Source organism: Gymnoscopelus braueri (genome assembly GCF_963280865.1).
Source record: "Gymnoscopelus braueri genome assembly, chromosome: 1".
Classification (NCBI taxonomy): domain Eukaryota; kingdom Metazoa; phylum Chordata; class Actinopteri; order Myctophiformes; family Myctophidae; genus Gymnoscopelus; species Gymnoscopelus braueri.
The window spans coordinates 62,082,423-62,136,262 of NC_137603.1; the positions used below are offsets into that span (position 1 = coordinate 62,082,423).

At 40.6% G+C, this 53,840-nt stretch overlaps 1 protein-coding gene and 1 pseudogene across 3 annotated transcripts; one reads left to right on the forward strand and one right to left on the reverse strand.

Moving 5' to 3' along the window:
* The first annotated feature begins 4,029 nt into the window (after window positions 1–4,029).
* Window positions 4,030–37,005, forward strand: LOC308083311 (uncharacterized protein). Of its 2 annotated transcripts, none has more exons than XM_080425589.1 (17): window positions 4,030–4,175; window positions 10,388–10,463; window positions 12,648–12,774; window positions 13,602–13,680; window positions 14,817–14,840; window positions 16,052–16,105; window positions 16,551–16,700; window positions 18,149–18,212; window positions 19,392–19,435; window positions 23,045–23,170; window positions 25,327–25,475; window positions 26,140–26,248; window positions 31,374–32,108; window positions 32,633–32,910; window positions 33,487–33,577; window positions 33,770–33,857; window positions 34,640–37,005. In XM_080425589.1, the coding sequence occupies exons 3-17, from the start codon at window positions 12,680–12,682 to the stop codon at window positions 34,708–34,710; spliced, it is 2,157 nt and encodes a 718-aa protein (XP_080281715.1). In that variant the 5' UTR covers window positions 4,030–4,175; window positions 10,388–10,463; window positions 12,648–12,679; the 3' UTR covers window positions 34,711–37,005. The 2 variants fall into 2 exon arrangements, with proteins under 2 accessions (XP_080281715.1, XP_080281716.1); XM_080425590.1 differs by having other exon boundaries at window positions 12,652–12,774.
* Window positions 37,006–41,795: 4,790 nt separating this feature from the next.
* Window positions 41,796–42,753, reverse strand: LOC308089439 (hydroxycarboxylic acid receptor 3-like; annotated as a pseudogene). The gene has a single exon. The product of its transcript is annotated as a hydroxycarboxylic acid receptor 3-like (transcript).
* Between the last annotated feature and the right edge of the window lie 11,087 nt (window positions 42,754–53,840).

The following is a 53,840-nucleotide window of genomic DNA, read 5'->3' on the forward strand; positions in this document are numbered from 1 at the left end:
TGTGGGGACCTGCAGACAATAGCGACGTGACTTCCGCTTTGTGGATTTAGCCGTTTAAAATAAAAGCTCAACATTAAAGGAGTAGTTCACCCCAAAAAATGACTTGTTTTCTATCAATTACACACACACACCATGAAGCCTTGAATTCATGGAGATTTGTTTTTGTTTTTGTCGCATTCCTGAGACATATTGTGATGGCCCGTGGAGACTCAAGGGCTTAGGGCTACATACATAATCAGTTCTGTCAATTCTGTGCTTTTACCACAACACAAGGCATTACATGTAAGTGCAAAAGGGAATTATGCATAAATGTACTCATATCGGCTTATAATATACTTTATGTGTGTTCACTGTTCAGTATGGCCACAATGTGTGATATAATCTTCTAAATTATTTTCATTTAAATTAATTGGGTTTTGTTTTTGGGTTGTTGTTTTCTGTCATTGGATTTATATATATATATATGTATTTTTTCTTACTAAAGAACTGTCAAGAATTCGAGAGCAGTGGGGGGAGGGGTCCGGGGACCCCCAGGGGTCCTTGAGGGAGCGGCGCCGTGCTTTGCTGTAGGCAAGGTTTGGCGGCCGCCTGGGGCCCCACACAGGCAGGGGGCACCATGAGATTTTTTTTTTTTTTTTATATATATATATATATATATATATATAAATATAAATAGAAATAAACAGCTTTCCAATCCATTCGAGGCCCTTAAAAAATCCAATATGGGGCCCCAAACAGTCAAGGGGCCCCATGATATCTCCTCAAATTATTATTTAAAAAACTATATAAATAAACAGCTTTCCATTCCATCCGAGGCCCTTAAAAAATCCAACATGGGGCCCGAAACAGTCAGGGGGCCTCATGAGAGCTCCTCAAATTTTGAAAATGCTACGACAAGACCGCTTCACTAGGCCCCCCTCAGTCCAAAGTAGACTTCTTCCATAGGCCCCCTGCACAAAGAAGCACCATTCGTCACACCATGCTAGAGCGCCACATTTACATTTGAATGCAGCACAATCTACATTGCATGAGAAAGTTAAGTTAAGACACTTCCCCCTATCTCTCTCTCTATCTCTCTCTCCAATTAAATTCAAAGGAGCTTTATTGGTATGAGAAAACATGTATAGGCTACATTGCCAAAGTGAAACAAAACAATGAATGTACAAATAAATGTTAACTTCTGCTTTTAGCATGTAGCTAATTACAATGTGAAAATGTTTGGGCTCTCAGGTGATCTGTAGCTGAAACCTGAGAACAATAGCCACACATTAGCCAACAGAAACTTCAGACAGCCACGTGTTGGTTTTGACATGGTAATGTAGGTTTCACTTCAAATTGAATGCCACCATGCCTCCATTGGAGAGAAAGAGTGTGAGATGGCAATAATATGTGATATTATCTAATTTCATAACAATTCACTATGAATTTAACTTCTAATGAAGTAGTGAGATTAGATTGGAATGGAATTATCAGACAGACAGACAGACAGACAGACAGACAGACAGACAGACCGTCTGTAGAGGTATACCTTAAGTTTGTATAGTATAGTATGTTTGAGTACTTAGAAAAGCGCCATAAAAATGCAATTCATTATTATTATAGGTTAGCTTGGTATAAACTTTTGAAAGTTTGAAACTTTATATTTCTAAATATAATTAAGTGGCCTCCCTCTCTGAACCTAATTCTGAGGTGGCCATAGCTGAGTGGTTAAGACCCCCTACGCACTGTACGATATTTGACCCGATTTGTCTGTCGGGGAGCTTTTTTGGTGTTCGCCGACAAAACCACGATATGAGTCAAGATCGGGCGTTCCTCGGCGAGGTGTTGATCGCGCAGTGTGTAAGGTACTCCGAGAAGAAACACCCCAATAAAGTACGGTCGGCGAGGTGTTCCCGACAACTTTTAGAATTCAAACTTGTTGGATATTTGGGGCTATCGCCCCGGATCTAGTGCACGCTACAGCCAGAGCACATTACAGCCACGCACCGTGGCTAGTCCTCCCGCATAGAACCGCAGTATTACCGTCCAGACAGTCCAGTCTTGTAGAGACTGGACTGCTCGACGATGGGGCTGTTTAAAGAGCTGGTGCCATGTTTTGGCACTTTTTCTGTTTTTCATGTGTCTATGAGGTTGATAGAACTTCATAAAGCCCCCCGGTGGTGTTTTTATGGTGTTTTATGTCTTCTCTGACTATTTGGAGTTTCTTCCTGGAGGCTGAAACCTTGAGGGTCAAACGTGCCAATAGAGAAACAGCGCTTTAGTGACATCACAAAGCCATACCCTCCCCCTCATTATCATAACACAACAGGTGTGGGCATGAGGAGGAGGGACTAGGACAGGTGGGTGGTGCTAAGGTGGTGGAGGAGGTGCTAAGGTGAGAACCAGGTATACTTAATGAACTGGAGGCGTGTCCACATAAAAACATAATTTTAACCATTTCTGTACACTTTTTTTTCGTTGAAAAAAATCCTTACATAATAATAATACCTTATGATCAGGTTTTAGGGTTGAAAAATATCATGGCACCCCATCTTTAATATTAGAGAGGAATAGGGCTTGCAGACAGAGAGAGAGCTGTGTGTGTGTGTGTGTGTGTGTGTGTGTGTGTGTGTGTGTGTGTGTGCGTGTGTGTGTGTGTGTGACGCACGTATGTATCTCTGAACAGTATTGCCAGGTTTTGCGAGAGAAATAAGCAACCATGTCTGAAAACAAGCCCAACAAAAGCGAATATAGGCTGCATGAGCACTTTAAACCTATATACAAATAAAATATCCGATCTACAAGCTCACAACACGTCGCAGCTATTTTCAAAGAAAAAAACAACAACATTAAGAAACACGGCAACACTGCTTCTGATCTGAATTGCACCCTGGTTGACTTTTGAAACGTTTGTTTCAGAGAAGGAGAAAGAGAGAAATACATAGAAATTGAGAATTATTTAATGTCAATCATTAGCGTCCTGTCTCGGTCTCGCGCATATATCACGGGAGCCATTTCACGTTTTCGTGAGACGTTTGGAATAAAAACAAATGTATGTATTGGGTCGGGATCACATCGTGGTGAAATATCTTGTAATCAGTGAACCCCTGTCGCCGACCAATCAATCGTGCGAGAATCACAACGATATATTTAGCCCGATTTCAAGAGAGAAACTCGTGCAATATGAAATGCTTAACGATCTGTTCACTCGCCGACCATTTCAAATGTCGGGCAGTGTGTAGGGGCCCTTAGTGAGCCCGCCTGAGGAGCCAGTGGCCCCCCATAAGAGAACATTTATAAACATGTGTCAATATTTTTCTAAAATAGCAGATGGGTTATTTGGGGAAAAAATGGAAAATAAAACAGGGTTTAAGTGTTTTACATTTTTTGCTAGGTTGTTTTAATTTTTTAATTTGAGTTAGTTTTAAACACGTAAAACAACAAAAAATTTTTTTTCATTTTTTGCAATAATTAAAAACAAAATAAAGGGAACAAAAAATAAAGGGGTATTTACTCGCGACCCTTAAAAATTGGTTCGCGACCCACATATGGGTCCCGACCCAGGGGCCTCATAGTGGGGTTTGCCTAGGGCCTCCTTATCCCTAAGCACGGCCCTGTGAGGGAGTTCCAGGGGGTCCCCAGCAGAATTTGTTAAATACAGCATCACAATAATTTCAAGGAATTTATCCATTTATACGTTGGCTATTCAAGATTTTGAATTTGAAGATTTTTTTTAAAATATCAAATGTATGGAACCTTTTGAACAATTTAGATTTTTCTTTAAACATAAATCTTTTCTTCTGGGGGTCCCTGGCACAATTTGCACAAAACATTTTCCTCAGACTTTCATCAGATAGGACTTCTCTGTTTGGATATATGGGCTGTCAAGGGTTGGTATTGCAACTCTAGATTTCCAGATATTAAAAATAGGATCAAAGAGTTGCTTGCGGCTAACAGGTTGAACCGGACCTTTTACTTTGAAAGGACTCACCGGATGTGTGTCGGCTGAGGGTTACCTTGACGCTCTCTCTCTCTCAGACTGCTGTTCTCACAGTAGAGACTAGAGAGAAGGACAGCCAGCGCCCAGAAACACAAACCTCTACATTATACTAACTGTTACGGAGCATCGATGATCGTCATGGAATTAACGGCGTTGATCGTCACATCAGAACACTTCTCATGATCCTAAGGCACAGGTAAGGACTCAGTGACGTTCATCTACATTTAAGGCATTTTTATCTGTATTCTTTTACAAGGATAATAAGGAGGCTGTCCGGGCGTCAACTTGTCTCCTATTATTGTTTTAAAGTGATGCGTTTGGAGGAAAATGAAGTTCGATCGCCCTAAAAAAAACCTGAGATTGTCTGCTCTTTCCCCGTCGATGGCCTTGGTTTCGTTGTTTAGTTCGTTGTTTGTTTATTTGAGGGCCTTTTGTTAAAGAAAGGGAATCCCTGATTTTTTGGGAAGGAAATTGACTTTGTGGCCTGATGGTGATGATCTGTTCTGTACGGGGGAGTGGGTGCGGTATGGAGGAGGAGGATATGGGGGTCGTGATGGTAATAACTATTCATAAGTTTTACTACCGAATAATAACGCCTTAAAGTCTGTCCCTGTCGTTGGATCCGTCAGGGTTTCACTATCTGTTGCTCTGGGAGGATAATCCAATAATCTGTAATCCAAGTGGTTGTGTGCGTGTGTGTGTGTGTGTGTGTGTGTGTGTGTGTGTGTGTGTGTGTGTGTGTGTGTGTGTGTGTGTGTGTGTGTGTTATTTTCCACACCAGTTGACACCTCCATTCAACAAGTAGCTACACATCCCTAAATGTGCTCATAACAACATCAGTGCTTCTCAAACATTGTCGTGTCAAGGACCCCCAAATGGATGTGTATTTGGCCGCAGACCCCCCATTTGAAAAGATAATTGTGCCATCAGTGGTAATTTTGTTGACTAAGACTAAGACTAAACCATTTCAGATGACAAAAATAACTGGTGTGTTATTCAAAGGACTAAGCCTAAATCAGAATTTCCTTTGCCACAAAATGTTGTTAAATGTTGATAAATGTTCTCTTATGGGGGTCCCTCAGGGACCCTCATAAGAGAACATTTATAAACATGTGTCAATATTTTTCTAAAATAGCAGATGGGTTATTTGGGAAAAAAATGGAAAATAAAACAGGGCTTAAGTGTTTTACATTTTTTGCTAGGTTGTTTTAATTGTTTTGCCCCTGTACTCCCCTCAAGGACCCAAACATGGGGGTCCCTGCATCTCACTTTGAGAACCAGCCGAATATGGCACCCCCAAAAGATGCCATTTGTTCATTAATTGTTATTATTAACATCCCCCTCTGTGTGTGTGTGTGTGTGTGTGTGTGTGTGTGTGTGTGTGTGTGTGTGTGTGTGTGTGTGTGTGTGTGTGTGTGTGTGTGTGTGTGTGTGTGTGTGTGTGTGTGTGTGTGTGTGCTCACGCGCTGGCCTGCTGAGTGTGTGGGTCTTTTACAAACCCAGTCTTGTGAGGTAATGGTAACAATCTGCTCTTTGTCCCCGTGCCTACAGAGTGGATTAATATAGCTAATGATCCCTCATGCTAATCTGTCCGTGGTCATTGATGATGAGAGACGGATGAACGCATCACCCTCTCAAACATTCATGGCTTTTTTATTTGTTTAACTAAGCGTGACATTGACACACAGAGTGATTATTGATTAAGTAGCCTTGTACAGAATATACTGTGTGTGTGTGTGTGTGTGTGTGTGTGTGTGTTCATGGGCAGGCATCAGTGTCCATGTTGTGTGTATGTTCATAGTTGGGTCTTTTAACCACCACTTTTAAACTCCTACATACTTCGTTGACCATAAAAAAATGAATTGCCGATCTACAAGCTCACAACGTGTGACGCATTGTGAGCTTATAGATCTTCTACTTTAGCTGAGAGAAAGCACTGCAAAGCAGAACACACACACACACACACACACACACACACACACACACACACACACACACACACACACACACACACACACACACACACACACACACACACACACACATAAATGTCCTTTTCACATAGTTTTATTTACCTCTACACGGACAGAACAACTGAACAGACGCGTTTCAACCTAACAGGTCTTTCCTCAGGTCTTACTTTTTGCTGATCATTTGCCATGCCCCAGAATGCAGTGGTGTAAAGTAACTACTAAGTACATTTACTCAATTTTGAGGTGCTTTTACTTTACTGGAGTATTTCCAATTGTCTATACTTTTACTTCTACTCCACTACATCTCAGAGGCAAATATTGTACTTTTACTCCACTACAATTATTTGAAAACTTCAGTTACTAGTTACTTTGCAGATATGAATGATTACATTGTAAAACATACATTAACCACTTTAGCCTTATTTTATACATAGGCTATTTGAAAATAGCCGATCTACAAGCTCACAACGCGTCGCACCGCAATGCTTGTAGATCTGCTATTTTCAAATATTTTAACACTTTTACTGTTGGTACCTTAAGTTCATTTTGATACCAATACTTTCGTACTTTTACTCAAGTAAATGTTGAATTCCGGACTTTTACTTACGTAACAGAGTACTTCGACATTGCAGTATTCTTGATACTTTTACTTAAGTAAAACATTTGAGCACTTTTTCCACCACTGCCTAGAATGAGGGCGCGGGGTCAAGGAGAAGGTCATAATGTAATAGCTTTACACGGAACACATTATTTGCTCCATGTTTTGGAGTATACAACCTCGAGGAACGTTGATCTGGAAAGGCTTTCTAGTATGGCACCTCACTACCTCACTCACTGCACTCTTAACTCCATCCAACTCCCAGATAATCCTCTCAGCATGTGGCTGAGATTAGCAAATACAACCCGGACCCCTTGAGTACGGGCGAAACCCACCCGTTTGTTACAGTATGACCTCCGTGATCGCGTGCTGCCTGATGGGGCAGCAGGATCACCAATGACAGCAGGAAAGGAAACACATTCTCATCTTTATCATGTTAGCAGCCACTATATAAACCCTATACCTCAGTTGACCAGGGTCAACCGCACCAAATCTTTTTTTCATTGGATGTTCGCCCATCAGTAGTGGAAAAAGTACTCAGATATTTTACTTAAAGGGATACTTCACTTTCAAATAAAATAAACATTAAAAATAAATATTTAAAAAAAATGAAAGAAGTTATGGCAAAATCACGGCCCCCTCACACATTAGTAGGACACTCTAATGCGTGAGGGGGCCGTGATTTTTCCATTACTTTTTTCATTTATTTTTAATATTTTTTAAATGTTTATTTTATTTGAAAGTGGAGTATCCCTTTAAGTAAAACTAGCAATACCACAATATAAAAATACTACAAATTACAAGTAAAAGGCCTGTGTTCAAATTGTTACTTGAGTAAAAGTACAAAAGTGCCATCAAAATATACTTCAAGTACCAAAAGTAAAAGTACTAAAATGTTTGAAAATAGCAGATCTGCAAGCTTACAACGCGTGAGCTTGTAGATCTGCTGTTTTCAAATAGCCCAGGTATAAAGTAAGGCTAAAGTGGTTAATGTATGTTTTATAATATAATAATTTGTATCTGCTAAGTAACTAGTAACTAAAGTTTTCAAATAAATGTAGTGGAGTAAAAGTACAATATTTGCCTGTAGTGGAGTAGAAGTAAAAGTACTGAAAATGTGAAATACTCCAGTAAATAAAAAAATATCTAAAAATCGTACTTAAATACAGTACTTGAGTGCATGTACTTAGTTACTTTACACCTCTGGGTCTGTGTGTGTGTGTGTATTCCGTGTCTGTCATTCACATACAAAGCACATGTTTTCTCCTAACCACTACCACATACACAGCCAAGCTACACGGACAGACTTCATAATATTTCTGTCTTGTTTCGGCGAGGCTTATACAGAGTTTGGGAGCGAAGATGCCACTATAGTTGTACTCCTCGCAGTAGGTTTTCCACTCCAGTCAATGGATGCTGTGCATTAAGATGTGGGCTTGGCTCTTGCTTGACCGATTTAGCCTTGAGTAGCTAATCCTGCTTGTCACTAGCTTAACTCAGTCATGACCCTTGGCTCCTGAAGAAAGCTGCAACACTTGCGCCTGATTCATACCGAGTTGAGCCCAGCGCTGACTGACCCGAATGGCCCGATCGACAAGCCCACAACAACCGTGAGCTTGTCGATCTGCTATTTCCTTTTGCGCAACACTGGCGCAAAACCAGTGTTGATTTTGACAGCAAATTTAGTTTTAGTCATAGTCTTTTGATTAAAATTCCATTTAGTCTTAGTCATATTTTAGTCATCTGAAATTTTTTAGTTGTCTAGTTTTAGTCGATTAAATATCATAAGATTATAGTCGACTAAATCTACAGTTGATTTAGTCGACTAAAATGTATTTTGGCGGTGCCTCGATGGCGTCATAATGGCTGATTTTACACTTGGTTGCATGCTGAAAATAGCAGATCTACAAGCTCACAACGCGTCGCGCTGCGAGGCGTTGTGAGCTTGTAGATCTGCTATTTTCAGAGCGCAACGCCCGAGCGCAACCAAACATAAAATGACTTGTCTTTTAGTTCTACTGGATCTCTTCACCACTCGTCCCTCACTAACATTTTCTTTGTTGACGAAATTGTCAATATATTTAGTCTTAGTTTTAGTCATAATAGCTCAGTTTTTTTCCAGTTTTTATTTAGTTTTCATCAGTGAAGAAAGGTAGTCGACGAACATTTCTCGTCATAGTTTTATTCGACGAAATCAACTGCGCACAACCAAGTGTAAATCCTTGCATTTACTCCTCTGTCTCTTGGAAATAAATGTCACGCTTTTGAAGTTGAGTGGACACACACTGCACAGGCGGTGATAGCGCTTCCTCTTCTCCAGAGCACTTCAGCTGCGTATCAGACTGTATATGGAATGGTTTAGCAGACGAGGGAGCAGGGATTTTACACACATACGCACACACACACACACACGCACACACACACACACGCGCACACGCACGCTCACACGCACACAGTGGTGGAAAAAGTACTCAAATGTTTTCCTTATCAATACTGCAATGTAGAATTACTCTGTTACAAGTAAAAGTCCGGAATTCAAAATTTACTTGAGAAAAAGTACAAAAGTATTGGTATTAAAATATACTTAAAGTACCAAAAGTAAAAGTACTAAAATGTTTGAAAATAGCAGATCTACAAGCTCACAATGCGTCGCGATGCGACGCGACGCGTTTTGAGCTTGTAGATCGGCTATTTTCAAATAGCATAGGTATAAAATAGGGCTAAAGTGGTTAATGTATGTTTTAAAATGTAATAATTTATATCTGCATTTAAGTAACTAGTAACAAAACATTTCAAATAATTGTAGTGGAGTAAAAGTACAATATTTACCCCTGAGATGTAGTGGAGTAGAAGTCAAAGTATAGACAATTGGAAATACTCCACTAAAGTAAAAGTACCTCAAAATTGTACTTAAGTACAGTACTTGAGTACATGTACTTAGTTACTTTACACCACTGCACACACACACACACAGAGCGTTTGGTTTTTGTATTCTCGGGCCAAGCTCTCTCTCTCTCTCTCTCTGTGTGTGTGTAGAGTTTCCTGTGTAGAGTCGGCCATGAGACTTCCTGTGCTCTGGATTTGGATGTGGAGGAGCGAGCAAGGGAGGGAGGGGTTGCTGGAGAAATAGGGGAAGGAAGAAGAAGGGAGGAGAGGAAGCGAAAGCAGAATGTGCTCCCTCCTCCCCACCCGTCCCTGTGTAGACGCCACCGGTGGTCAGCGTGGTTGACACTCAGCTAAACCATGTGGAGACAAACATGAGCCAGCTTTTCCCTTCTGTTTCACCCCACCATTTTCTCTCTCTCTATTGATTTTGAGTTATTATTGGAAGTTTCCTTTCTGCTCATCCCGTAGTGACGGTTTGGCGAGGTTTGGTGAGGTACTCAAACTTTTTCATGTCAAGGACCCCCCAAAATGATGTATTTGGCCGCGGACCCCCATGTCAAAATATTTAGTTCCAGGGACCCCCACCAGAAGCAAAGATTGGAGTTACAAATATTCGCTTTAAAAAATATTATTTTCAAAGGTTTGCGCAGATCTACAAGCTCATAGCGCGGCACTCTGTGCCGTGCTATGAGCTTGTATATCTGCTATTTTTGAATAGCCCAAGTATAAAAGGTTAAAATGCTTAAAAGCATTGTGACGCTACATTAACACATTTTGCCTGGGACCCCCTGGAAACACCCCGAAGGACCCCTGGGGGTCCCCGGACCCCACTTTGAGAACCAATGGTATATATACGTATATATATACGATGTGAGAGGTGACGTGATATGGTGGGCCCAGGCTGACATCATCGCTCAACGGCCTTCTTTCTCTCTCTCTGTCATTTTGCAGGCCGGTTGGAGCCGCAGAGCGATACTCAGCCCTCCAAACATGCAACAACAGTGAGCGGTCTTTCTCCATTCAACAGGTGGGTGGTTCTCTCTCTCACACTCTCACTCTCTCACTCTCTCACTCTCTGTGTTTTTCCTGTTGTTTATGTCTCTCTGCCTCAACCTCCTCCTCCCTAGCTTACTGTCCTTTTGAAGTGTGCCTAAAAAAACTCTCCTACGTGAAGGTGTTATCATCTCTGGCATAGCTTATCCCATCCCCCCACTCCTTTCAAACCAACTCTCTCTCTCTCTCTCTCTCTCTCTCTCTCTCTCTCTCTCTCTCTCTCTCTCTCTCTCTCTCTCTCTCTCTCTCTCTCTCTCTCTCTCTCTCTCTCTCCCTCTCCAATACACAAATCAATTCAAAGGGGCTTTATCGGCACGCTAAACATAACGTTTGCTTTGCCAAAGCAAGTGTGAATTAAATCCAAACAAAATATGAAAGAAATGTATGTACAATTAAGAGCTGAAGAAGCATCTGTGTCACTTTTTCATTTGAGCTAAAAAGCATTATTTTACACTTTGGCTATTCAAAAATAGCAGATATACAAGCTCATAGCGCGGCACAGACGAGTGCCCCGCTACGAGCTTGTAGATCTGCTATTTTTGAAAAATTGTGCAAATTAATAGATTAAAAAAATAAATTAAGCGAACATTTTTAACTCAAATCTTCGCTTCTGGGGGGTCCCTGGAACAACATATTTTAGATGGGGGTCAGCGGCCAAATACACATCATTTTGGGGGTCCTTGAGATGAAAAAGTTTGAGCACCACTGATATAGAAACATAGGTTTTTCAGAAAACTGTTTCTAAGATATAGGCCTACTACAATAAGGAAATGTGTAAACACAAACAGAGCTATGTAACTAGTGTTAATTCTGACTGGAAATTTTGATTTAGTCTTTTGAATAACACACCATTAAATTTTAGTCCCATTTTAGTCTTCTGCTATTATTTAGTCTTAGTCTAGTCTTAGTAGACTAAATATCAAAACCTTAGTCTTTTAGTCTTATTCAACAAAATTAACACTGTATGTAACATTGCAACTGCATTGCAATAGTAGGTCAAAACATGAACCACTTAACCTATATACTTAATTGACCGGGGGTCCCGACCCACACAGGTTTATACTTGGTCCCCTGCCTTCCTTTTTCCCCTCTTTTTTTTGTACCCCCTTCTACACCAAATCTCTGCTGAAAATAGCCGCTCTACAAGCTCACAGCGTGTCGCTGTGACTGTGAGCTTGTAGTGGTGTGGCTATTTTTGCAGAATGTTTGCCTATTGTGACATGATGCCCAAAATGTGGACAGACGCTAGGATTCTTGTGGTTAAGCCATTCAGTCCGGGCACGGCACGCATCTCCTGTCATTTTAGATTTCTTTGGGCTTTTCAAAAATAGCAGATATATAAGATAGATCTGCTATTTTTGAAAAATCGTGAAAATGTGTGCAAATCTTTGAATATTTATATATTTTTAAAGCAAAACATTTTTAACTAAAATCTTTGCTTCTGGGGGTCCGCGGCCAAATACATATAATTTTGGTTGGTCCTTGACATGAAAAAGTTTGAGAACCACTGATTATAGCGACATCATTTAAAAAAAATGTTTAACTGTTAGGATTTAGAAGATAATTTGTAGAATCCCCAGAAGCTATTTTTGAATAGCCAAAGAAAAAAAAAAATGACACCAGTGGTGTAAAGTTACTTTACTGGAGTGTTTCCAATTTTCAGTACTTTTACTTCTACTCCACTACATCTCAGCAAATATTGTACTTTTACTCCACTACAATTATTTGAAAACTTTAATTACTAGTTACTTTGCAGATTTTGATTATTATCACAAAACATACATTAACCACTTCAGCCCTATATACATTTCGGCCATTTGAAAATAGCCGATCTACAAGCTCACAATGCGACGCATTGTGAGCTTGTAGATCTGCTATTTTCAAAAGATTTGTATACATTTTGAACTCGTCAAATGAATGGGACATTCTGCATAACGAGTGCTTTTACTTTTGGTACTTTTAAGTACATTTTGATACCAATACTTTAGTACTTTTACTCAAGTAAATTTTTAATTCCGGACTTTTCCTTGTAACCAAGTAATTCTACATTGGTGTATTGATACTTTTACTTAAGTAAAACATGTGAGTACTTTTTCCACCACTTTTTCTCGGTCTTAATGGGTTAAAACGTCTCTCTCTCTCTCTCTCATTCATTCAGACAGGAAGGAAGTGCCTTCTTCAGGAAGCAGGATGTTCACAGGTTCCACTAAAAGCCCTCCGTCCTCCAAAACGCCCCAGCCTGAGCGCCTGGATGAGGTCTACTCTGCCCTGAGGAGAGGCCTGCAGTGAGTATCTGTCTGTCCTCTGTGTCTCATAACTGCTGTAATGCCTTGATAAACTGAATGTGACCCCGCGGGGATCAGTAAAGGGTCTATCTCTAGAGCCCGACGGGTGCCAATTCCAGTTTTTCGAGAGCCCTAGACCACTGTTTCCAGTGGGGGTTTCTTCTGTTTCCTACATTTAATTTTTATTTATTTTTTTCTAAAGATTTAAAAAAGTTTAAACAAAAAAAGTCACAACCTTTCATCAATTAAGAACAATTCCAACATTTTTCAAAAGTGTCTCATAAATAAAATAGAAAAATCTAATAATCCTCTTATCCTCTTACTGGGAAAGCAGTAGTCATTTTAGATTTTAGCATCGGCTATTAAAAAATAGCAGATATACAAGCTCACAGCGCGTCACTAAGTGCTGTGCTGCGAGCTTTTACACCTGCTATAATGTATTTTTAAAAACATCTGCTATTTTTTAACATTTTTTAAAAAATCTTGAAAGTGTGAGAACTATTGATTCAGAAGGCATTTGTAGAATCGGCCTCGGGTACAAATTTTCTTTCAAAAATAGCTGATCTACAAGCTCACAACGTGCTGGTGAGCTTGTAGATGTGAAATCCTTTTTGAAAAGAATTCAGCGGTAATGACATGGCCCCAACACAGAGACGCCAGGTTTAAAGTGGCTAAAGTATGGGTCTGGCTCTCTAACAGTGAATAGACACATTTGAGATGCTTTGTTGGCCACGGCGCAGACTGAACGGTACACAATGGAGGGGAAATGGCTCTTTTGTGAGGCTGCAAGTGAAACCATGTGGATGTGTTGTTGGCTTGTTGTTCAGGTCACACCTGCAGGTCCACCAGATGGAGCTGGAGAGTCTGGGCCAGCAGATCAGAGAAAACAAGAGGAATGGACGTCTGGTAAGAGCTCAGCGCCGTACACTTCACTCCTGTTTCGTTGCTGTCGGGCTCCGTTGCTGTCGGGCTCCATATTTTAACTTTTGTTTCGTAAATTAATGCCCTATTTGATCATAACAGCGTCAAAAGCATCAAAAGTGTGGTGTGGGGGAAAAAGCTTGACATTAAATAATGACAGTTAAGGAGTAGTTCACCCCAAATTAATTTCAAAAATATCAATTACACACCCCATGAAGCCTTGAATTCATGGAGAATTTTTTGATTTTGTCGCGTTCCTGAGCCACAAATTTGATGACCAGGTCATCGGTCAATAGGAGATTCAGTAGGAGACTCTTTGACTCTGTCGGTCATCAAATTATTGCCTTAGTAATTATACGACAAAAACAAAAGAATCTCCATGAATTCAAGGCTTCATGGGGTGTGTAGCCTAATTTATAGATAATAAGTCATTTTTTTTGTGTGAACTACTCTTGTAAGGGTCCATTTGGTTCCATTTGTACACTCTCAGAGTTGCAGACCTGTAAGGGTCCATTTGTAATCCCTTCAAGGAACTCTGAGGGTCCCTTTTTATTACATACCGGTATTGGATAGGTACTCAGTATCGACGCAAGTAGTGGGTATAGGGAAGGAACAAATGGTTTCGGGGTACATCTCTAGTCTAAAGACTGCGGTGGAAAATGGAGAGTGAGTCTGCAGTCCTTGACTGCAATGGGGAGTTTATTCCACCGTTTGGGAGCCGGTAGGGAGAAGAGTCTAGGAGGTGTGGAGCGTTGGTCCAGGGTGTTTTAGAGGAGGGAGAAGAGTCTAGGAGGTGTGGAGCGTTGGTCCAGGGTGTTTTAGAGGAGGGAGAATAGTCTAGGATGTGTGGAGCGTTGGTCCAGGGTGTTTTAGAGGAGGGAGAAGAGTCTAGGAGGTGTGGAGCGTTGGTCCAGGGTGTTTTAGAGGAGGGAGAAGAGTCTAGGTCGGAGGTGTGGAGCGTTGGTCCAGGGTGTTTTGAAGTGAGACTCGGAAACAGCATTCCTGTGTTGGCTAGATGACCGTCAGACCAGTCACACCAGTATCAGTTTCACTGCATTCAGCCTCTTTCAGGATGCTTTGTGATGTTAACACTTTTATTTCATGTTGTGTGTCTTCCGTAGGGGTCTTTGTACGAGCTGGATAAGGTGAGTCTCCTACACTCTTACCTTTTTGTGCACCGCAAAGCAAATGGAGTGTCATGTATATGATCATGTTCACACTGACAGCCCCGATCCCATTTCTGACATAACCCAGATTGGAATCCATCCTGTTGGTTTTTATCAAGTCTGAACAGAAAAGAAAAGCACACACACAAAACCCCCCCCCCACATGATATTTGGGATTCAGAAGTGAACCACATTCCTAAGTGGTTTGAAATGCGATTCAAATCTGGTTCATAAAGATGCGTCTCGGTCTGGACACTCGGACACCGAAGTTCAGAACGCGTCGCGATGTGCTGTGAGATTATCTGCTATTTTTGGCGAGCGACGCGTTGTACGATAGAGTATAAATTAAGCATTACTCATGCCTATTGCTGTGTTCACACTAGGCCTGACCCCGATTATTCGAATAGTCGACTAATCAGTCGAGGGGAGTCTGATTCGACTGCCAATCTCTTAGTCGAATTATGGGGAAAAAAAATTATATTTTTCGCTTCGACACTAACCTACCCGATGAGCAGGTTGGTGCCTTGCATGGTTTCCTCCGCCATCGGTGTATAAATGTGTGTGTGAATGGGTGAATGTAATGCACAATCTATGTAAAGCGCTTTGGATAAATGCACCATTTACCATTTATTCCTCTATTGCATAACATCGACTGAGAGATTCAGTTAAATCATGCAAAAAAAAAAAAAAAGAATATATATATATATATATATATATGTATATTATTTATTTTTTTGGGTGTTGCATTAGTCGACTATAGGCAACATTTGTCCAATCAGATTCGACTATAGAAATCCTTTGTCGGGGATAGGCCTAGTTCACACTGGTAGATACAAAAGATACACAGCATATTTGTAGCGTTGTAGCTGAAGTTGAAACAAGCTCAACTTATTTGTATCTGTTGTAGCTTTTGTAACAAACGCTGGATGTATCTTTGTATCTTCATGTCGCTGGCTTCCATTGAAAAAGAATGGTAGCCTGTATCTTTGTAGCTGCCAGTGTGAGCAGTCGTTACATCGCTACCACAACAACCAATGCAGATAGCTTGACCATGTCTGAATACACAAATCTTATCTGAACACGTGTGAATAACAAGTGTGGACAGTCAGTTCTGAAGATCAGGTGCCTGCGGCACCAAGCCTATGAAAGCTTATTTATGGAATGTCTTTGTGGTCTTTCTTTTCTTTCAGCAAGTGAAAGCCATAGAGAGGTTCATGCGTCGCCTGGAGTTCCACCTCAGCAAGGTGTGTGTATATGTATATAGGGTCCTCGTTAATCATAATGATCATAAAAGTTGCAAAGTGTCTATATAAGTTACAGAAATTCTAAAGTGGTGTGCTTTATAGCATTGGTTCTCAAAGTCACAATCATTTTAACCATATTTTATACTTTGGCTATTCAAAAATAACAGATCTACAAGCTCACAGTGCGTCACTTCGTGCCGCGCTATGAGCTTGTTGATCTGCTATTTTTGCAAAATCTTGAACATTTTTGCAAACCAAAGATTTTTAACTCAAATCTTTGGTCCCTGGCACAAAATATCTCTAAGATGGGGGGAGGGGGGGTCCGCAACCAAATACATATCATTTTGGGGGGTCCTTGACATGGAAAACGTTTGAGAACCACTGCTTTGTAGCCCCCCATGACATCACAGGTTGTATAAAACGTTGTACCATGTGCTGCACGCAGGTGGAGGAGCTGTACGACGCGTACTGCATACAGCGGCGACTCCGTGACGGAGCCAGTAAGATGGTGGCGGCGTTTAACACGGCCACCGGGAGCAGGGAGGCACGCGAGAGCTTGAGCGAAGCCAACAAGGGCTATAGGGAATATACCGAGGTACATTATTATCACTGTAAAAACTGTTAACTTTTCAGGAAATGGATCAAAATGAACCTGTGTTTCCAATGGATCCTTGTTAATACTTTTCTTTGGTTCAATATTTATAAAAATCCACAGACAAACTTTTTGTTTGAATAGAATGTAATTTTGTCCAATCAGTATGTGTATTAATACAATATAACTTATACAATTGGGGTGGTTGTATTTAGTCTCCCTGCCCTTCTATTGAGACTTTAGAGCATACATGGGCAACTGGCGGCCCGGGGGCCACATGCGGCCCCCACCTTCACTTAATGCGGCCCGCAGGTTAATATCGGAATACTGATATATTATTGATTTCAGCTGTTACAATTCCAAACATGCAAACATGACCCGCTTTAATTACTTCAGTCTATATTAGTAGATTAATGACTAGTAGTATTACAATTCTATTGTCTTTTTATGTCCAATGTATTTGTATTGCAGTTCATAAAGTTAACATAAGTATAACTAAATGCATTTGCAAATTAAATTAAAAAAAAAACTTTTCAGGATTCCAATAAAAAAGAAGCTCAAAACGCAGTAGAATATTCAGAGAGACAGTATAATGTGGCCCTCTGGAGTGAGTGTGGAAATATAGTGGCCCTCCCCATCATCAAAGTTGCATCACCCCCGCTTTAGATCGTGTTAAAGGTCATGTCTCACCTAGACACAGGATCTGACACAGATTTTGACCTGATGGTCAAGATTCAATTCATCCCCTGAGCAAGCAGGCAGGCTCTATTAGCTCAATGGTAAAAATGTCAGCACTGGCGCAGGAAACCGGGTTCAAATCCGGGGTGGAAGAGGAAAGTTACAAAGTGCTGCTTTTTCCACTTTCCAACATTTTTCTAAAATGGCGAAAGCAGCCAGCTCAGCAGTCACAACATGTCGCCATGCGATACGTTGTGAGCTTGTAGATCGGCAATGTTTTACTTTTGCAGGACACTCTTGTATGACCAAGTAGGGTATATTACTATTAATTTACAAAATAAAAACCAACAACATACAAATTTGAAATATGGAGATACAAGGTTTCTGCTTGACGGGCATGATATAATTGTTGTTGTCGGGCAGAAACCTCTTATCTCCATATTAAAACTTGTTGTGTTTTTTTTCTCGTAAATTAACACCCCCCTACTTCATATCATACTACAGCGTCGTACACAAAAGCATCAGAAGTAGCAGATCTACAAGCTCGAAACACGGCGCAAAGCGACATGTTTTGAGCTTGTAGATCTGCTACTTCTGCTACTTTTGAATTGGAATCCTGAAATGTAACAGTTTTGGACAGAGAAAGAATCAATCTGGGGGATGTGTTAGTAATATGAAGAAAACATGTGTTTTGTGATGTTATACCGAGACATTTGTTATTCGTATTAACGTCTCTCTCTCTCTCTCTCTCTCTCTCTCTCTCTCTCTCTCAGCACATGTGTTCACTGGAGACTGAAATAGAGAGCCAGATGGGAGAGTTTCATATTAAGATGAAGGGTGAGTCATTTGAACCCCCCTCCCACCACCCCCGAAAACAACGAAAAACGAAAAACAAAAAGAAACCAATGCACACAAAGTAAATGTACATACACATAGATATATATACAAATAGATATGTCTACAGTACATACTGCACAGTGCACACATACGCACACATATGGTTCACATTTAGAAATAGGAACCACGCACACAGCACCCGCAAGCACTGTGACTAATGTATGACTAATTATGTATGACCAATGTACACGGTTTTTATGCTGCTGTTATTCTGTATTACTCTTTGTAAAATAAGTAAAAAATAACCATCTGTTGTTAAAATAGCTCCAGGGTTAATGTGGTTAACATTTTTTAACGGTGATATTATCAAACATATATTATCAAACATATCAGACAGTCTACATTTCCCAAAAGTAAAATGCCTGTATGTATGTATTTCAGTCTGACCAGAAGCAGAGATAAAAGATATAGATAATAATAGGCAAATTTTTTGCCTCTGGGGGTCACCATCTCCTTTTTTTGTGTAGAAACAGCAACTCGGTTTGGCTCCTCCCCTTCGCTTCTCCTCCCCTCCGCTTCTGTGTTTATTCCTACTAACAGTAACACTACGTGTTTAACCCTTTAAGACCGGGAAAGCGTCATTTGTGTCATTTTAAGATGTATTTGGCTATTCAAAAATAGCAGATATACAAGCTCATAGCATGGCACCAAGTGCCGCTCTATGAGCTTGTAGATCTGCTATTTTTGAAAAATCGTGAAAATTAGTGCAAATCTTGGAATATATATTTTTTAAAGCGAACATTTGTATAACTTAGTTCCAGGGACCGCCAGAAGCAAAGATTTGAGTTGCAAATGTTACAAAAAAAAAAATATTTACACAAATTTCAAGATTTTTTTCAAAAATAGCAGATCTACAAGCTCATAGCGCGGCCGCGCTATGAGCTTGTAGATCTGCTATTTTTGAATAGCCAAATACATCTAAAATGACAGAGATGCGTTCCCGGGTTGAGTGGGTTAAGGCTGTGGTGCTGTCAGATTCTGGTGTTGGCAGAATCTGTCCTGAGAGACACAAGACGTAGCAAATGATACAAATCTTGAATCTGCTCCAAACACAACTCTCTGCTATCCCTCCTATCAGATCATCCACTGTTCTTATGTTGGTGACCGTCTGTGTTTCAGGTCTTGCTGGCTTTGCACGGTTGTGTGCTGGGGACCAGTATGAGGTAAGAAACACACACACACACACACACACACACACACACACACACACACACACACACACACACACACACACACACACACACACACACACACACACACACACACACACCAGGCGCACACACGTTTCAGTCCACGCTCCGTCTGTTCACACAGGACTTGGATGAGTCATACAGTGTTTCCCAAACAATGGTTTGGGGCCCATTCTTATGTCACAGACCAATTTTTTCTGGGGTTTCCTACAATTCTTTATTTTTGATTTTCACTTATACATTAATATTGTTGAGACATAAAAACTATTTCAAACAATCTTAACAATTTTAGAAATCCATTCTAAAAAATAATAATTTGGAAATAATGAAAATAAATCTACAAGCTGCTATTTTCACTTTTTATGAAATAGGGTTTTAAGTTATAATGTCATAATGTATTTTTGTAAGCTTGGGCCCCGGAGAGAGAATAAATCGTTGTTGTCGGGCAGAAACCTCTTATCTCCAAATTCTAACTTTTGGTGTTTTATTCGTAAATGAACGCCCTACTTGATCGTAGTAAGTAACAGTAACAGTACACAAAAGTAGCAGATCCACAATTGCTGCGTTTCAAGCTTTTAGACTTTTGCTATTTTTTTATTTGAACATTTTAGGACAGGGGTCCGGGACCCCTAGGGGGTCCTCAGAGTTACTACAGGGGGGCTGCCAAATCTTTGTGTGATATGATTTTTTTTTTACCTTAACCACCCTAGCATCCCTTTTCTTAGGAGAACTTTAGCCAAAAATAGCAGATCTACGGTAGATCGGCTATTTTTGGCAAAGAGGTATTGGTGTAGAGCAGTGGTAACCAACCTTTTCAAGCCCAAGAGCACATTTTATTTCCAATTGTAAGCCATGATCTACCTCTAAAATATGTTTAAAAAAACACTTGTCACGATTGCAATTTCTGACAGGCTCAATGCATGTGCATACATCCACACAAAGACTAGTAGTTTAAATAAGAATAAAGATGATAGTTATATAATCAATGCCTAAATATTAATAAAAACGTATTAGAAATATAAATATTAGGACAAAAATACAAATAAACTTCTTTGTTGAGTTATTTTTAAATAAAACATAACACAAAGGACATGCAATAAATTGCTTTTACAGATTTATTCTCTTCAATGCACAATATTCAGTTTCTCAGTTCTCAATTTCTCAGAATTTTCACATTTACAGATATTCTGTTCAAATGACAAAAAAATGCATGCATGACCACATATTTGCACAGATATGGTGACAGATACAATACTCTCAGGATCAGCCCACCTTTAATGAGACTTCTGTGACTGCACATTATCTGCAAGCCTTTTGAAATCTGGTTGATACTTAGTGAATGCCAGTCTGAGGCAGTCATTAAGATGTGAGTCAGTCATACGAGTTCTAAACTTGGATTTTATTATTTTCAAGTAGGCATGCACCTTAAGTGCACAAGACACAATCAGGGGATACTTCACAAGTGACCAAAAGTCCAGGTTTCTACCTCTGCCCTCCAGTTGGTAGTCAGTTAGTAGTTCAAAAATCTCCATTTCAACACCTGTAGTTAATGCAAACACATCCTACATTTTAACTGACAGCTGTTCAATGTCAATACTGAGGAAACGGTTTGATACAAAAGCTAACTCATGCCTTGTACCTCAACAAATCTACGGCCACATTCTGATTTCAGTTTGTTCAATTGGGCATAGAATTGTTCGGGATGAAAAGTAGTTGTCTGTGAGGTTTTGTGACACCTCAAGATTTGGGAAGTGTGTCAGCCTTGCAAGTTTTATCTGAGAGCTCCACCAATCGAGCTTTCTTTTGAATGTGTTGACTGCACTGATCATTTGACCAATGCCTCTGTCCTTCCCTTGCAATTCTCGGTTAAGGTTGTTTAGTTTTGCTGTCAGGTCCGTAAGAAAAGCCAAGTCCAATAACCAAGCATCGTCAGACATCAATGATCTGCTCATACTCCTCGTCCCTCGACTTCAGAAAAATTATTATCTCTGGCAGAGATCCAAAGTTTGCGGGCCTTGGGTAGACAACCCGGCCTGGCGGAGATTGGCAGAGATCTGCGCTCTGAAGAGGACCATTAAGGCAGTCCATCATTTCTATATGGCTCAGCCCTTTAGTAACTCTTGCCTTCATTTCTCATACATCACTGTCAACACTCTTGTGCTCAGTGGTGTAAATTAACTAAGTACATTTACTCAAGTACTGTACACTTTTGAGTTATTTTTACTTTACTGGAGTATATCCAATATTCAATATTTTCACTCCACTACGATTATTTCAAAACTTTAGTTACTAGTTATTTTGCAGATATAAATTTAAATTCATTATATTATAAATCATACATTAACAACTTTATCCCTATTTTATAACTATCTGAAAATAGCTGATCTACAACATGTCGCATCACGACGTTGTGAGCTTGTAGATCTGCTATTTTCAAGCATATTTGTACTTTTACTTTTGGTACTTTAAGTATATTTTGATGCCAATACTTTTGTACTTTTACTCAAGTAACATTTTGAACACAGGCCTAAAAAGTATTTCTACATTGTGGTATTGCTACTTTTACTTAAGTAAAATATCTGAGTACTTCTTCCACCACTGCTTGTGCTCAAATGCGATCTGCTGCGATGGCACTTTGTAACGTTGTAGAACACTGTTTGAAGATTTAAATCCAGCGTTCTCCACCACTGAAAAGGCTTGCATGTCACGAGACTGCGCTCGTTATTTCTTCAGCGCGACCCGCAAGTTGAATTATGTGTGCGCGGAACGTACAGGAAAACAACAACGCATGGCTTCCATTGGACCAGCGTTGCCAGATTTTGTGAGAGAAACAAGCAACCAGGTATATGAAAAGAAGTCCAAAATAAGCGACTAGGGCAGTTCAGTCAAACTTTATTGTCGAATGTTGTTTTAGAGCACTGGTTCACACATATTTTCATGTCAAGGACCCCCAATATATTCAAGCGACTTAACAGAAAAACAAGCCCAAAGTAGCTTATAATAAGCAGACTTGGCAACACTGCCTTGGACGCACCAGAGCCATAAAGAGAGTTCTGACACTAGCGTCGACTCCCAATGTAAGAATGGAATGCGGAAGTTCTCTGTCTATCTCAACGAGATAGTTCCAATGTTTGGAACTATAGCCCATAGGAGCCCGCTTTGCGGCGAGATCAAAGCGTGTCGTTACTCTCTTTTCTACACTCTGGGACGCACTACTCTAGTCTACACTACACAAATTCTGTGTATTGTCGATGGCTGCCCGTCTGTCACCGGGCCCACCCCGCGATCGACTTAGAAGGCTTTGATGATCTACTAGTAGATCGTAATCGACTGGTTGGTTACCCCTGGTGTAGAGGGAAAAAAGAACAGACCAGAAGTAAACAAAAAAAGTTGAATCTGAAACACAATTTTATACAACATAAAGGGGGTCCCTGCTTCATCTCTCTCTCAGCTAGGGGGTCCTTGGCCTGAAAACGTTGAAGACCCCTGTTTTAGGAGATAAGAGGTTTCCACCCGACAGAGACGAAACTTGTCTTTTGGGTCTGGAGCTGAATAAGACGCTGTTCACATTCCCTCCACTAGGTGCTGATGCGCTATGGGAGACAGCGCTGGAGGCTGCGAGGCCGCGTGGAGGTCAGCAACAAGCAGGTCTGGGACAGCGAGGAATACATCTTCCTGCCTCTGGTCACCGAACTGCTGTCTATCAAGGTGAGAACGTTATCCTCTGGTCACTGAACTGCTGTCTATCAAGGTGAGAACACAAGTAAGACGCGCGAACGCGGGAAGCGAATGCAAAAAAAGTAAAATAAATATGAAAAAAAAATATGAAAAAAAAGTAACCAATAAAATTTAAAAAAAAAATACAATAAAAATCTGCGTTAAAAGGAGCATCTTAGAAAAATACAAATTGACTAAAAAAAAACTTTGAATGTTTTTGAACAATTCAACAAAGTGTTTGAAGTGCCTGTTTCACCCACTTCCGGGGGGCGGAGCCAAAATCCGAGCCCTAAGTATTTGTTCGTAGACCCCCACTTAGGGGGGGTAGAAAAAGTTTCGGAGCGATTCGGGCACTTTTCATTTAACATGGGGTTTCAATGGGGAGTTTTTAGGAGCCTTCTCCGGGGCGTGGCTTCCGGGGGAAGGGGCGGGCTTAAACGCAACCTTGACAGGTGTGTTCAGTTTTCAAAGACCTTTCATTTGATGTATGGTACGTCTAAATTGGACATTTACTTATCTCAGAGGAGCTGCACACAGGCAGTGCACACAGAGACACAGAGACACAGAGAGAGACACAACCCGAGCACGGTTTCATAGTAAGCTCCACTTGCGCGGAGGCGCGCCTTCGGCGCGCCTCCGGCGCGCCTCCTTGCGCTGCGTTCGCAATTATCCTCTGGTCACTGAACTGCTGTCTATCAAGGTGAGAACATTATTCTCAAACTACCCCATATAGATGGGTTTCCCGTTTGTAAACATGAGAGGATGATGCGCGCGCAGTGGAGGGAAGAGCCTGTAGAGGGCGCTATTACCCGCAGCAGCTCTGGCCAGTGTACATTGATAAAATAAATGGTCTTCACCGGGTTTAATGAAAGTAGATTAAACGATGCAGTTTGTAATATCTTCTTTACTCAATAAAAATGATTTGTCGGAAGTTGGATCTGTCTGTATATAATAGCAGCATTATGCCTATTATGCCTATAATAGCAGCATTATGCCTATCTAAATCCCGAAAATAACAATAGAGTGAATGGCACTTCCGGGTCGTTCTACCTCCCGCATGCGCAGATTGCACGCTCTGCTCTGTGATGACGTCGCGCGGAAACCCATCTATACGTCGCTGGTTCCCACACATTCTCATGTCAAGGACCCCCCGAATTGATATGTATTTGACCACGGACCCCACATATGTTTTGTGCCAGGGACCGAAGATTATTCCATTTCTTTGATATTTTTCAAAGATTTTCAAACATAGCAGATGTACAAGCTTGAGCAGATCTACAAGCACAGCTGCTATTTTTAAAACCCAACATATAAATGGATAAAGTGATTGCAATACTCCATTAGCTAATATAGCTGGGGACCCCCTGGAACCTCTTGGGGTCCCCGAAGCCCACTTTGAGAACCACTGCCCGCACACAACAGTTGTGTGTGTGTGTGTGTGTGTGTGTGTGTGTGTGTGTGTATGTATGTATGTATGTATATATATATATATATATATATATATATATATATATATATATATATATATATAGAGCTATTTAAAACTGTTACTGAACAAACACTCTCTATACTATAGAGAGGGTTTGTTCAGTAACAGAGTTAAATAGCTCTATATTGTGATAGTAGTAATCATTGCTATAGCGTCTATAGCAATGATTACTACCACAATATAGAGCTATTTAACTCTAAAGCAATGACTACTATCAGTGGCGGAACAACTGAAAGCCGGGCCGGGAGGCACAGCACAGTGATCAGGCCCCCCCTGCGCACCCACGCAGCGCGCGTGCGTGGGTGCACAGGACATTTTTTGCAGGTTTTTGGCGGATTCGGTCACTTTTTGGGGGGCTTTTTGTCAATTTATTTCGGTTCTAGGGTTAGGGTAGGGTTAGGTTAGGGTTATGTTGTTTAATTCTTATTTTTGCCTGATTTTACCGATTTATTATCTGACGGCACGGGCCCGCGAGGGTCGCGGGCCGGGAGGCGGCCGCCTCCCTGGCCTCCCCGGACGCTCCGCCACTGACTACTATCACAATATAGAGCTATTTAACACTTGTTTTACAAACAAGTATCACTTAACACCAGCTTTAAGTGCTAAAGGGTATGGGTGGTGCTGAGCCCTCAGTTGATGTGTGTTTGGTGGTTTGCAGGTCATGGAGTTGAAGAGCTTGGCCAACCACGTGGTGGTGGGGAGCGTGTCCTGTGAGATGCTGGACCTGTTCTGTCCACTGCCCCAGACCCTGGCGGTGGACATCAACGACCTGGGGACGGTCAAACTCAACCTGGAGGTCACCTGGAGGTCAGCACTTAAAACTCATTACCTCCACCATGTGTTGTTGATGTTTTTTATTCGTTTTTTTATTTGCTGTATTATGATTGGATTACTGTCTCCAACTTTCCTTGTCCGTGTCAAAATTAGTCTGTGTTTCTCAACCTTTTTGATTTCAAGGACCCCCAGTTTGTATTTGTATATGTATTTGGCCGCGGACCCCCCCCATCTGAAAATATTTTGTGCCAGGGACCCCCAGAAGAGAAGATTTATGTAAAAAAAAAAATCAAAATTATTCAAAATCTCCCAAACATTTTCAATATTTTTCAAATAATTTAAAACAATAGCAGATGTACAAGCTCGCAGCGCAGCACGAAGTGACGCGCTGTGAGCTTTTAGATCTGCTATTTTTGAATAGCCAACATATAAATAGATAAAGTGGTTAAAATGATTATGATGCTACATTAACTACTTTTGCTGGGGACCCCCTCGAACAGTATTTTTTTTTGCTTTACTCCAGTAATAGTAGTAGTAAAAAATTATATTTAAGTACAGTACTTGAGTAAATATACTTAGTTACTTTACACCACTGCAGTTTTCTGCCCGTCAGCGACGATATGAAACAAATAAATATATCCAGTACATTTGCTCTATGGTACCATTTCACCACTGTTTCTCTTGTCGTCCCTTCCAGCCCGTTCGACAAGGACGACCTCACCTCATCCAGCAGCACGGTGTCCAAGAGGCTGCTGTCCAATCAGAGCCCTCCGGACACGCCCTCCATGCGAGAGCAGGTGTTCTATGTGAGTCACGTGACCAGAGAATAGGCTTCTATGCACAGCAGCCAATAGTATCACTCCCTTCACAGGTGTTACCAATGATACTAATGAAGGCTCTGTTCCAGTTAGAGTAGCACAGTGGTTCTCAGACTTTTTTAATTCCACGACCACCATAACTCTGAGAGTGTACAAATGGAACCAAACGGACCCGTTTGTACACTCAAGAGTTACACACCCGTAAGAGGCCATTTGGAACCCCCCTCAATGAACCATGAGGGTCCCTGAACCACACTTTGAGACCTCTGGTGTTTCCAGTGAGCCAACATGCGCGTTTGACCAGAATGTAGACTGCCCCAACGCTCCTGATTTCGTGTATAGAGGGGCGGGTGTATAGAGCCGGCGAGAGACTGCGCCTGATCCCATTGGTTCACCGATCTGTCCGTCAACCCCCGCCCCGTTAACACAACATTACGAGCGACGCCCACTGCACTCTGGTTGGTTGGGAAGTGAAACACTTCCTCATACCGAGTACACCGACGGGCTGGGCCAGGCTTTTATTTTTTAGCAAAACTAAACAATAAAAGCCTGGAGATCGAGGCTAACCAGAATGGAACAGAGCCTTCATTAGTATCATTGGCTAAACACTACCCTTCCTCTCTGCCTGACCTACTTGTTGTTAACTAGTAACGAACGCTTGTTTTCTATTGTTGTATTGTTTATTGGATCTTGTTTAGCCGATACACTGAATTGTTTTAGCTCATGCTCATTTGACTTAGCTATTTTGTCTCATCTGTTTAAGGAAATAGGTAGCTGATATATTGCACTTTTACCTTAGCGCTCGGTATACTCTTGGTTGCTTGTTTTTGCAGAAAGTGCACTAAAGACTTCTGGTGATTAGTAGTTTTCGTTCCCTACCTATGTTGAATACACTTATTGTAAGTCGCTTTGGATAAAAGCGTCTGCTAAATGACTGTAATGTAATTGGCAACACCTGTGAATTTCTTCACAATATGGCTGCTGTGTATAGAGCCTATTATGCCCGCTCAAACCTCCCCTCCCCTCCTGTCCCTCTGGTTCAGGGGTTCTCAGACTTAGGACCTAATTTTTGGGGTCCTCGCACTTCATTTATAGTTTATTAACCCATTAAGACCTCAGGTCAAAATGCCCTCTAAATTAGTAGTTCTCAAACTTTTTCGTGCCAAAGACCCCCCAAAATGATGTATTTGGCCCGTGGTCCCCCCATCTGAAATTATTTTGTGCCAGGGACCCCCCAAAAGAGAAGATTTGTGTTAAAATATTCAAAATTATTCCAATATTTTCAAACGCTTTCAAGATTTTTCAAAAACATATGCTATTTTTGAATAGCCAAAATCTAAAATGACACAGATGCTTTCTCGGTTTTAATGGGTTAAAAAAATAAACGGTGGACTTGAATAGGAATATTTATTAGAAAACACATTTGCAACGCTGTGATTCCTAGTTTAAAGGTTACGGAAAAGTGTCTCTGCACACGTTTTATATGTGCGACCCCACCTCCACCATAGTTTGAGAACCTCTGCTCTATAATAGTTACACACTAAAGCCTGCATTTATATGGCGCAGTATGACGTGTCGTATGTCAAAAAGAACAGACCTACAGGCTAACTCAGGTCTGTTCTTTTTGACATCCGATAGGCTCATGCGATGGTGTAGGGCTGGGCAATATGTGGATGTTATGTTTATATCGTAGTCTCTGAAGCAACTCTTCAGAGACTTCAGAGAGTTTAACCCTTTAACACATTGCCTGCCAAGAACGCATATATGCGTTTTTAGAAAAAAGAGAAAAAAATAAAATAAATCAAAGATCTAGACTCCTATCCACTTCCTTGTTAACTTAAAACTTAAAAATTCTGTATCTCGGCTCCTGAGTACTTTTAGTTTTTTCAATGAAAAATCGCTGGCAGAAAACAGCAAAAAATCTGAAATAATTCTGGCAGTCAATCGGTTAAGACCGGGAAGGTATCTGTGTGTCATTTTAAGATTTATTTGGCTATAAGAGTGCTGCGCTATGAGCTTGTATATCTGCTATTTTTGAAAAATAGTGAAAATTTGTGCAAATCTTTGAATATATATTTTTTAAAGCGAACATTTTTAACACTGTTACAACTTCTGGGGGTCCCTGGAACAAAATATTTTGAGATGGGGGTCCACGGCCAAATAGATTAAAAAAATAAAACTTAGGATTTAGAAGACATTTGCAGAATCCCCCAGAACCAAAGATTTGAGTTACTAACGTTCGCTTAAAACTATATATATATTCAAAGATTTTGCACACATTTTCACGTTTTTATTTCCAAAAATAGCAGATCTACAAGCTCATAGCGCGGCAGATCTGCTATTTTTGAATAGCGAAGGAAATCTAAAAATGACACACAGATGCGTTCCCGGTCTTAATGGGTTAACTAACTGAAGTAACTAACTGCCTCCTGAAAGCTAGCAACAGGAAGCTGACGTCTGCTATTCAGACCGGAAGGGTATTCGAACAATCGTCATGCAGTGTACAAATGCAAATGGACTTTAAAAGGTCTATAATTTTTATTTCTGCTAAGCAGCAAGCTAGCTAGGCTTCATCGGCTTTATTTTCTTAGCATTTTAATTAGAAAACGGTCTGCCTCGAGAGACTAACGATATATAACGATGTGAGACTAGATATTGTCTGGGATTTTGGATATCATAATATCCTAAATCACAATTAAGTGTAACGTCTGAGATTCGAACCCAGGTCTCCTGCGTGGGAAGGGACACAAAAAGGCAAACATCTTAACCACTAGCCTAAGAGGGAGGGAATCCCCCTTTTGTCAGGTGAGATATTAGGCCTTTGGTCTTCAGGTTGAGGACCCTTTGAGCCACTGCTACTACTGTCTTTTCCTGGTTTTAAAGACTTTATTACAGGACAGTGATGTAATATTCTGAACTTACCTGGCTGTTCTAGCTGTTCTATTAATTATGTAGGCATTACTGGTGGTTATTTATCAAATGGCGTAAATGTTTTGTGAAAGTACCAATGGTCATCCCCACAACCTCATCACAATAACGAAGTATTTGGTCAAATTAATTGTGACATTAGCCCAGCCCCACCATGCAGTATGAATGAAGCTTAGTGTGCTTCAGTACATCATATAGCCAAAGTATTCTCTGTGTCGACACGTCGTCACTGATGGCTGTCATGGCTTTCATTTCACTGGCTTGTTCTGTTTCAGCTGCTCGCCAACTGCTGTGTCTGTAGCGCTAGCACTGAGACTATTGGACGTGTGGCGTGTTGGGCGTGTGAGGCTATTAGACGAGTGGCGTGTTGGCCGTGTGCTTGTTGCCCTCGATACGTAGACGAGAGTAGTAGTAGATACGTAGACGAGAGTAGTAGATACGTAGACGAGAGTCCTAGCGCCGGCGTGTATGAACATAGCTGTGGTCCTTGTAGCTGTTTAATAGTGGTTGAGTAGAGGTCCCAACACTGTCCCTCCTCTAACCCCCCCATTCCCCGCTGAAGAGCTCGCCGCGTCGCGGCACATTCCGGCCGGCCAGGCAGAGCTGGTCGCTGGTGGAGGCGCTCTGCGACACCTTGGCGCCCGACAGGAGATCGCCCGTGCTCCGTGGCTTCGTCCGCACGGCGCCGCCCCGATTGGCCCGTTCACAGTTGGTGTGTGGTTGTATTTGTAAGCGTAGCGCAGTGATTCCCAACCTCTTTAGTTTCAAGGACCCCCAGTTTGATACGCATTAGGCCACAGAACACCCATTAGACCCCCATAATCACCTCGTCTTTACAACACTTTCCTGAAAGTAGTTCTTAAACAAACCCTCTTAGTCCCATAGTTTCATAACAGGGCAACATAAAAGACAACGCTCATTATGTTTAACCCATTTAGACCGAGAAAGAATCTGTGTCATTTTAGATTTCTTGGGCTATTCAAAATAGCAGATATACAAGCTCATACACAAGCTTGTAGAACTGCTATTTTTTATCGTGAAAATGTGTGCAAATCTTTGAATATATATATATATATTTTTAAAGCAAACATTTGTAACTTAAATATTTGCTTCTGGGGGTCCCTGGAACAAAATATTTTACAAATGTTCACTTAAAAATATATATATTCAAAGATTTGCACACATTTTCTGGATTTTTCAAAAATAGCAGATATACAAGCTCATAGCGCGGCACTCGGTTTTAATTCTATGCTATGGAAAATCAAAATATATACAGTAATTTTTGTCTTCTTGAGAGAGCGCTGTATGGTGAAATCTGAATGTCTGAGTGCACTTTAGCTACACAAAATGGCACCGATGTAGCAGTAGTATGCATGTGCATATCTTTGTTTCCTGGACATAATTAGGTCATTTGCTCATTGAATGTATTGTCGCTGTCAAGTGGAAACCTTGTACGTTCAAATTCAAAACTGTTACTTTTCAGGAAATGGAAAAAAGAACCTTAGTCACAAGCCCTTGTTAATACTTATAATTGGTTGAAAATGTAGGTGAAAATGTTCAAAGCTTTAAAAATTTTTTTTTAAAAAAGTAACAAATATAGCAGATCTACAAGTTCTTTTTCACAGAGTTGCACGGCTTTGTCATACAACAAATTGTAAAATAGGACATTCATTTATGAAAAAACATAAAAGTAAATACAGTGTTTTTTTTTGCCTGACAGTGACAATATGAAAACAGTTATGATTGCATGAGAAAACCAGGAAAGCATCTGTGTCATCTTAGATTTGTGCGTTGGCTATTCAGAAACAGCAGATATGCAAGCTCACAGCGCGTCACTTCTGCTACTTGTACATCTGCAATTTTTTTAACATTTTTGAGAAACCTTGGAAGTGTGTGAACTAGTGATTTAGAATGCATTTGTCGAATCGGCCTCAGGTCTTAATATTTTATTTAACCCATTAAGACCTGGAACGCATCTGTTTAGATTTCTTTGGCTATTAAAAAATAGCAGATATACAAGCTCATAGCTACGAGCTTTTAGATCTGCTATTTTCTTTTTTAATGTGTCTTTTTTTTGCAAATCTGTACATCTGAATATATATATAAATATATATCTTTTTTAGACCTCAGGTCTTAATATTTTAATCTAACATGTCCTGTCATGTGTGTTTGTGTCGCTCCGCAGTCTCTGCTAAAGAGACAGGGCGAGGCGGAGAACGGCACGGTCTGGTCCAACTCCTCCGAGTCCTCCGACGACTCGTCCAGCCCCGCCCTGGCGCACCACGCCCAGCGGCTGACGGCGTCTCACGCCGCCACGCTACAACAGACCACGCCCTCCACCGCCGCCACCACGCAGCAGCTGTCCTTCAGCCCCCGCAACAACAAGTGCAGCAGCGCCTCCACGCCGTCCCTCTCGTCCAATCAGGAGGAGGACGAGCCGGAGCCAGAGGTTTTCTGCGACGACAACGTTCCCAACGGCCACCACCCGCGGAGTTCGTCGTCCAATGGGGCGACGGTAGACTGTACTCTCGCCGACACGGCGTCGTCGGTCCGATCGGCGGAGCTTTCCGAGTCATCGGAGAGCCTCAGCCGCTCCTATCCCGACGTGTCGGCCTCCCGTTCTCCGGTGGTGCCGGCGGAGAGGCCGGAGGAGGCCTTGGTGGTGGACGCGCCGCCCGAGTTCGGAGGCTCGGAAGTGAAGGCGTTACCGGCCCGGGAAGGCGGCGGCGGCGGCGATGATGATGATGGGACGTCCGAGTCTTCGGCCGTGCCGGCGGAGAAGCGCGATGCGGCGGGAGCGGACGGCGCCGCCGAGTCAGGATCAGCGAACGAGGTGACGCAGGGGGAGGAACGTTCTTCGGGTCAGCAGCACCACCAGTCCTCCGCCCAGGAGGTAAAACAACCGGGAGACCCGCTAACGGTAAGACGGTGTCTTATAACCCATTTAAGACCGGGAGCACATCTGTGTGTAATTTTTTAGATTTCTTTGGCTATTCAAAAATATCAGATCTACAAGGTTTAGTCTATATTACTGGTTCAACTAAGTGCATTGAAGTGGTTAACCCTTTAAGTCCGGGAACGCATCTGTGTAATTTTTAGATATCTTTGGCTATTGAAAAATAGCAGATCTACAAGCTCATAGCGAGTGCCGCGCTATGAGCTTGTAGATCTGCTATTTATTTTTAAATCGCGAAAATGGGTGCAAATCTTTGAATATATATATTTTCTGTAACAACATTTTTAACAAAAATCTTTGAGATTTGCACAAATGTTCAAGATTTTTCAAAAATTGCAGATCTACAAGCTATACAAGCTATGAGCTTGTATATCTGCCATTTTTGAATAGCCAAAGTAATCTTAAAATGACACAGATAGCGTTCCCAGTCTCAATGGTTTAAAGGTGTCATCATGCTGCCAAACTAAACGACTGTGTTTTGTCTACAGGTTTGTTGTCACAGTTCCAGCTTCAGTCAGGAGGTTGAGACGGCTCTGGAAAGCTTTGACTTCCTCAACTGTTCCGACCTGGACGATGAGGAGGAGGAGGAGAAGGAAGAGGAGGAGGAGGAGGAGAAGAAGAAGGAGGAGGAGCTACAAGAGGAAGAGGACGTAAAGGAGGTGAAGGTGGATGCAGACAATGGTGAAGATGTTAAGAACATGGAGGAAGTTGATATAAAGGCGGTGGAACAGGAAGGCCTTGAGGAGACGTTCTACGCTGATGGGAGGTCAGTATTATCTTTGTCACGTACTGTATATACATGCATTATAAAATATTATTATATATCAGTTGTTCTCAAACATTTTCATGTGAAGGACCCCCACATTGATGTATTTAACCACGGACCCACATCTGACATTTTTTTGTGCCAGAGACCACCATGAGTTTTGTGCTAAATGTTTTTGAAGATTATATAACATTTTTCACAATTTTCCACAAAAATAGCCAATCTACTGTACAAGCTTGTCAACTTTTTTTTTAACTTTCAAGTATAAAGTAGGGTTAAACTGATTTTGATGTTATATTAACACAATTTGGTGGGGACCCAGCAAATTATTATTATTAATATTATTTGCACTTGTTCTGGACACACGCACGCACGCACGCACGCACGCACGCACGCACGCGCGCGCGCGCGCACACACACACACACACACACACACACACACACACACACACACACACACACACACACACACACACACACACACACACACACACACACACACACACACACATTCTGATATAGATCTATATTATTGTCATTATTATTATTACATGAGTGTTCTTGGTCTCTCACCAGTGATGAAGAGGAGGGTGAGGAGTTAGAAATCTTCATGGAGCCACCAGAAGGCTTTCGCAATTCAGATGAAGACTGCTTCTCCCAGTCACCGGTAATTATACTATTCAATACCTATTACTTAAAGCATCAATAACTGTTACACTATTACACTATTAATACCAGTTAATTCAAGTATTAATACCTGTTAATTAATACCAGTTGAGATGAAAATGTGTATTTTTTTCCTGAGGGGGAAAAAAAAGTTTCAATAATGTAATGCTTTGTAAATGATGTTTTTTTAAAGGGCTCCAGCATGGAGAATCTGACAGATCTGGGTGAGATTAACATCCCTGAGGATGAACAAGAGCACAGTGATGAACAGACAGAGGAAGGTGAGAAGTGTACCTAGTGTCCCTTATCCTTCAACCACTTAACCCATTAAAGACCATTAAGAAGATTCTACAAATGTCCTCTAAATCAGTGGTTCTCAAACTTTTCTGTGCCAATGACCCCCGAAATGATATGTATTTGGTCGCGGACCACCCATCTGAAATGTTTTGTGCCTGGGACCCCCCCCCCCCAGAGGAGAAGATCTGTGTTTTAAAAAAAAAGCAAAATGATTCTAAAGATTTTTTAAAAATCTTTGTGAGCTTGTAGATCTGCAATTTCTGAGAACCACTGTTCCAAACCACCCAGTGTGCCTCGACACACCGTTTAAGAAGCTCTCCTTTAACTCAGTGGTTCTCAACCTGTGGGTCGGGATCCCCAGAGGGGTCCCTACATGATTTTGGGGAGGTCCCCATGAAGAGTAAAGTGACAATTTAAGGACATTTAAGACGTTTTTAATACCAAAAAAAATAAGAAAATACATAAAAGTAATCAACAAACTAGGCTATAAAAACTGGTCAAACATTTTGGCCAAATTGTCAAATAATATAAGAAAGAGGAAAGGGTTCACAACACCTCGCGCTGCGAGGCGTTCACTATTTATCTGTGGAACCGAGTCAAACTAAATGTAATGCCTCAATTCCTACAATTCCAAGTGCTGGGCAGGGTAGGGGGGGGGGTGTCCCCAGTTTAAATATGATTATTTTGAGGGGCCGCGGCCTGGAATGTTTGAGAACCAGTGCTTTAACTGATGTTTATTGGTGGTTGTGTTTTTTGTTTCTTTCAGAGGAGAAGACATCCCAGACTAAAGAGCCACATCCTTCCACCCCCACCAATCTGGCCACTACTGTCTTGTAACGCTATAGAGTTGGTCAGGGAGGATGTATTTCTGTGGTTCGGAAGCAGGAAGTTACAGCACCTTCCTGGTTCTCTCGAGAAAAGTCATTGGTGATTTTTGTTTGACGAAAATAAGCTCTGTGACGAGTAAGTTAGTTGTTGATCGGTTTTGTTCTGCAAGATAATCATCACAAAGGATCACCCGTTTTATGATTTTTGAAGCTAAAACGCAATCACCACGAGTCAAAAGCTAACGTCACGCTACGAACGAACGACGCAATATTTGCATGACTTGAACATCACCACCACAAATGCTTGTGTTGTTCAGCGTGATGACGTCTGTCGTTTCATTTAACCACTTGTTGGCAAACGCCTTTTTTAAGACATTTAAAAAGCTTTAAAAATTCATGATGAGTGGGGTATTTTGCTACTGTATTTTATGTTGTAGAACAAGACATGGTAACTCTTTAAGCGCCTGTTAACCACAGACCTTATTTCAGCCATTTAACCAAAAACCCATACATTTTGAGAGCGAGAGAGAGAGAACCAGGACGTGCAAAATGCTAACTCGTTTCCGTGTTTTGGGACTACAAACTCTTGTGTATAAGCCTAATTCATACTCTGAACTCGGCATGCCAAAAAACAACAGTTCTACAAGCTGACAACGCGACACGTTATCAGCTCGTAGATGGAGTATGAATTAAGCTTAACCATTAAGCTATCACCACTCCCCCCGAACCCCTATCCGCTCTTTACACTTTCATACGAAGATCTAAAGCCTTGGCGATCTTCTACTTTGTGCTCTGACAAGCAAGCTCTGCCATCTTTGGAGGAGATTGTGCCAACGTAGATCTGACCCGGAACGACACGGTTTGGGGGCATTTCTGCATCTTTTCTTGTGACTGAGAACCTGTCGTAGCCTGTGTGTGTTAAAGGGGAACGCCGCTCAATTATTACCAAAACAAACGTCGTTCTGACGACGTTAACGAGACCCTCTGGTGTTCCAGGAAGTATTAATGAACAAGGCTACGCGGCAACATCCTGAGTGTTTAATTTAACCACTTAAGCCCTATTTTATACCTTCAAACGGTTTGAAACAGTTAAAATAGCTGATCGACAAGCTCAAAAGCTCGTTTTGAGGTTGTAGATCAGCTATTTTCTCTATTTTAAACAGTTTTTCAAAGATTTTTTATTTTTTATTGTTTTTTGGCAATTTTCGCATGCCCAAAATAGGGACGCCAGGTTAACTTTGAGACTGCAAAAAGTGACCAATTTTCTTTTACACCCATTTTCTTTTAAAGACCCAGGTGATATTGTATTGAGTTGCCTATATCAATATTGAGTTTATGTTACCTGCATTACTGAGGAATGATCCACTGATATTATTATAAGCTGTATTACCAGAGAAAACTGTGGTCCAAATGTTTACAAACAATACAAATGTAAAAACCCTGTTTGCAGTTTGACAAAACATTTACACCGGCATGTTTACCTGTGTCCCACTACACCAGTCCCTCTGTCATGGGCTCAGTTGGTCAATTTAAGGACAAAAACATTTCTTGAATCTAAAGAAGGCAAATAAAGAATTCTGTCGAGAGTGGAGTGCAAGTGATGCCTCTATACTTTCTACATTGGACCTTAAAGTGCACTGACACTTTGGTAGAGGTTCGGTTTGTGTAGTTACCATGCCATGATGTAAAATATATCTGCTTTACTATTTGATGGTCCGGTTTTTCTTCTTAATTCAAGTAAAATCTACATGAAATTGACCCCCCAAAAAAAAAGAAAAACAAACAAAATGTTCTGGGTTTTGTGATGTTACATATTGGTATAATAAGCTTTGTTTGTTCTTGTTTATGTGCTAAAAGAGTGACTTTGACCCTGTTTCACTCACTGTGCAATGTAAGCCAATGAGGAATATTCTGGAATATGAATCAATAATGAACAGAGCAACTACTGAAGATATCTCACTAATATAAGTTATATCATGGCAAGGTAAGTACACTACCCAAACCCCTACCAAAGTGTCCGTGTGCATTAAATTGATCTCCAGAGTGTCTTCTTCCAGAAAGTGCCTCAAGTGAAAAAAAAATGCAGGTTTGTAAATAGATGAATGAGATGAGAATGAACATGGGCAAAGTTGTTACAGTCATACAGTGTTTATTTTCGGAATAACTTACCGTGTGCACAATAGAGAATTATTTACTGTTTCGTATAAAGAAATGTATATGTTCTGAAATGTTACAAATTTAAATGTTTATGTTCAGAAAGTTTAAAACTTTATAATAAAGGTTTCTTTGGAATTCTTTCAGAGAATGATTGTGTTTATGAAGAAAACAATGCAATCTGTAGTGTTTGGGTTGTAATACAGTTCCCCTGACACCCTCTAGTGGTGAAGTAATGTCATGATCCTTGGAAGCCCTTCTAAGATGTCTGTTTCTGATTGATTGGCCATGGTAATTACAACACAGCCAAAACACCTCTATTCATTCAATTGTAAATAGGCGACTGAAGAAGGTAAAAATACCTAAAAACTAAGTATACAGTGCTTGAGTAGCCTACATGTAGGCCTACTTACTTTACACCACTGTTACTACTATGCTGTTCTTAAAACGCTCCCCAGCTCATGTTGCTGTAGGCTATATGGAGCTTCATTCTAGACAAAGAAAATAAATAAATACAAATAAATAATTAATAATCATCCGAAAGAGCAAATCATGGCTGCAAACTAGGAGAACAGACTGAACAGACGATCAGGTAGGCCTACTGCCAGTGGTGGGAAAGGTACTCAAATGTTTTACTTAAGTAAAAGTATCAATACTGCAATGTAGAGAAACACTCTGTTACAAGGCCTGTATTAAAAATGTTTGAATAAAAGTACAAAAGTATCGGCATCAAAATATAGTTAAATTACCAAAAGTAAAAGTAGCCTTCTCATTGTGCAGAATGTCCCGTTTCACAAGTTCAAATATAAAAAATCTATTGAAAATAGCAGCTCTACAAGCTCACATGCCGTGCTCGCAACGCAATGTGAGCTTGCAGATTTGCTATTTTCAAATGAGCGAAATATAATAGTGGTTAGTGTGTTTTGTAATAATAATCAAAATCTACAAAGTAATTAGTAACTATAAAGTGTTCTAGTAATTGTAGTGAAGTAAAAGTACAGTATTTGCCTCTGAGATGCAGTGGAGTAAAAGTAAAAGTACTGACAATTGGAAATACTCCAGTAAAGTCAAACTGGAGTATAACCTCAAAATTGTACTTAAGTACAGTACTTGAGTAAATGTACTTAGTTACTTTACACCACTGGCATCCAGTTAACCTTGACTTATTTAGGCTAAAAGTAAAGATGTTTAGCTCCTTTCAAAAGGCAACAAGCATAAAACATAAGGAAATTGTAAATAGTTAGTGATATGCTTACTAAACATGTAAACATTATTATAGGAAGACGAGGATTGAGGACCCCCGCACTATATAGTCCATGAGCCAGAGCCCCAAAATTGAGCAATTATCGAAAGAGTGGGCAAAACCAAACCTATATTAAATTGTTCAGAGGGTCAATACGAGTAAATAAATGTATGATAACCTCACCACAGGAGCAGCTTTTTCATGGTTATCACACATTTTGTAATTTTCCCCATACGTACATGACAGGTGAAAAAATTAAATTTTTTTAAAAAGAGTTATCATAATGAAACTTCCTGAGTTGATTACTTACATGAAGACAATGATTTATCGTATTACAAGTTTTCTGAAATTGTATATTTAAATATGCAAATTAGGCAAGGAAAATATGCCCAAATTTGCATAACTTTCCAGAATCAACATTGGACAAAGCCAGAGTCAACATACTTATTTCATTTTGTTAAGATGTTGGAGTCAATGGTTTTTAACGAGGGAATATTCAATATCTGGCTCAATTTTGGGGCTCTGGCTCATGGACTGAATGCCTAATTTGCATATTTAAATATGCAATTTCAGAAAACTTGTAATACGATAAATCATCGTCTTCATGTAAGTAATCAACTCAGGCAGTTTCATTATGATAACTCTTTTTAAAATGTTGTCATTTTTTGACCTGTCATGTACGTATGGGGAAAATTACAAAATGTGTGATAACCATGAAAAAGCTGCTCCTGTGGTGAGGTTATCATACATTTATTTACTCGTATTGACCCTCTGAACAATTTAATATAGGTTTGGTTTTGCCCACTCTTTCGATAATAATTGCTCAATTTTGGGGCTCTGGCTCATAGCTGTTGTCACTATTTATTTATTCTCTCCCAAAAGTATGGCACCTACTGTAACTACTCCCACATACTTTCACTTAGAAACTCCATTCAAACTTTAAAAAAAATCCAGCTTACTGTGGACACGTGTGCTTGTACTTTTCTTTTTGAAATAATTTGTAGTTTTTTAAATATTTAACTTTAAACACCCCAAAAAGTCTATGGGAAAGTCAATGTTATTTCAACTGAAAACCCCTTTTTCTTTCACTTGAGATGAGAAATGCCCCATGTTTTCGTAAAGTCACTGCGGCCACATTTTTTACACTACAGATATGTTTTTTACATCACCAAGTTCGCACAGGTCTGCTCTCAAATTTAATCTAATCTGTGTGATGTATACATTTTAAGTTAAGACCATTAATATAAACCCATGTCTCTCTTCACTCTAGCACTCTAGCAATCAGTACACCTGGTGTTAGCTAGATTGTCAGTCATTGGCTGCTCTGTGGTGCTGCAAAGTAACTAAGTATATTTACTCAAGTACTATGCAAGTGCTTACAATGCACAGTTTAATTTTGAGGTACTTTTATTTTCCTTTCCATTTTTGTTACTTCTACTCCACTACAATTACAGCATATGACAGATATACAAAATACAAAACCTAAAGTAACCACACACAGCCGATCTACAATATGACGCAATATGAGCTTGTAGATCTGATATTTTCAGAAAATTTGAGTACTTTTACTTTGGTTTTACACACACACACACACACACACACACACACACACACACACACTGTAAACCATCTGAATTTGTACTTTTTATTACTACAGTTTTTTGGCTTTAAAGCGAGCCCACATTGTTTCTTTATAGGAACAATATTTTCTAGTTTTCTTAGCAATTGATTTGAATACGCTGGAAGCATTTCTTTTTCTTTATTTTTTCTCCGAAATTCAGAAATTTGTATTTCTTTGTTGTAACAATGCTTCTTGGCAATAACTTTTATATCGATGGAAAGCCTGTTATTTCACGTTTAAACCTTTAAAAGTGCAGCTGAATATGTGGGTGGTGCCCCTGAACATTTTTATGAATCGGGCTTAAAGGAATTCTTCATCCAAACAATTACTTTATTTCTATTAATTACTCGTCCAATGAAGCCTTTAATTCATGGATTCTTTTTGTTTTTGTCGCATTTCTGAGCCAATAATAATATAAGTTAATAGGAGACCAATCTCAATAAGAGCAAATCATATTTAAAACATTGTTTTTGAACCTGAATCATCAGTAGGCTCATCAGTGATTACACTTTGAGAGTTGTTTTGGAGTTTATATTATTCTTTTATATAACTTTGGTAAATTTGGTCTCCTACCACAGCAGTGTCCTCAATTATTGAATTATTGGGTCAGGAATGCACGTATGCAACATAATTTTGAAAGAAATCTCCCTTTTTTTGGGGTGAAATGAGGAAGGCAGCCACCAGAGGGCGCCACACACCACAAAACACAGTTCCTTCCCTCCCCAGGATGTCTTTGATAATAACATACATTACCAAAAACATTTCAGTCTAAAATGCATCAACATGTACAGATTGAACATCAGTTTAGACATCAAACGTATAGCACACTCTAATACAGAATATTATATTCAGTGAATTGTAATATTATTGAAAACCCCAAATACCTAAATGTGATAACGTTTTTTTTTGTTGATTGAATTGAATATTTTATTAGGCAAAAAATGTAAAACAGCACAGTTACATTTAAAATACTTTGTCTAACAGGTCCGTTCATAAAAGTCCTTGCGGACTTGTTTTCAATGAGGGCCTTGGTATTCAATTCATAGGCATATATAGTGGCACCACAGTTCAAATATCATTACAAAATAAACAGCAAAAAGAAATAACACTATGTACAACAAAGAAAATAAAAAAGAGGGGGAAAAAAATATGTACAAGAACATATTTTTTTCCCCCTCTTTTTTATTTACTTTTATGAACGGACCTGTTAGACAAAGTATTTTAAATGTAACTGTGCTGTTTTACATTTTTTGCCTAATAAAATATTCAATTCAATCAAAAAAAAAACGTTATCACATTTAAGTATTTGGGGTTTTCAATAATATTACAATTCACTGAATATAATATTCTGTATTAGAGTGTGCTATACGTTTGATGTCTAAACTCATGTTCAATACAAAACTAACTAGCACAGTTAAAATACTTAAACATCAAGTGTTGTTTCTCTGCATACAGCTTATTGAGCAAACTTATTTTACAGGTGCAAAGGGGAAAGGTGAATGTATGTATAGTATATGCCAGTCAGTGGTTCGCAACCTTTTCTGGATCAGGGCCCACTTAAATCTTGAAAGTGTGGCAGCCTGTCGGCTGCTGGAACTATCATAGCATAGTTTAAGTGTGTATTTATCCGTATCACAATGAAAACATGAAAAACATGTATGTCATCGTATAATCATGTCATGTTTTGAATGTTATTTTATCATTAAAATTGTTTTATTTATATGCAATATTGATATGCATATCAATGATATGCACATGCAACCTGTACCATGTACACCAGTGGTTCTAAACCTGTGGGCCAGGGCCCACAGGTTTAGAACCACTGGTGTACAGTATAAATTGATGGGAGATACTTTTAGAATAAGCCATACATTTGTGATATTTATTGAAGGCACTTTTTATGTCATGGGGATTTTATTTTAGTGCACTCTTTTCATAGAAATAACGCTTTTAACGTTGACATTTCGTAGAAACACACCATTTGAGTTCATGAACTGTAAACCTTAGGACATTCTATTGTAATCTACTGTACTGGTTCTCAACGTCTCTCTCTCTCACTAATACACACACACGCACGTTATATTCCATTGCTGGTCGTACTGCGACGTCCCACCTTCATCTCCACCAGACCCAGCCTGTTGATGTAGGTCTTGAGGACATTGCTGAACATGGCGCTGGAAAAGCAGTAGATAACGGGGTCCAAGGCGCTGTTCAGGTAAGTAAAGCCAATGGACAGGGAGAAGAGTTGGGCCATCAGCCTGTAGGACACAGTCGGCAGAATGGAATTTCTTTATGTACACCGCCGCCGGGCTGGCGGCGGTGTACATAAAGAAATTCCATGCCGGGCATGAAACAGATGATGAACACGGCGACGATGGCCCCCACCGCGCGGACGGCCCTTCGCACCTTCCTGTCTTTATCCATCTGCCGGCGGTATAGGATGAAGATAATCCGAGCTGTGCAGAACAGCAACACCATTAAGGGCAGGAAGAACTCTGCCACAAAGACAACCTTGTGCAGCATTATCTGTGGAGTGGTCTTACCGTAGTCATCAAAGAGATCCAAGGTCAACAGCGGAGCCCGAAGAGCGACCACAATCACCCAGATCAAGCCTGCCACACCTGTGCCTGAGTCGTTGTCATTCGGTTGATCCGGTGATGCGGGTGGACCACCTTGAAGTAGCGGTCCACTGCCACAGCGGTCATGAAGCCAATGCTACTCGAACGGTTGACAGCAATCATGAAGAGGTTTATGCGGCACCAGGCCTCCCCGAACACCCAGTACTCCTCAGTGAGGTAGTTGTGTATGCGGAATGGCACGCTGATCATGAGCAGGAAATCGGCCAGCAGGAGATTGAAGAGCAACAACGTGCTGGGCTTCCAGTGCTTCAGACGGAACCAGAAGACCCATAGGGCTAGTAAGTTTACTGGCAGTCCAAACATCATCTCAATAATGAGAATAGTGGGTAGGACCGAGGCAGTCAAATCATGGCTGTTATCACAGTGGTGTGTGTTGGTCTGATTTACCAAAGCCATTTTTCTCTGAATATAATTCACTCACTTTTGCCAGGATCCACACCTCCTTATTTTCAGCAACTCATAGAACTGAATCTCTCCGATCGTTCTGAAGGGATGAATGAGAGAAGAGTATGTTAGTACAATACTCATTTCTTTGGCAATGAGTATACTGTAGCATGCAGTGCATCCATCACTTGAGCCAGGCATATACAGTATGTGGAGAACATCCCAGTACATCCCAGTACATCCCAGTACATCCCAGTAGTCCATGAGCCAGAGTGAGTGAGCTGGAGTCATTAATCTAAGGACATAACAGAACGCATGGAGGCTTAGTAGATGTTGATACTGCAGATTTGATACCACAGATAGAAAGCATCTGTTCTTGGGCAATGGTAAGCTCCTTCCTATACATAAACTGCCGTGAATGTTTTACTGTCAATAAATTGTATATTCCTCCTCATCATATCCCCTTTCGATGGTCTGTAAATATATATCCATTCATGGATAATAGATGCATGCTCATATTATTGGTGATAGATTTTACATGATACGTATGCCTACATTTATATCTATTAATAGATATAAATGTAGGCATACGTAGTATGTAGTTCATAGTTCATAGAATATGTCAGGTCAAGTGCAGATGGCCAAGCCAGATATTAAGACTTGTATGTTGTATTTTTTACTTACTAGCCTACTCTTACCTGTATCTCGCCTGTGTTCCATGCCTACTGTGGTGCTGCTATGACAGACACCTGAATTTCCCCCACGGGCACCGGCTTCGAATGCTATCAATGCATTGAATGGGAGATTATCACGTTTTATCAGACCTTTGAATGGGCGAGTAGGCGACGAGTAGGTGCGATTTAGACCTACCCGCGATTTGTCAGACCATTCATGGGGCGTAATCAGGAGCTACTGACCTACTTGGAGGCGGAGCAGTCCCCACAACAATATTTACGATTCTGTGCCTATCGGTACATAACTCGAACGGCGCTGAGTAGGCACAGGCGAACGTCACACCGTTCAGGACGGCAACTCGGTCGCTTTAGCTCCCTCGGTGGTCCTTCACGCGCCTCCGTCATGCTCCGAAACCAAAACCAAAACCGAAACTGAACTATTTAAGTCATCTCCGTTGGTAGGTCAGTATGTCTTGATAACACCCAATGAATGGTCTGATAAATTGCGGGTAGGTCAGTATGTCGCCTATTTCGCCCATTCAAAGGTCTAATAAGAGGTGATAATGTCCCGGTGCACCTGATTCGGATGCTATCAATGCATTGAATGGGACATTATCACCCCTTATTACTTTGGATTTTCGGAAAATCGGAAGGCATGATCTCTATAGTCATGTGATCAGGACCGATCTGTTAGATTTGTCATATTCCCTCCTGATTGGCTAAGATTGACATATAAAGTTTGCGGGAGTGGCCCGTTTGGAGCAAAATGCCACAAATCATGAACGCAGCGTCCGATTGTGGTGAAACTTTGCATGCACATTTGACCTCTGACCTTTAGATCTCCCACCATTTTGAATTATATGAAAAGCAGTTAAAATCAAACTCCTCCTGGGATTTTTGAGCAATCTGCACGAAACTGTCTACACATGTACTTTGGACCTATGCCGACATAAACATGGCGTGGATTTCTTCTAAGAGAAAACATTAAGCTTTTATGAGCCAATTAATATTGCAGTTTTATGAAAATTATTCGTCTGCCCCTAACACGTACATGCAGACTCACATTTGTTTGAATAATGCAATAATGTAGAGGGTCATTCCAAGTATCACTGAAACCAATCTTACTCCAATTGGTCAAAGGGGGGCGCTATAGCAATTTTTTGAAAATGCTAACTTTAAACTGGCAAAAGTCATGCCTCGTTTGGCCGACAGCCGTGAAACTTGCTTACACATGTGCCTTGACTCATGAGGAACACATCTATCACTTTGACCAGTAAGCTCCGCCCTTAGATTTTACGCCATATTGAGCAGTTTGAAAAACATTTAAACCCAGGATTTCTGAGCAATTTGCGTGAAACTGTGTCAAATGTGTGAGCTCCTTTTTCACCAGTTCAGGTCTGTTGGTCCAATGGCTTGATTGCTTAATCATCTGCCTTGAAACCACAGGGTCGCCGGTTCGAGTTCCACCTCATGCAGACCTCATCTCAATTGCATTGCACACAACATGACTGTATCAATGAATAAATGAGCAATTGTTAAATGTAACATGAAATGCTTATTTGAGAGTAGTTATTTTCAATGTATGACGTACTTCATTCCCCCTTTTATTTTGTTTTGTTGGATTCTCCTTTTTCACTGACTAAGGCTGTGGATTGAATAGCTCAATCAGTAAAGTGTTAGCCTCTTGTTCCAAAGGTCCCCGGTCCAAACCCCACACATAACAGTTTACATTCAAATTGCCTTGTACAAAACATGACCCTGTTAATTCAGACATGTGCAATGTAAAAAAAAATAACATTAAATGCTTTTTTGAGAGTAGTTGTTTTTTATTTATGACATACTTTCTTGTGAAAATAGCCGATCTACAATCTCACAACTTTTCAGATAGCAACGCGTTGTGAGCTTGTAGATCGACTATTTTCACTAGATTCCATTCCGAGGAGACAAAAAAAATCTTTATTGGTACCTGTCACAACTCATTAGTGGCCTGGTGGCTTTTTCTTTGAAATAATGTGTAGTTTTTCAAATATTTAACTTTAAGCTCCCAATGCCACGTTATTGGCCATGGCCATTTAAAGGGTAGCAACATTAACAAACAAATGAGTCTATACCTGTAACAATGCTCTATACACCAGGGAACCAGACTACTCATATGCTGTGTTGCTTTTGCCAGGATTCGATCCCATGACCTTGCTGTTCAGAGTCAATAGCTCTTCCAACTGAGCTACCCAGACACAAGAAACGATATATACACTGACATTTGATGAACTTGCAAATTTTACACTACAGATTTTTTTTTACATCACACTCCTATTTAATCAAAAAAAATCTAAGCTGTGTGATATATACATTTTGAGTTAAGACCATTAATATCAACCCATGTCCCTCTGCACTCTAGCAAGCAGTGCACCTGGTGATACCTAGCCTGTAGTGATGCGCGGGTCGGGTTTTTTCATGATATATAATAAGCAATCCATGCTGTATGATAATTTACCACACATGAAATCCAATTCTGTCTATCCAATGGCTCAGTCAGTACACTGTCTACCTGCAAGTCTGTAGGTCCCTGGTTAAAATCCCAATTTAACCAGTCCAAATAGAGCGTCGCAGTTCCCGCCCACTTCCTGTTTTTTTTGGTGCCGGAAGAAAAAACTCAATGCATTTTTCCATTGACATTTCCAAAAATATTTATATCTATTAATTTAAGCCTCGAATCAAGCCATCACGAGATGACATGAATCATGACCATAAAACGTTTTTTTCTGTGATTTTTTTTAATTTTATATTTAATTATATGATATACTATATTTAATAAATACCCTTTGTTTTGCCGTTTTCAACAAAAAGAAAATCACAGAATCAAACGTTTATGGTCATGATTCATGTTGATTCAGCTTGATTCGAGGCTTAAATTAATAGATATAAATATTTTTGGAAATGTCAATGGAAAAATGCATTGAGTTTTTTCTTCCGGCACCAAAAAAAACAGGAAGTGGGCGGGAACTGCGACGCTCTATATAATTTACTGAACAAAAATCATGACTTTGTTAATTAATGCATGTTCACTTCATCTCTCTCTCTCTCTCTCTATCTCTCACTGCCCCTCTCTCTCACTGCCTCTCTCTCTCTCTCTCTCTCTCACTCTCTCTCTTTTCTCTCTGCCTGCCTCTTCCTGCCTCTGCCTTATCCCTCGAACCCGCTTATTGCTGCTTGCAGCTATATTTCTTATTTGTATTTTATTTATTCCAAAAACTACGGCTCTATAAATGACTGCTTTTTTCATTGAGTTTGTCTTTGAACTAGGTACAACAATAGGACCATTAAAGGTAGGGTAAGTGATATTTTTTGGTTAAAACAAAAAGTATTTTGTTAAAAGGTTGAGTGTTTGTTCAGTAACAGAAGTCTCCCTGTCTCTCCAGCTCTTTAATAAACAGAAAATACATTTTCCGGTAGGTGTCAAAATCTCAGCCAATCAGGAGAAAGTACCAATTTTTAAGCTTCATTTTTATAGTGTTCCAGTTCCAATTTTGCCTGCTCATTTCTTAGTGTCATCACTTCCAATTTCACTTGTTTAATCTATATCCTGATTGAATTCTCTATCCTGATTGGATAAAATTGGAAATGAAACTTCCAAAATGCATTTTCTGTTTAATAAAGAGGTGGAGAGACAAGGAGACTCATTTTACTGAACAAACACTCTATAGCAATGAGTACTATCAGAATATAGAGCTATTTAACACTTATTATAACCAAAGAAAATCACTTACCCTACCTTTAAGTTAAAGGAGAGTGCCGGTCATTTTAGGTTGTGTGTTTGATGTGTCGCTAATCACTCACCAACATCACAGTGTGTAAGAGTGAAAATCACAGACGCCAGGTTCTGTGAGAGAAACAAGCAACCAGCGTCATATCATTCTGCACGAATGGTAGCTCATGCGCGACATTCAGCGCATGTTTGAGTATCATGAGACTCCACGATGAGCAGTAGTAGAAAAAACAACAACTTTGCATCGGTTATAATAGACGATTTTCACTCTTACACACGTCTCCCATTATGCCGCTGTAAGGGGTCTGCAGAATGGACAACAGGGGCAGATCTGGAAATATTCAACGTTCCTTTGTATGTTGGTGAGTGATTAGCGACACATCAAACATACAACCTAAAATGACCGGCACTCTCCTTTAACAGCATATCTTGTACTGTGAGTATGTGTATCATTACAAATTGTGTCAAACAAAAACAAGGGCATCTCTGAGTTAATAACACTACAGAAAAATATGGCCAAGCTTGAGGAAATAATTTGCTCAATAGTGAGCCATGAGAGGCTGGGGTGCATCTTTTCAAGTTTAGTTCTAATAGAACAGCCCAGAACAAGTCTAGCAGCCCTGTTTTGTGCAACCTGTAACTTGGCAAGATTTGTTTTACATTACAGTCATTTAGCAGACGCTTTTATCCAAAGCGACTTACAATAAGTGCATTCAACATACGTAATCTTAAATCTTAAGTGTAGATGTAGATGACCATTCAGTTGAACAATAATCCAAGTGACACAAAATGAATGATTTAGAAACTTGACCCATGCAGGTGCCAACCCGGGGGAATAGGCAGGATATTGTACTGTCAACTGATACCAACATCTGCAGGGAACTCCAGCCTGAGAGGTCATCTGGAAAGAGTATGTTTGGTTTCAGGCCCCTACAGCCATCAAGAGCTTCAGCTCGTGACAGACAAGCACTTGGGATTAAAATTTCAACTTAATTAGTAATTACGGAGGACATTTATTTGGTGCATAATCCCACACTCCTTTTTCTCAAATGTACATAGTTGTAAATAGTTTCATTTGTTTATAAAAGCTCTGTAACATTGGTTTTTCTTTCATTGTGGGCTCGCTGCAGCAGTAGCGAGCACACTATAGATATCTTCACTATTTATTTATTCTCCCCCAAAAGTATGGCACCTAACTACTCCCACATACTTTCACTTAGAAACTCCATTCAAACTTAAAAAAATCCAGCTTACTATGGACACGTGTGCTTGTACTTTTATTTTTGAAATAATTTGTAGTTTTTGAAATATTTAACTTTAAGCACCCAATGCATTTCCAATGGGTTTTGCTAGTGGGGAGAGAGAAGGACAGAGGAGAAATGCCCCGTGTTTTCACTGTGTCATTGTGGCCACATTTTTTACACTACAAATATTTATTTTACATCACCAAGTTCGCACAGGTCTGCTCTCTGATTTAATCCAAAGATCTAAGCTGTGTGATGTATATATTTCAAGTTAAGACCATTAATATCAACCCATGTCTCTTCACACTCTAGCAATCATTACACCTGGTGAAAGCTAGCCTGTCATTCATTGGCTGCTCAGTGGTGCAGCAAAGTAACTAAGTACATTTACTCAAGTACTGTGCAAGTGCTTACAACGCACAATACAATTTTGAGGTACTTTTACTTTACTTTCTATTTTTGTTACCTCTACTCCACTACAATTACAGCATATGACAGCTTTAGTTACATTACATTTTTGATTATTAATACAAAACCTACAGTAACCACACATAGCCGATCTACAATGTGACACGTTATGAGCTTGTAGATCTGCTATTTTCTGAACATTGAGTACTTTTACTTTGGTACTCAAAGTATATTTTGATGCTAAAACGTTTGTACACATGCAAGCTCCAAAACCCCCCACACACACACACACACACACACACACACACACACACACACACACACACACACACACACACACACACACACACACACACACACACACACCCCATACTCCACTGCCACTCCACCCCCCGCCCCCCTGTCATACTTCGACTATTCAAAAAAAAGACGATCTACAATGTGATGCGTTGTGAGCTTGTAGAGCTGCTATTTTGGGAAAACCTTGACAGTTTTTGGAAAGTGTGAGTACAGGGGGTGGCAGCGGCCGGATGGCAACTGCGAGGTTCCCAGTTCGATCCCGGGCTCCCCCAGAGTTAGTGTCGAAGTGTCCTTGAGCAAGACGCTGAACCCCTAATTGCTCCCGATGAGCAGGTGCCTTGCATGGTTTCCTCCGCCATCGGTGTATGAATGTGTGTGTAAATGGATGAACTTTTAATGTCAATAATTTTGTAAATTTCAAGCTCCAATAAAATTTAACACTAGTGGTGTCCCCCCCCCCCCCCCCCCCCCCCCCCCCCACACACACACACACACACACACACACACTGTAAAATAGCTCATCTACAAGCTCACTAGAGCCAGGGGGGAGCACCCCACACCCATCACTCCTGCCCCCTATACCCCTCCACCCCCCCTTACTACCATCAGCTATGCAAGCAGGTGTTTAACTGATGACAATTAGGAGAATGATAACAGGTGCTCCCAACCTGATCAACCGGAGGCACGTCTACACCCACACACAACGCAAAGACAAAGATACCAGGTCAAACTGAATTTGTACTTTTTATAACTACAGTTTTTTGGCTTTAAAGCGAGCCCACATTGTTTCTTTATAGGAACAATATTTTCTAGTTCATATTAAATGTGCTCATTTTCACCAATGTAGACGTTACACCTTTTGACCACATGAGGGCGATATTACCACATGGTGGAGAGCAACAGTAGTGCTGAGCTACAACTTCATTCTTCGTGTGCTCTTTCATGGTTTTCTGACTAGAATATTATAATGATCAGATGTTCTAAACTATGAGTCAGGACCCCAACTAGGGTCTCAGTGTGGTCGCACATTGACAACTGAAAAAAATGAAAAATTGATCCTTCCCATTAACTTAGACTCCCAGAGTTTCTCTAGAACAGTCTCTGCCAGTCTTTTCTAAGCTAGTAGGCAACTTAGATTTTGTATTTATTTTTTTGTTCGTTTATTTTTTAACATTGAAGTGAATGGAGCAGCAACTTTTTGGAAAATGTTATCTCCTGGTTCTTTGTGACGAACGGAAAAACGGAAAAAAACCAAAAATATTTGTTGTAAAAAAAATATTTTTTCAAAATATTTTTAACTCAGAAAATGAGTTAAGGGCGCGCTCCCACCAAAGAATGGTCGGCTAGCGTTAAACGCAGGTTGTGCGCAGCCACCGTTTTTTGCAGCCAGCGGATTCTAAAAAACGGGAGTGAATGATGCACCTGTCAGGCTGTCACTCACTTTCAGGACCCTCCCCGTAGCCCACGCCGCCTTCTGCCTTGAGCACCATGTTGCTTCCATCCTGAGTCTTGGGACGGTCTGCCTTCAACTCACCCGATTGGACAGAGGGGGAAAATCAGCTCCTGCCTCCAGCAGTTTTCTGCTTGAAATGGACAATTCGTGTAGAGCGGATAAACGCAAGGTCTGCGTGACAGGCGGAAAGATCCGCTCTTGCGTGAATCCATGCATTTACATTGACAATGCATTGGCAGATTCTGCCCCAGAGGTAAAATAAAAGTGCGGTGGGAGCGCGAGGGCGCGGAGATTCCCATTTCTCAATTCAGTGTTTATTACTCATCGGTTTTTTGGTACATTGCAGATATAATTCTGACCTCTATTCCTTTGTATATGCATATCAAACTGGGGTTCTTGAAAATAAAAAAGTTTGAAAATCACTGGGCTAGAGCAGTGGTTCTCAAAGTGCCCAGGGGTCCTTGGGGGGTTCCAGGGGGTCCCCAGAAAAAAATAGTTAACATAGCATCACAATCATTTTAATCACTTTATCCATGTATATGTTGGCTATTCAAAAATAGCAGATCTACAAGCTCACAAGCTCAAATATGGAATTCTTTGAATAATTTTTGAACAATTTTAACATAAAACTTCTGGGGATCCCTGGCACAAAACCTTTTCAGATGGGGGGGGTCTGTGGCCGAATGCATATAATTTTGGGGGTCCTTGACACAAAGAAGTTGTGGGGTGGGGACTGAAGCCGAGGGGGTTTCAGACTGCGGAGTGACTCTGCAGTCCTGGCTGATGAAGAGAGCCAATTCCAACACTTAACCACTGCTCATTGGCTGTTCTGTTGGTCCGTAACCACTGCTTATTGGCTGTTCTGTTGGTCCGTAACCAGTTCCCACTTTCCCAAAACTCACCAAGTCACGCAACAGCCTGTTTGTTTTTGGCATAACTGGAGCTCATTCACACGAACACTGGAACACACACACCTCCCCTGGCTAACCCTCCCACGGCCAGTAGACCCAGTTGAGTTATATAACTCTGGGATTAAGTGTCACTATCCCACTGGTCCCGACTGTCCAAACTATCTGGGCTATTTTTAACCACAAGTCGCCCAATATAATAACAACAGAGCCCTGCCACAATAACACTGGCCATTGTTGTTCATGTAGCCATATTCTCATAATAGCCCATGGGCCTCCTCTGTGCTGTGAGCATGCCACTGATAGACTGTTAAAGCTGCAATCTGTAACTTTTATGTGCTACCCAGGGGTCTCACATGAGAGACCAAAATTCTACCACTATGTTAAGAGGCATTTAGGCATTTAGCAGACACTCTTAATCCAGACTGAGTGATTTACAGTAAGCAAGGACAACACAAGGTAATACATCAAATGCATAGAAATAGTAATCTAGGATAGGTGAACCAAGAACCATCAACAGTCTAACAGTAGAATATCAAAAATAATAATGATAATAATCTGCACATTTAAACTATACACACTATAGGATGCCAGGTCAACAATGAACTGGCTTTGTCTACATAATATGCTATCTAAATTACATTTTAACCTTTGCATAAGCCTGCAAGGTCTAAAGAGGTGAGTCTTCAGATCACGGCGGAAGATTGCGAGTGAGTCAGCAGTTGAGAGGCAGTCTTAATCTCTTAAAATAGCCATGTTTTGGGCACGACCAGCAGCAACGTTGGGTCGGCCGACCTGGCCTCTGGATTTGGGTGTGGTTACAAACAAGTTGGACGGGGGAGCCAACCCATTTTGAATTTAAAAAACAAACTTTTAAAAGAAGGCCAATGATTTGTAAGTTCATTATAACCACTGTTTCAGATGTCATAGAATCTGAGATACCTCTTGACCCCAGGATTTGGATATTGGGTGATGTCAGCTTAATTGATGTGAACTTTCATATTTAATTTCACTTGCCAGCACGGCTGGGGAAAAACAATATCCTTGTAAATTGGAAGTCTGAAAATTCCCCATCACAAAAGCATTGGTTGAATGAACTTTCATCTTATTGTACTCCTGCGAATGTCCTGTACAATGTAATGAGAAGGCCCGAAATATTTAACACAATTTGGGGCTCTTTTCTCAATACTCTGCCTTCAATAACTCCTCTTGGTTGAGGTTATAATAAGTTGCTGTTACTGCGAAGGTTGTTGTAGTCAATGTTGTTTATTGTGCCATTCTGGGGTGGGGGGAGGGCTTTGTCGGGGAGGGTTGTTTTTTGTCTTTTTTCTTTGTTGTGTAAAAAGGAAAATGGATGCATGTACTTTGTACACTGTCAATAAATAAATCTTTAAAAAAAAAGAAGGCCGATGCACACCTCAACGGTTAGCGACAGGTGCGTATAGGACAAACAGGAAGGTCCAAATGTTCAGAAGGGGATCTTTGATATCAAATATCAAAGAAAAAAGTCACACACACACTGTCTGGAACATGCAAAAAAAACTCTTTATTAAGTCGACGTTTCGGTCGTTAGACCTTCATCAGGACAAACATCACCCCACCCCCTGGGGGTTCCCTGTCCGGACCCCACTATGACAGTGGTTTTCAACAAGTGGTCCGGGGACCACCAGTGGTCCTTGAGGAGGTACCAGGGGGTCCCCAGTGAAATTATTTAACATAGCGTCACAATAATTTTAAACACTTAGCTTTTGCTATTCAAAAATAGCAGACATACAAGCTCATAGCGCGGCACCGAGTGCCGCGCTATGAGCTTGTAGATCTGCTATTTTTGAAAGATCTTGAAAATGTGTGCATATCTTTGAATATATATATCTTGTAAAGCAAACATTTTAAACTCAAATCTTTGCTTCTGGGGGTCCCTGGCGCAAAATTTTCAGATGGGGGTCCGCGGCCCAATGTATATCAATTTAGGGGTCCTTGGCATGAAAAAGGTTGAAAACCACCCCACTATGAGAACCACCGCCATAGCATGTCTCTGGCCTGTGCTATGGCTGATTTCACCCCCTCAATGTCCCCCGCCATGAGGGGCTGAAACAAAATTGTTTCCAGAGACTTACCCCCCAAACAGCCCCCCCCCACCCCTTCCCCCCCAAGCATTCATCACGACCCTCTGAGCAGTCATCAGCTGGGTGAAGGTACAACTGAATTTCCCCCTGTGGGATCAATAGAGGTCTACCTATTTCTCTTTAACTTTTTTTTAATCTGTATTCAAATGTCTGTTTTTGATGTGTTTCTTTGGTCATAATGTTCTGTGTTTTAAGGCTTAATGTTTTGTGTGAAGCACTT

Coding starts and splice junctions, on each gene's coding strand:
- LOC308083311 (XM_080425589.1), top strand. CDS start 12,680: ATGTTCACAGGTTCCACTAAAAGCCCTCCGTCCTCCAAAACGCCCCAG. Junction 19,436..23,044: donor GTGCTGGGGACCAGTATGAG/GTAAGAAACACA, acceptor TCCCTCCACTAG/GTGCTGATGCGCTATGGGAG. Junction 33,578..33,769: donor ACTGCTTCTCCCAGTCACCG/GTAATTATACTA, acceptor GTTTTTTTAAAG/GGCTCCAGCATGGAGAATCT.